The 70,205-nt window shown below is 44.0% G+C and overlaps 8 non-coding genes across 8 annotated transcripts; 5 read left to right on the top strand and 3 right to left on the bottom strand.

The window, feature by feature from the left end:
• The first annotated feature begins 5,807 nt into the window (after window positions 1-5,807).
• Window positions 5,808-5,879, top strand: trnah-gug (transfer RNA histidin (anticodon GUG)). The gene has a single exon. It is a non-coding gene; the product is annotated as a tRNA-His (tRNA).
• Window positions 5,880-23,248: 17,369 nt separating this feature from the next.
• trnal-uag (transfer RNA leucine (anticodon UAG)) lies at window positions 23,249-23,330 on the top strand. The gene has a single exon. It is a non-coding gene; the product is annotated as a tRNA-Leu (tRNA).
• Window positions 23,331-26,550: 3,220 nt separating this feature from the next.
• trnal-uag (transfer RNA leucine (anticodon UAG)) lies at window positions 26,551-26,632 on the top strand. Its single transcript has one exon. It is a non-coding gene; the product is annotated as a tRNA-Leu (tRNA).
• Window positions 26,633-28,108: 1,476 nt separating this feature from the next.
• Window positions 28,109-28,181, top strand: trnav-cac (transfer RNA valine (anticodon CAC)). The gene has a single exon. It is a non-coding gene; the product is annotated as a tRNA-Val (tRNA).
• A 3,230-nt stretch (window positions 28,182-31,411) lies between these two features.
• On the top strand, window positions 31,412-31,485 carry trnav-cac (transfer RNA valine (anticodon CAC)). Its single transcript has one exon. It is a non-coding gene; the product is annotated as a tRNA-Val (tRNA).
• A 4,503-nt stretch (window positions 31,486-35,988) lies between these two features.
• Window positions 35,989-36,070, bottom strand: trnal-aag (transfer RNA leucine (anticodon AAG)). The gene has a single exon. It is a non-coding gene; the product is annotated as a tRNA-Leu (tRNA).
• Window positions 36,071-37,722: 1,652 nt separating this feature from the next.
• Window positions 37,723-37,795, bottom strand: trnav-aac (transfer RNA valine (anticodon AAC)). Its single transcript has one exon. It is a non-coding gene; the product is annotated as a tRNA-Val (tRNA).
• Window positions 37,796-41,014: 3,219 nt separating this feature from the next.
• On the bottom strand, window positions 41,015-41,087 carry trnav-aac (transfer RNA valine (anticodon AAC)). Its single transcript has one exon. It is a non-coding gene; the product is annotated as a tRNA-Val (tRNA).
• Window positions 41,088-70,205: the final 29,118 nt, after the last annotated feature.

Below are 70,205 nucleotides of genomic sequence, written 5' to 3'. Positions count from 1 at the left end.
ACTTCAAATCTCAGTCTAAATACTTTTCTATGATGTTTGTAGTAGGCATTGGGTTACATGTATCAAAACTTATGTTGCAAATTTCCCCTATTATACTCAAGATCTGTAATAAACCTTTGTTTAATGTTCTGAGTAACTAAAATAATTTTATATCTGACAAATTGAACTCTTCTGTTGTCCTAATAGCTGCTTTGTGAGATAACTGGGCTGTACCTGCAGCTGCTGTTTATTCATTTATTGGGACAATTATCCTTTCATTTATGAGATCAGGATTGGTCATTTGTCTGTATGTCGCATGCTCTTATAAAGAAATGTCTGGAATGTTGTTAGTCCTGGGTTGGACTCGGTCCATTGGTAGTGTGCTTTCTTTTAATTTAAGGCTGGAACAGAATGTTAGTCTAGTTTATCACCCCCTGACACTTTGTATTTTAGTTCTAAGGTAGGCTGCACTGTTTTTGAAAGTCAGGCATTTTGTATGAGCCGATATGGACCATTCTATTCCAGGTGGGGGAAGCCCAGAACAGCAAATCAACTAAGATTCAATTATTGAAATAAAAATCACCATTCGCTACCATTGGTATCTGTAAAATGCAATGCGTTCATGTTACTGAGCCTTAACTACACACTTAAATCTAGATACACTGGATTTGGTCAATTCTTAACTATTAGATATAAGCAACAATTAATCTTAAAAACATTTCGTAGCGAATTTAAAAATGATTAGAAATCTCATATAGCTGCCCGTCATGTGTAAAAATGAACAGCATTTATTGAGGAGTGTAAAATAATCACACCTCTCTTAATATGTCAGGATGAATTTAATCCAATGATTTCTGTGAACATTCAAATGAGAAGGGGAACAGATGTTACCTGTGAGTGTGGATAAGGAATCATTAATTAGTTTGTATTTGTGTTATCCTGGAATAAAAGAACTTTTTTAAAATAATGACACTAAGAAATACTGGATTAAATTAAAATGTGAATTTGACGATGTTTGTTACAAAACCTAAACTGTGTGATTTTTGGAATGACAATGAATTGATAATTAATTTTAGAACTTTGGCAAAGTAAATGATTCAATATGTCTAAATGGATTTGCTCTGATGTTGAATAGATATTTCTTAATCTGTCAGCCGAGAATGCAAATTCTGGCATGATGATATGGAAAGACATTAGACATTCAGTGAACATTGATCAGAAATGGTTTGTCATTCAAAATTCTCAGATCTTCACAATTTCTATACTTGGTTTCTCTACTTTTCTTCTGAAGAAATATAATGTATAATAAGAACAAATTCTGCATTGTACTTAATTCATGCAATTTTTCATCTCATCAATATTTAGACATTTGAGTCAGAATTATAAAGAAAGTAAGTCATAAGGGAGATTTATTTTCACAGAAGCATACAGTCAACAGCATTTATCAATGTATTTGTTTCGATGCTGTCTCTGAATAAACAGGTAAATACATTTAATGGGGATCTTTTGACAATGTAATGAGCCACAATTCAATTTTTATCATAATATTTGGCTTGGAAATCAGAAAAAAATCCTATATTCAGGACTTGCTTCATCTCGATACATGTTACGTGTAGTATCCTCAGTCATAAGAAATAAGGTGTCATCATGGGTCTGGGAAAGATATAGTGTGTAAATTATAATAAGGTTTCTCTTACGTATCTTTGGATCTGGTGAGACTGTGATGTTTGCTGTGATTATTCATCCTGAAAACAATAAGGCACGTACAAAACGTATTTCACCGAACAGTAATTTGGTAGTCTTGAAGACCATTACGAGTACTTTGATTTCAATAATGTTGAGCTGATTTCCATGATCTGGGAAATATTTTACAACATTTTACCAAAATTCTGGATTCTCAGCATTCAATGGGTTTCATGAAAACACCCTTCATTAGTCGTCATTATCAAGCGAGGTGTATAATGCTCAGGCACTGGCTGCAAGTCAAGGTGCCAGGAAGTCTGCATAAAACTCTTCAAAGCTCAACTCTCGGGCTGGTTGTGACTGGAACTCTCGAACCTTTGTGACCTCTTTGACTGGTCTTTCCACAATTTTCTGGAGCTGATTATTTTGTCTAATGTTTGCTTTAGTTTGGCCTTTTTAGCTCCGATTTCTCCAGCGGTAGGAATATTTAGAATGTTCAATTATGTGCGACAGGTCACTTGACGTTACTAGACAGGGAAAATATGATTGGGAGATGCCGGTGTTGGACTGTGGTGTACAAAGTTAAAAATCACACAACACCAGGTTATAGTCCAACAGGTTTAATTGGAAGCACACTAGCTTTTGGAGCGACGCTCCGTCATCAGGTGATCACCCGATGAAGGAGCATCGCTCCGAAAGCTAGTGTTTTTCCAATTAACCCTGTTGGACTATAAACTGGTGTTGTGTGATTTTTAAATTTGTACACCTCAGTCCAACACCAGGATTCCGAAATCAAATCAACCATGAGTTCATTGAATGGTTGAGCAGACTCCTTGCGCTGAATAGCATACTTCCACTTGGTTTAACATTTCGTCTAACGCCTTATTTTATTCATAAGTTCAGAATTGTGAGGAGATGGGATGAAGTGACATAAAAGGTTTATTGAACAGATCAGACACAGCAGGAACAAGGCTCATAAACTCAGGAAGAAGAAATATGCTGTGGCCTGGGGCAACAAATGACACTGGGCCCAGCACAGGTGGCTGTGTACAGAAGCTGTGATTGCTGAAGAAAGTTGCTAGATGTTATACAGTTGGCAAGTCAGTGATCACGCTGGATGATGGATCGTTGTATGGTTCACACACAGCAGAAAGTTGTGAAAGAATGAAATGTTTGTTTCATTGGAGACATTTTCTGTGGTTCCAATTCCGATTGACTGTTTGAAATACTGATCAGATTTTTGTGTGAAGTGTTAGGTCAAAATACTCATGAACAACCCCACTAGATAAGCCTGTGCTCCCGATCTGTAGGTTTTTTTTTTTCTTTCTTTCGATGTAAATTCATAGAAAGACAAGATGGAATGTAGGGCGGAAAGAAAAATGGGTTCTTTCTCATTTCACCAATTTCATCTACAATTGAATAGAACGGCTGCTCTCACTCTTCATTTCGACTTTAATGTGGTGTCGATTATTTGTGAATCTCCCGTGCAGTGAAGGGCAAGAACAAGATTCTCGATCCAGTGTATACCAGAGTGTGAGCTGCAAATAAAAACTGCCAGAGAGGTACATAAAGTTAGCAACCAGAGTGTGACTCGAACCTGTGAATGTAGAGCACAGCGGTATAATTACCCACCACCATAATCCCTCGGTCCCCACTGCACATTTTGTAGAGGGGTGACATATGACCACACCATTGTGATTCTGCCTTCACCAGAATTATAATAACAGCAAATTCCAATAAATAGCCATGCTGGTCAGAATGAATAACTGTCATTGATACATTCTGAGTCGCAAGAATCGCTGATTTGTTCGTTTCATTTTAATTTTGCTGAAACCTCACCATGTTCATTAATAATCAGAAGTGAATTAGATATATCTCATTGGAACGATTAATGTTGTATTCAAATTTGCTCGGACTTTATTTCAGCTTAAGGAAAATACTGCTAAGAAAAACAGAGTGTTAAAGTGCAAAAGAAAACCCACCAGTTTTGTTGCTCGTTGCTTTGGCAAATTTCACAGAGAACTACATGGATCAAACATCATGGTGTTTGTTCTCACATCCTGACCGCATGTGATGAAAGCAGGAAGTCGTTCTCCAAGCAACTGGTCACTTCCTATTCATTATGTAATATCTTCCATTCACAATAAATAAAAAAATCCACTCAGTTCCATTTACAATGTTTTTGGAACCAAATCTTATTCAGCTGCACACATTAAAGGAATTTCTTTACATTTAAAGTCAATTAACTTAGACATTGTTTCCCCACAACGTCCGACCGACTACACCCCATCCCTACACCTTTACCTACCCACACGCTGTGTCTCTCCTTGTGAAATTTATTCCTTGCATGTCAACAAAAGTGCCTTTCCAAATATTTTGAAAACCAGATTCTCGGAGTGACAGCGATTCTGTTCTCATCATTTCTTTCTCCTTCAAAGGTTTGATTAAAGGTATTGAACACCTGATATCTAGATGTTTACTTACTTGAAAGATGGAATTTTCCACCTATTTACTCTGACCAAACATTTCATAACCTGCAAAAAAAAACATTAAGTCTTCCTTGGTTCAAGGCTAACTGTTCTCAGTTTTCCAAGAAGACAAGTGAATAAAATCTCATCTTCAGTACACCCCCATCAGCATCTTCTCTAATAGCTTTACACCCCAGTAAACCCCGTCATTATCAATTCATGGAATCACAGAACCCTACATTGCAGAAAGAGCATTTCAGTCAATCGGGCCGGTATCGACTCTCTGAAGAGCATCTCACCTAGACCCACCTCCCCTCCCTATTTCCATATATTTCACCTGAAGAAGGGGAATCCATCCCCCCTTATGATTTCAAATCAACCTGTTGGAGTATAATCTGACGTCCAGTGATTTCTGACCTTATCCCCACATTTCCCATGGCTAATTCACTTAACTTACTTAATTCACTCCCTGGACACGAGAGGGCAACTTAACTTTGCCAATCAACCCAACCCTCCCTCTGAAAACCAGTGCGAATTACTGAGAAAATGTTCCATCATACTGAGTAAATGCTGTATCATTTCGCAATGGTTTTATACCCTGGTAACAGTCTCATCAGAATAAATGAACCCAAATTCAATGTATCGAAATGGTACTCTGTCCTTTACAATTTCATTCGTGCTGCGGGAAATGTTTCTGCACTCATATTTGAATGTGTTTACGTTGTTTCTTCCTCAGCTTCCTGCTTCTAGAAAACACTTCAATCCGGAACAAGGCTGTCAAATACTTTTCATTCCAACACAGTCACAAGGTGAAGTTTGCAGAAGGCACATGTTTGGCCGTTCACTGACACACAGCCTTCCTGAGAGCTGCAGTCCTTTCCCACCTTTATTCAGGCAGCACTGTCCTTCCTGCGACATGCCCCATCTAGAATAGAAGGACAGGTATCAATACCCGCACTTGGGAATGGAGCGACAGTTTTAAAATATTTACACTGTCCCCAGTGGAGAATTGAGCCCTGTGACAGGCGGGGATACTCACTACTATACTACCGAGAACAAGAGTGTCAAAGGAGGCCCTTCAACCAATTGTGGCCACACTTCTCAAATACAAATGCCTAATGAACTGAATCACATTTCACAATTCTTACTCCACAGCCTTATATGTCTTGGCATCACAAGCTCACATCTGAATATTTATTCAGGTTGTAAGGGTTTCTGTCGCTCTGAACAATGCAGACAGTATATTCCAAATTCCAACCACCCACTGGCTGATAAAGCTTTTTCGTACATCTTCGCGACTGCGCCACTCAGTTCCTCTGATTCTGGGGCTGGGAATTGGGACTATGTGGCAGCAGTGGTTACTGCCTTGTTTGGGGAAACTGGTGAAGTAGCCAATGTTAAACTGCATTACGATTGAAGCATACATTTCAACAACACCTGCACTGTCCCCGGAGTTTTTGATATTTTGGAGAAATCTACTTATCTCAGCCTTCAGCATATTAATGATGGAATCACCACAGCCACTGGGGGAACTGATATTAAGCGGTCAGCCCATTCTGAGTTCCCACATATCTGCCACTATTCGCTTAGCACTGATATTGTGCATTTGGTGCGCTGCCTAATATGTCCTATGAGACTGTACTTATTGCACAGTGACAGCGCACTCATCTGTGCAATGCTGTGATCGTATAGTGGTTAGTACTCTGCGTTGTGGCCGCAGCAACCTCGGTTCGAATCCGAGTCACGGCAGTAGTTGCTCTATCTACTCCAGCTCTTGGGGAACACAAAGGAATCAGTTGTTTGGATAAGGTAACTTTTTCCAAGGTGATGATCTTTTCCCTTCAAATTCTGCTCGCTCACATCTCTGTATTTCATATGTCAGAATTCAAATCCACCCGTTCTCAGAGATTTCACTCCCTCCTACGATCACTAACTGAACTTTTCATCCCACACCCCCATTACATTAATTTAGAGATGCCGGTGTTGGACTATGTGTAAAAAGTTAAAAACCACACAACACCAGGTTAGAGTCTAACAGATTTAACTGAGCACTGGTTTTCTGAGCGCTGCTCTTTCATCGTGTGGTTGTGGAGTCATTTCCTATTTCATTAATGCACTGCAGAATCCAACACAGACTCTCACATTGATACCATTCAGTCTGTGCTGCTGCGGTCACTGTTGCTGGGTGAACGTGTCCCAACCCCACCATCGGGACCTGCAGATCAGTTGATCCATTTGGTTACGGCTGTTGTGAGGCGAATCCTCAGGAAGCAGCTTTTACTGATATGGACTTGCGATTATGGGCGGTCAAGCTCAGGAAAATGATACAGGACAATATCAAGGAAAAGCGACTTCTTTCAGAAAGATTAGTTTCACGGGTTTTCTGCAATGGCCGAGCGCTTTTACCACTGGACTGTTAACTCAGATACCAAGCAAATTAACCAGGGACCCGGGTTTGACTCCAGCCATGCCAGGTGTTAGAATTGGGAGACAATACATATCTGGAATTACGAATCTAATAACACCTATAAATACATGGCCAATTGTTGAAAAAAACAAAACCATCGTGTTCACTGAGATCCTTTGAGGAAGGAACCTGCTATTCTTACCTGGTCAGGCCTCGATGTGACTCCAGACTCACTGCAATACGGTTGAGTCTCGACTACCCGCTGTGCAATTAGGAATCGCAATCAATACTCCCGAGACAGCGACGCCCTCATTCCGTAACAGAATAGGAAAAAAAGTTAATTTAGCTCTCGCTAGATTACTGTGTGCAGTTCTGCAATTCACAGTATAGCAATGATGTGATGGCACTGCGAACGTTGCAGGAGAGATTCAATGGGATATTGTCTGGGCTGAAGAGTTTCAGTTAAGAGGAGAGATTGGACAGACTGGGGTTGTTTGTCACCGAGCAGAGGAGATTGGAGAAGACATGACTGAGATGTACAAAATAATGAGGGATATGGACAGGATGGACTGAAAGAAGCATTTGTTATTGATAGAGGGATTGAACACCGGAGCCAACAGATTTTGGGAAAAGGCAGAAAGATTTGATTGTATGTGCGGAAACGGTCAGAGAGGCGGAAACTCTTTTAACCTGAAAAAAATTCAGATGTGAATTTGTGATGCCAAGACATATCAGACTATGGGCTAAATCATGGAAATCTTGTTTCAGGTCGTTAAGCAGTTGTGTTGGACAAGTGCGGCCACAACAGGCTGCAGGGCCTCCTTCGATGTTGTTCTCTTCCACAGTATCGGGATTAGTGTCCCCGCCTGTCACTGGGCTCAATTCTCTGCTGGGGGGATCGTGAATGTTTTAAACATGTTGCTCTGTTCCCCAGTGAAGGTTATTAATGCCTGGCCGTCCATTCTCGATTGGTTATGTCACAGGAAGGACAGTGCTGTCAGAATCAGCTGGGGAAGGACTGCAGCTCCTGGGGAGAGAATGTGTCAGTGAAAGTGCAAACACGTAACTTCTGCAAACTCCACATTGTGTTTGTGTTGCAATGAAAACCATCATATAGAGTTTTCCTGACTGTGTGTTTATATAAAGCAGCAATCTGAGGAAGAAAACAGAGTAAACCCATTCAGATCTGAGTGCAGAAACATTTCCAGCAGCACTAATGAGGTTGTACAGCGCAGAACCGCGTTTGGATGCATTGAGCTCGGTTTGAGGGCGCAGCTTGCTTTCACTCGGCTGAGTTGCAAGTGTATAAAGCCATTAAACATGATACGGATAGTGTTCAATATGATGGTACCTTTGCTCATTGGTTCGCACTGCTGGTAAGTCTGTAGGTTAGGTGGATTGGCCGTGTTAAATACGTTGATGTGTTCAGGGAGTGAATTCAGTAAGTTAAGTGAGTTAGCCATGGGTAACGCAGTGATAAGGTCAGCAGTCACATGATGCCAGGTTTCATTCCAACAGGTTTATTTGAAATCACAAGAAGGAGGCATGCCAGGATAGAGACGGGAGCTAGGTCTGTTTGAGATTCTGTTTCGACTGTCCCTACAGACCTGATCGGCTGAATTGTACTTTCTGCATTGTTGGGAATCTGTGATTCTATCAGAGAGGACACTGCCAGCTCTTACTGGGCTGCTAAGACATTAGAGACGATGCTGACGGCGTTTCGTGGGGATGTAATTTTATTTATTTGTGTGTTGAAAAATTTGAAACTGAACCAAGGAAAACCGAATGGAAGTTTTCCAGAGTATTTGAGGTTTGGAGAGAGTAAATAGGTGGTAAATCCTCTCTTTCAATTTCGCAAATTTCTGAAAGTCAGGCTTTCAAAACCATCGATGTAGAGCAAAGAAATAATGAGAGCAGAATTTCTGTCACTCTGAAAATCCATTTCCAAATATTTGGAGAGACACATTTCGAGACACAGAAGCAGTGAGTTACACCAGGAGAGAGAAAGCCTGTGGCCAAGTAAAAGTTTAAATGTGGTGTGTGTGTGTGTGGGGGGGGGGGGGCAGTTGGGGGGCAGTGGAAGGTGTGAGGAAACAATGTCTAATTTGGACGACTTTAGATGTAAAGAAATATCGGAAACGTATACAGCTGAATAATATTGAGCAAAGAACCATCGGAGTTTTGAAAGATTTATATTAATATTCTACATGAAACATTATAAATAGAACTGAGCATATTTTGTATATTGTCAAGGAAAGATATTCCATAATGAATAGGAAGTGACCTGTCTCTTGGAGATCGATTTCCTGCTTTAATCCCACGCCTTAAAGATGGGAGGACAATCGGCATGATGTTGGGTTCATTTGATACCCACTGAAATCTGCCAACGTAACCGAGCATCAAAACTGGCATCTTGTTTTGTAGTTTAACTTTCTGTTTTTCTCAACAGTATTTTCTTTAAGCTGAAATAAATTCGGAGCAAAACTGAATGCAACATTAAACGTTCCAATGATATAAATCCAATTCACTTCCGATCACTGCAATGAACAGAGTGAAGTTGCAGCAAAATTAATAAAATGAAACGAAGAAAACTGCATTTCCGGAAATTTTACCCAGTTCAGGTTCAGCCATATGAGAAAGCCCATGGAGCTAAAATATCACCTTCACTTCTCTCTCCATATATACTTCTTCACGTGAGAGAGAAACTGTCTGAAGAAATTATGCGTCAAGACTAAATATGCGTGTGAATGTGACGGCAATTTCATGTTTGCTGTTTCATTCTGAGACAGTTCCGACTCGGAATGAATCAAGCACAGGTATTCCTTCCAAGGACGAGGTCAATTCTTTGGATTTTGCTGGTATTATTATTCGCTAAAAGCAGAAACATTATGGTGTGGATTCGATTCCTCTCAGGGAATTTCTTATCCCTTGGGTGCACCATATGTAATCTTGATGTGGTCACATGTGAGCCCCTTTGCAATGGGCTGAAGTGGCCCAGAGGTGAAGGCGACGGGTTGGTCTTTCATTGCGCATGTGTGGATTTGAATCCTACTCTGGCTGTTACTTCTATCAAAAACAGCTGTGGTTTTCGTTTGTGCCTCGTATCTTTAGTATACATTGGATGGAGAATCTTGCTCTTGCCCTTCATTGCACCGGAGATTTGTGATAAATTGAAACCTCATCAAAGTCGAAATAAAGCAATTTGTTTCCGTTGTAAGTTTTATTGGGATAATGAAAAGGAGTGCAAACGTTTCTTTCCTCCTATCATTCCATCTTGACTTTCTATGAATTTACATCGAATGAAAGCAATACAAATAAGGAGAGATCAGGTCCAATATTTTATCCAGTTGGATTGTGAATTTCAATGTAACACACCACACAAACTTTTGATCAGTATTTTAAACAGTCAATTGAATTGGAACCGCAGAAAACTTTTCCAATGGAATGAGCCTTTCATTCTTTCACAACCTTTTGCTGTGTGCATCACACCGGCATCCGGCATCCAGCGTGATCACCAAGTTGGCAACAATATTAGATCCACCAATTTACTTTAGCAACCACAACTTCTGCACATACACATCTGTGGTGTGCGCAGTGCCATTTGTTGTCTCCAGGCCACAGCACATTTCTTGTTTATGAGCTGATGAGCCTAGTTCCTGATCTGTCTGATCAGTTTGAGAAACCTTTTCTCTCACTTCATCCCATCCCCTCAAAATTCGAAACTTATCAACAAAGTAAGGCATTAGACCAAATGATGCAGTTGTGGAATCGGCCATTCAGACCATCGAGTCTGTTCGAACATTCAATGGACTCATGGCAGATCTGATAATCTTCAACTCCATTCTCTTGCATTGCCTTGACAAAGCGTTATCGTCTTTCTGATCTGTCTGGCACAGTTTGAAAATACACAACAACTCAGCCTCAACAACAGCCTCGGTAAGGAGTTCCACTGATTCACTGGTCCCTGAGCAAAGAAATGACTCCTCATTTCTGAATTAAATAGGCAAAATCTAATTCTGAGTTCATGCCCTCTGGTGTTCTCCTCATACCAGAGGGTAAACCATCTGCCCATAACTGCCTTGTCAAGATCCCATGAATATTGAACGTTTATAAATGTTATCATGTGATTATACAGGTCCCTTCTGCCTCCTTTGTTTCAAAGAGGATAATCCCAGACGAACCAATCATTCCACGAAGCTCCGTTTTCTCCTGTGTTGACAATATAACAGAGGCAGAAAGATTACAGTGAATGCGTGGAAATACGTTTGCAAGCAGTGGGTGGCTGAAATCTGAAACACAGTGTATGCAAGGATCGGAGAGGCTAAATCCACATAACTTTCCGAATTATTCAGATGTGAATTTGTGATGCCAAGACATACAAGGCTCTGTATCAAGTGATTTAAAAAGGAGTTCAGATAGCTAAGCGATTGTGATTGAGCAATACAGATACTCAGTTACAAGAGTGGGTTATTAATACCTGTCTTTCCAATCTCGAACGGACATGTCAGAGTAAGAACTGTGCTGTCTGAATCAGCGTGGGGGAGTGCTGCTGCTCCCGGGGAGACACAATGACAGGGACTGTGCAAACACGTGACTTCTGTAAGCTGTACCTAGAGTCGGTGTTGGAATGAAAATCATTAGGTAGTTTTGATCGTAGTGAGGTGTTTACTTATAGATGGTAGCTCAGGAAAATATACATTCTACTGCCCTTTCCCCACTCGCTCATACCACTGAATACCGCCACTATGTAGGACAATTTCTCTCTGAGCACCATCATCCAGTCCTCCTTGGCCCCCAACACTTCCCCATATGGCACAATTACACGAAATCTCAGAAGATGCAATGCTACTTGTTTACGATGTCTCTCATCACTGTGTAAAGTTCCAGTGATTTATCTGCCTCTCACTCAATTTAGCAAACTGCATTTCCTGCTCACAGTGTGATCTCGTCAAGACTGGGGAGAGAAAAACAGAATGGGTGACAAATTTGAGTACACCTATATTCTGTCTGCAAACAGAAAAAAGAACTTGAGCTTCTAGATTCCTGTCACTGCATACTTCCACTGTGTTCCTATGCCTCCATGTCAGTTTGGTCTGCTGCAGAGCTCCGCATGGCCTGTACAAGTTGGAAGAGTGGCACGTCATTTCCGAATGAGAGACCGTGCAATCTTCAGTACCCAACATGGAGTTCAATCATTTTAGACCTTGCCCATCTTCTTTCATGTTCCTGCCCCATCTACACATACCATTCATTCCAAAGGCGGATGGTTTGGCTCGAAAATTTCTCCCCAGATGCACTAGACCTGCAGCTTTTGTTCCGATATTTCTACATTTCTTTTGATAACTTTATTCTGTTGTGATTGCCAGCCTTCAGGAAAAGTGCGTTTGGACGGGATTGTGGTCAGAGGAGATTTATCAACGTGGTGCCTGAGCTCGACCATTGCCCCTGCGAAGATAAGCGAAAGTGAGGGCTGCAGGTGCTGGAGCTCAGAGTCGAGAGTGTAGTGCTGGAAATGCACAGCACGTCAGACAGCATCTGAGGAGTAGGAAAATCGATGTTTCGGGGAAAAAAAAACACCGACATTCCATTGTCGGCCGATGCCTGGAGGAAGAAAATCTTTTGTTCCACCTTAGGACCCTGCAACCATACGGGATAAATGTGTATTTCAACAGCTTCCTTATTTCACCTCCCCCAACATTATCCCAATCCCAAGCCTCCAGCTAGCCACTGCTCTCTGGACCCGGCCATCATTGCCCCTCCGAACTACCACCTTCTACCTCTCTTCATCCATCTATCGGTTTCCCAGCTACCTGACCACCAACCCCATTCCCCTCCCTCAGCCCCGACTCAAAAGCCTCATTCCTGATGAAGGGCTTATACCCGGAACATCGATTCTCCTGCTCCTCGGATGCTGTCAGACGTTCTGTGCTTTTAATGTACTACACTCTCGCCAATGCAAAGATAGATGAGCTCGACTGGGGCTCTCTATCTGAGAGCGGAGAAAGCTGAGAGAGAAATTGATTAACGTACACAGGAATGGAATTGATATGTTTGACAGGAATAAACTTCTTATGGGAAGGGTAAATAACCAGGGTTATAGATGAAACGCTACAGGGAGGATGTTCAGTGAAGATTTAGGAAGAATATTTACATCCGGAGAGGGTTGTTTGTCTGGAACTCACTGTTTGAACGTGTGGTAAAGCTAAGAGTCATCCAAATACTTCAGGAGTATTTAGCTGAACACTTGAGGAGCTAGAGCATGCACGGATAAGGAGCAGGTACTGGAAGGTGGGGCGAGGATAAACAGATATTTATTGAAAGACTTGAATACTGTAACTTTCGGTGCAGTAAAATGGAGGCTAGCGCAGCTCAGTGGCACAATGAAAGACGTGGTGGACATCTACTGCATTGTTAAGATCGCGATTCACAGTTTGTGGGTTTGATTCCCGCCAGAATCGCAATTTTGTTCAGATTTCAGTTGATTCAATTATTGTTCTGCTGCTTCATCGTCAGTTCCCATCGTCTGGAGTTCTAGTCCCTGCTACTGACCAGAGAAGGTTCCTCACTTTCTTGGTGGTGAGTTTTAAGAAAATCATATCAGTTGAAATATGATCAGCCAGCAATCGGCTGCACATTCACAAAACCCACTGCAGATGCCCACTGTCTTTCAACACAGTTCCCTCCCACGGTTGCACTGAGTGTTTCGATTTATTCAGTGTCTTTTTCCCTTTGGGTGATAGGTTGATGTAGATGGCTGGGAAAAGACATTGACCTGTTCGATCAGCTGTAATTATGTCAAATGGCGGGGTAGCGCTAGCGGGTGACATGGTCCCCTCCTATTCCTCTCAGTCTGTGCTGTTTCTGACAGAGGGTTTTAAACCATAGCATGATGTGGACAATGTGAATCTACACCACGGAATACCAAGGTCCTCCCCTTTATCCCACCGCTCTCACAGCTGCTGTTGTAGCTTCAGATCAGACAGTGGAGGATTCTCCCAGGTGCTCTTTCAAGCTGCATCCTCCTCCACACAGGTTTCCAACTAGACACATGAAACAAACTGCCGGTTACATATTGGGGATTCAGGGACAGATTTTCCCTTTTTCTGACTAGAGTTCTGACCACGATAATAAACATGAATTTCGGGCGTTCTGTATCTTAGTCTAGATTCTTATCCCTTTACAATTTAAACTGAAATTCAATTTACTCTTGCATGTCATTCTTATGTCTTCAGTATTAATGAAAACTGTGCATTATGTCCTTGGATGAAGCCATGGTGAAGATTAATGATGAGAGCAGTGTGTTTCATATTGTCTGTAGGATCTTACAGAAGCATGTTCATGAAGTGTGGTTGAATCGAATTCTGTGCTGAATTGAAGCCGACCGAGTGAGAAGACCTGTGATAATGTAACATTTTCTGTATACAACGCAGCGACCCTTGGAAACCCAATTTTCAATCAAGTCTATTTTCACAACATTTTTTCTGTATCCCATTAAATCAGTGAGTATTAAAAGGACTCAGTCCCGTTCCTGGTCATTGTGACCAAACGACCAAGGCAATCGATGGCAATGACAATGATGCTTGACATCTACAGGTGCATTACTACTCACTAGAGTCACATTGTATTACAGATCACGTAAGCAGAGGAGATGATAATCCTTCTGGCACCCTGAGACAGTGCGACAATTAATCCCACGTTGTTAATCTCACTCTAAACCAAAAACCAGTTAGCCAGCGGACTGAGCTAACCAGCTTCCATTTAATGTAAAGCTAAAACAAACAGCTCAGCACATCAACAATCTGTAGTAATTCACAATTGAGTGGGTTGGTTTCTGAAAATTAAACGTACCTTCTGAACAATGAGTGAGGCTATTCCAAGATTGCCTTCTCTGACTGCACTGGGACATGACTGATGTTCTCTATGCTATGGAACTGTCAGTGTTCGAGTTGGATAGACAAAGTTAAAAATTACACAATATCAGGGCATAGTCCAGCAGGTTTGTTTGGAAACACTAGCTTTCAGAGAGCCGCTCCTTCATCAGGTGGGTGTCTTTCTGCAGAAACCTGATGTGTGTGTCAATATGCGCGATCTCTTGGAAGGTCATCTGTACTTTAACTGACCGTTCGTGGTGTCGATGGTATCCATGACTTAGATGTGTTGGTGTTGGACTGGGGTGGACAAATTTAAAAATCATACAAAGCCAGATTAGAGTCCAACAGTTGACAACCACCTGATGAAGAAACAGTGCACTGAACACTGGTGCTTCCAAACATGCTTGTTCGATACAATCTGATGCAATGTGATTTTTAACATTGAGAGCTCTTGGTAATGTTTAACTGATCGAAGACAGAAAACGAATTTTCGTTCGTGGAGATGAAAATTTCAAATATTTTCCACCTCAGTGTAACAAAAAAAAAGGTTTGGATGTGTGCTGAATCTCCACAATGCGCTTGCACCAAGCAAAAGTTGAACCTGCACCCGCCTGATCCGTAGCCAGCTATAAGAATGGCTGTACCACTGGCCAGATGCGTAGCTGAAATTTTACACGCTGCAGAGCTGTGGTGCTGACAATGACATGAGCAATAACAGTAACAGTCACAAGGTGAACAAAGAACAAAGATAATCACCATCAATGATCTATTTCAAATTGTCTTAAAAAAACTACCATTCACAATTTGAGCAGCCAATCAATGAGGTCGCAGCTGATCAAGAAAATTGCAACTTACTTTGATGCATTTTCACCATAATTAGAGGTAAACTCCAGTCTAATCATAACATCGCATATTCCCATTAATTTTCAGATTTAGATTACGTTAATGACCTGTCCGTATTTCCAGGAAACTGAACAACATGAAACGAGTGAAAACGTCCTTTCAGTGATATAATCCAATGCAGAGTCGGCCAGAAAAGAAAAGACAAAGACATGAAACATTACTCCCATTTCTCTCTCTACCAATGCGTTTTCCTGAGTTGGATATTTGCAGGACTTGTCTTTAGTCTCGAAAGTATTAATTATTTTCTTGGGAAAGTTTCTTCATAAATCAATTAACATCTGAGTTTTGAAACCTGTTTTACTTCAGATTAAAATAGTTGAATATCCTTTCCCCAAGCCTAATGTCCCAATCCTCCCTTCTCTTCCATGTAAATACCAGCAGCTCCAGGTGAGGTTGGAGCCCCCAACCTGACGTTGCAATGCTCCTTGCTGCTCCATGTCAATAGGAGATTCTCCAATTTAAGTTGGAGCTCCCAGTCTGATGCCTTAATGCTCCCTGCTGCATGCCAATAGAAGCGGTCCAGTTGAGGTTGGATCTACCACTCTCATGCCCAAATGCTCCCAGGTGCTACGTGTCATTAAGAGCTGGTCCTTGTGAGGTTGGTGCTCCCACTCTGATGTCCAAATGCTCCTTCCTCCATGTCAATAGAAGCGGTCCAGTTGAGGTTGGATCTATCACTCTGATGTCCCAATGCTTCCCGCTGCTACTTGTCATTAAAAGCTGCTTCAGGTGAGAGTGGAGCTCCCAGACGGATCTCGCAAAGCTCCTTGCTCCATGTCGACTGAAGCTGCTTCAAATTAGGTAAGATCCCGCAGTCTGATGTTGCAATGCTCCCTGCTGCTTCATGTCAATACAGGCTGCTCCAGGTGAGGCTGGATTTCCCAGTCTGATATCTCAATGCTTCCTGCTGCTCCACGTCAATAGGAGCTGCTCCGGGTTAGGTTGGATCTCCCAGCCTGCAGCCCCAATGCTCCCTGCTACTCCAAGTAAATAAAAGCTGCTCCAGGTGTGGTTGGAACTCCCAGCCTGCTGCCCCAATGCTCCCTGGTCCATGTGAGCAGACGCTGCTCCAGATGAAGTGGGAGCTCCCAACCCTTGCAACTCACACACCTCTATACCAACTTAGAAATAGTGCCCATTGACCATTTCCACCAAAGTAGCCATTGGTGGAATATCCGCATCATGTGAATTTAATACTGGTTTTCGTCAGCACCGAATCATTACTTCCAAAAGACATTCTTTCTTAAATATTGTTTATCATGTGCATATTGCAGTCGATCCGAAGTTAGATAATGGTGCTAATTGATGTATGCTCAATAAACATTACATCATGTTTTTCATGTTTAGTAACTGCCAATTAGCAAGGGCAATGTTTGAAATGAAATCACACTTTTCATCCAGGTGAGGGAATGTGGTTTGTATTATTTAAAATGAACTTGTCCACTGTGTACAATGATGAAATAGATCTAACACTTTCAAAGCAAACTTGGTTACGTTGTCATCCATCTTGACATGTGCTGTCCTCTTCTTTCAACCACACGGGTATTAGAACGAAACGTCTGTTAATGACATGCGTATAAAGACACACTAAATCATTTTTCATGCTAATGCTGCATGAATTTGCGATTATTGATCCACAGTTTAGGTTCAGTCCCTGCAGTGAACATGCTACTTCTCCAGTTGTTCATTGTTCAATGTGATGCATCCAGTGTGTGCATAACGTTTTGAAGCTTGCTTCCCACATCTTTTGTTTATCTGTGCCTTGTTCCCAGCCTTCATCAATGGCGAGAGCAACGGGCGAGGAAGAGACCAATGTGTAAGTCTCTCCGTATCCATGCATGGCACCCATATCTGCAAATCTCTTCTGTGCATTTACAGCCATTTCTCGGTGCCCCAACACCCACGCCCTGCCCCTTTTGAAATATTTCCATTATTTTGTGCTGTCTCTCTGTGCTTTTCTCACCACGATGAATAACTTCTACTCAACATGCTCCAGATTTCATTAAGAATCCCATTACATAAACATGCCCATCGCATATCTTGTATTTTGGTTTTCCTGGATCTCTTTCATATGATAAAAGGTCACAGCAGCTTGACTTGAAAAAGAAAATCGCGTTACTTTTCATTATCCCAATGCAATCTACGTTTCAATGCAGTTTAAGCAACTGACTCAAATTATTCTTTGAGATTTTATAATAGCGTCGATGCATATAAATTGACCAATGAAGTTCCAATTTCAATAAGACAGGAGTGAGCATGCAAGAATAGCAACAGTGAAAACATAGACGAGAGTGGGACTCGAACCCACACGTGTAGAGCACAAGAGGTTAGCATTCCATGGCCTTAACCTCTCGGCCACCGCGTCACATACGTAAACGTGTACATGAACTTATGAATAAGTGAATTGCGTAAATTTTGCCGAACAGCAGATATTTCTCCCTGGTCTGGTGAAATGTTAAATAGCACAGTACGGTCCCAAGACTATGGTCTGACCTCTGGGTTGTGGGGCAACGGCATTCCCACTGTGACACTCTGCTCACAGTGATCTGAACAAAAATGAAGAAAAGACTATGGAACAAAGTCTGTTGAACTTTGTGAAGATTTGAAGTCAACGGAATGAAGAACCCGAGAAAGCAGGATGTGTTCCTTCAAGAAAGAGTTGGATAGAGCTCATAAGGATAGTGGACTCAAGGGTTATGGGGATAAGGCAGGAACAGGATACTGATTGAGGATGATCAGCCATGATCATAATGAATGGTAGTGCTGGCTTCGAAGGGCAGAATGGCTTACTCCTGCACCTATTGTCTATTGTCTATTAAATTGCCTGTGAGGAATTGTTTTCCAGACTGGAGGAGAGAGCATAGTGATCAATGTCATTGTTTGGAACACCTTTCTTCTGCTCAGATGTTTTTGACACGCACCTCTGTACAGAACAGTCACTTTCAAAATCCTAAATAAGACTAAAGAGACAATTGAATTCAACAATGCAAAAACCTTGATCTGTATCATTTTCCTGGGTCATGCAACACCAAGTATGATCACAGCAACACAGTGAGCAAGTGTCAGAAGGAAAATGAGTGCAGTGCCAGAGAGAATGCTGGGAGCAGCAGTTGACACGCGGGGAAGTGCATTTCCCACAACAGGAACACGACCAAAAAGCGGACTGTGGTGGAAGAATTCAGAGCGGTTTTACACTTTGGAATTTGATACCAGAGACACAATGGAGATCTGCCATGGAGTCTGTTAAAGATGAAGATTTGAAGATTTCTACGGATGAAAAACAAAATAAAATGTTCATTGCTTAGTGAAGGCAAATGTTGCAATTATATATTTCAAAAATCTACCCATCTTTGCAATGAGTAGCTCACCATTTTCCCCACTCGGGGTCAGAACCATTGGTGAAGATGATCGTTTAATCCCCGTTACTAGCCATGGAATCAGAGAACTTCCGTTTCCCAAACGTTAAGGTACAACCAGGAATGTGGAGGTTAGCATTTATGTGTTGCTCCTGTGATGCAGGTGACAGTGCATGGTATCTCTGTGCCAGTATCGTGGGCTGTGCTGTGCCGAAGTTTTAAGTTTGAGCCTCACATGGAGCAGCTTCAATTATTCATTGTCTTGACGGGTCCGGATAGAAGGTGATATTGAGCAAAGCCAAGTTTATGGGAAAATACCCCTGTTTGTGGATTGAGAAATGAACTTTTTTGGATAATGACTCCTTGATCAACAAACATACCGCAAGTAGTTAAAACGTGAAGAGACATGTGTGGAGAGAGAGCCAAAGATGATTGTTCTGCAGGTGGATACCGTTTCCCATGTGCATTGCTTTAAATTTCGGTAAAATACATGTTGAACTGGTTTTATGTTACGCATTTTGTTGCAAAGTCACAAAGGTTATTGCAAAAATCAAAAAAGAAAAATCACATTGGACCGATTGAATATTGTATTGAATTGAATTTTGGCCTGAGCATATTTTATCTTCAATGGCGTGCTGCAGAGAAGTACAGAGGGTTAACAATACAATACGACAGAGTCTTCTTGGTGCATTTCTTGGGTGGAGTAAAGAATGTACGAAATATACATAACATCATGTGAATGTGATCGAATCTTTAAAGTAGGTGTTGCAAATCCAAGTGACGATTCAATTCCGTCTCATTCGGATATAACTTCTGTCTGCAGTTATTTTAGGACATCAGCTCCGTTTACAGAGTTTCACCTTGAATAACACGCCACACCTTACCAATCCATGAACTTTTTTACTCAAGCTTAATTAGTTCTCCGTGTTCATGAAATGTCTTTGTGTCTGAAGTCAACCAAATTCGAAATTGTTACGCAACCACACTGACTTTCTCTCAATGGTAAATGCCCTCCTTGTATGTTTGTTCGTGTATCTTTTAAAACATTGTGAAATCAGCTTCTACGTTTTATTTCTGAAAAGTCGTTCACGATTTAACTAACTCTATTGATGGGAAGAAACTCTCATTCAAACTTTTCTTAATCATTCACAAATGGTTTTGAAGCTCTAACTAAAGTTATTGATTCACTCGAAAGAGGGGATTTCCCTGATTTAGTCATTCAAACCTCACGTTATGTGAAAATCTCATTTGTTGACTTCAAACTTGGGTGTTTCTGCTCCAGCATTTCCAGATCTCGTGAATAAACTCCCTCATTCTTTCCATCATCCCGTTTGCATCCTTTCTGATATTTTTATGTCTCAGTAAACAACGTCACTTGGCTTTCTAATATCTTGCTATCCAGGAAACAGCGTCGGTGTCCTTTCTAACCTCTTTACATGTTTTTGGTGGAGCATGAGGACAAGGATTACACACAATGCTCCCACTGAGGGTGACCTGAAGATTTTACAGTTACACTATGAACTCTTTGCTTTTTAAATATGACGTCACTATGTATAAACTCCACTCAGGTAAATTATTATCTATCCAGTTCATGAACATCATCTCCGTAGGATCGAAAATTATCTATCACTCCCTTTATTCTTCCATGAAATGTTTGAAAGTTTTGTAAGGCCAGCATCTCTAACTCCCCGTGCCCTGAGTGAGCCTCAACTATTTCTAAAGGCGACTCAATTTCAAATACTTCATAGTGTGTCTCCAGTCATTCCAGTGCAGACTGGTTCTGGACAGTAAATGTCATCACCAAAGGCCACCGTGGATCTGAAATCAAAGTTTTTTCACATAGTAATTGTCTTAGCTGTTGTGTATCGCACGTCCATGTTATTTTTCAATGTGTTCATCATTTCATGGGTCCCTGTATTGAATTCTACTGAATGATTAATTTGTGAATGGAGACTTTCCCTTCACCACTCATTCGAAACTCCATGGAACATTGAATGATTTTACTCATATGCTTCCAGAGGACAGTCCTGCCATCACTGGGATGAATCAGTGAACATTCCAGACGTATTCTTGAAGGCAAGGATTTCCTTCTCCAGTTTAGGGGATCATTACTGCACTGAATCCCATGTGTGCCTTCATTAAGATCAGAACAGTTGCAGCAAGATTTTAAAACTAAGATTTGGCAATCTGCTTGCATTGGCAAGAATAACATCGCATCCTTTTGGTTTTCTTTAAATCACTGACGAGAAGGAAAATGTAAACGGGGAGAGCGAGTGGGAAAGTGAGGCAGTTGCAGCTCTGGTGAAATTCCTTCTTTGTGAGTCTCTCAGCAACAAGAGATATGCAGGTGACTCATTCGTGAGAGCTCTTCACATCGAGAACAAAAAGCAACCAAGTGCAGTTAGCACCACTTCCGGAGTGGGGGTGGGGTGAGCAGTAACTTCTGTCACTATGTTCAGAAACTGCCTTTTCGATTTACTTGGACACAAACTGCATTTCTAAAAAGCACCATGGAGTTTAGCAAAATTTATTGAGTCGCTTCTTGTCGATTCCCACACAGGTTTCCAACTCAGTTGATATCCATGTGGCTCAAGTCCAGGTGTGAACATCTCTGCAGTAAATTGGACGGTTAAGGTAAAAGGCAAGGAAAGTGGCATCTCGAATAGAAACAGTTACTGAAACTATGCTGCACGGTATGATGTGGAACACGGCCTGCTCAGCTTTGTGCATTTTCCCTGTAGTCAACGAGCTATTGGAAAAAGAAAGGTGAAACGTAGAATGGCTTCAACTTTCAGTGCTGGATGCCACAGAGCCGCAACGCGCTCGGCTGAAGCTCGTTTCTGTAGTGTAGTGGTCATCACGTTCGCCTCACACGCGAAAAGTCCCCAGTTCAAAGCGGGGCAGAAACTGCTTTGTTCTTCAATTGCAGCCTTTTACACGGACAAGAACGGAGCTTTCTTGCTTGCTCTCCCATCTGCAAATCTGCCTTCGAAAATGCTCGAACAAATCTGCTCTCTTTGTGAAATGTGATGCACTTCCATTTAATTAGTGAGCAAAGCATTGTAAAGGCTTGTTCTGATCAGAACCATTGTAAAACCTGGTTCTGATCATAAGTCATTCTGTTTGAGAGTGTAGTTACCGCGTTCTGATCCCTTCCACGAAAAACTGTCCCGCATTTGCATTCCTTGCGCAGGCGGACCGGTTCAAAGACAGGGAAGAAGCTGATGCGCTGGTGCTACTGATCAGCGCACCACTGATTCCTGAACTAGTCTGTCTGTCAAATGTAAACCAAAGTCGTCTCTGCAAGGCCTCATTTGGAAACTCTGTGTCGTTATTCAACGTGCGAGAATTGGCAGCAGAGGTGCTGAATCATGGTTTGGATCAGTTCGCACGTTAGTGACTCATTCAATCAGCAACAGCAATGAAAGAAATTGCACTCCCAGAGGAACCTCTGGACTTGTGGTTTCATAGCGTCGCTAGTATTAAGGTGAGCCCCGAGATCTAAGCCATGTTGGAACTGAAACGGAGGAATTGACAGAGAGGCTGCAGAATAACATCGCAACCTTTTGGTTTTCTTTAAATCACTGACGAGCAGGAAACTGTAAACGGGCAGGGCGAGTGGGAAAGTGAGGCAGTTGCAGCTCTGGTGAAACTCCTTCTTTGTAAGTCACTCAGCACCAAGAGACGTGAAGGTGACTCATGCCTGAGAACTCTTCACATCGAGAACAAAAAGCAATCAAGTGCAGTTAGCACCTCTCCCGGAATTGGGGTGGGGTGAGATAATTAGCTTTTGATTTCAGTTACTATGTTCAGAAACTGCCTTTTAAATTGAGGTGAACAGAAACTGCATTTCTAATGAGCACCATGGAATTTAGCAAGATTTATTGAGTCGCTTCTCGTCGCTTCCCACACAGGTTTCCAAGTCAGTCGGTATCGATGTGGCTCATGTCCAGGTGTGAATATCCCTGCAGCCAATTGCACGGTTAAGGTAAAAGGCAAGGAAAGTGGCATCTCGAACCAGCCCCGAGGTCATATCATCCTCACAAGGTGATCTGTCGTTCTCGGATTGTAATGCTACCTCCGGTTTTAGGGTGGAGAACATTCTTTGCAAAACAGACACAGTGACTGAAAATATAGTGCACGGTATGATGTGGAACACGGCCTGCTCAGCTTTGTGCATTTTCCCTGTAGTCCGGTGTGTTTCGTGTTCCGTGTAAACGTGAAAGTTGTCCTGTTTCGAGCAATCGGTGAAATCATTCAGCAAAGCAAGAATCGAAATTGAAGTAATGTCAAGCAGCTCATGGTGATTTGACCAAATCATTACCGAACATATATTCTCACGCAGTCAAAGATACATTTCTGGCTGAAAAGAGTCTGAGAAGATAGACACAGCTTACCATTGCTTTTTGTCTGGATTGATGGGCTTTCATTATCTGCTGCGAAATAGACATTGTAGCCGGGCACATACCAGCTGCTGTGCGAGTCGGACAGGGACCATGGAACCCTTTTCATGTGACTTTGCATGTGTGGTTATGCAGGAACACAATTCGAAATGCAAGAAAATGGGCGCTCAGGCTGTCTGGTAGTGTGGCCGAGCGGTCTAAGGCGCTGGATTTAGATTCCAGTGGTGAAAAGGGCGTGTGTTCGAATCCCACCACTGCCATTTCAGCTGGTCAACTCGAATGCTGCTTTGATCCCCGCTGCATTGATGTTCTCAGAGAATTAACTGTGGACAGGTGCCGAGTGTTGTCAAGTCTCTCAGCTACCATGATGTTATTCGACTCCCCTGCAGAAAATCGCAAGCAGCTCAGCAATTGGTTTATGTTCCAGGCAAGTTGAGGTTTTACTGGAACCGAATGGCGACTGCTATTTCATCGCTGTTGTGAAACAAAGTCCGGCGGTGAGTCGATTCATCGGCGAATGGGAAAATCTTTCCACTGCATATGTTATTGAATTTCTCCCATTTCCTGCATTTCCATCCTGGAGACACCGGAAGGGAAAGGTAATCTAATCGAGACTGTGATTGGTGAAATTCACTTTCTTATGGCCCATACTTATTATATTCTTTCTTTCTCTCTTTTCAGCATTGTCTGGGAAGTGGTGGTGCACTAAGGCTGCAGTATGTTTGAAAGAGTAGTTTGGAATTGCCCTGTTGTTAGTTGTGAGATTACTTTATGCCTCATGCCCTCGGACTGTCTCACATTTAGCATTCATGCTTCGCTGTGTCTGAACATGCATTAGGTATGCCAGTTTTGTTTGTGTTCCGTGTTAAATGCTTTCTGTTTGCGATTCGCTCAATACATTACGAGTTAACAGGGGTTCTGAGGTAACTTGCAGCAGCAAAAATCCTCAACTGAGGATCTGGGAAAGTTTCACGAAGCATGGTCAGTCGGAGCAAAAGTAAGGAAGTCGTTCGTTTCTGCAGTGTTTCACAATACTACCTTTCCCGTCAGCAGTCGAACAGACTTAATGATTGTGCTACAGACTGCGACGACAAGCTCCGCTGAAAAGTAATCCTTTAAAACCGGTGTAAGCAACGCAAGGTTATTGGGGTACACCGCGTGGAAACAGAGACTTCGGTGTATCTCATCCATGCTCACCACATCACCAAAATTAAACAAGTCCCATTCCACAGCATTTCTCCTCAATCCCTCTAAACCCATCCTATCCAGAAACTCATCCGATTACCATTGCAATTTTCTGAGTGCAATAGCCTCCTCCACTCCCTCTGGTAGCTCATTCCATACACCCACAACCTTGTGAGTGGAAAGTGTGCGTCGGGGTCCTTTGTCAATTTCAGACCACTCACCTTAAACCTATGCTCTCGAGTTTCCAACTCACCCTAGCTTGTGTGAAACACGTAAATACTCAGTTTACAACCCTTCCATAAAACCATGTCGCAGCCGTTATGCTGCCGGGAAAGTTGTCCCAGCTTATTCCACTTCACACTCCAGTCCAAACATTGTCGACATCCTTGTCTATATTTTGTCACTAATTTCAGTCTATATTTTTTGACTTTTTCAAGATGTCAATTTCCCTGTAGTCAACGAGCTATTGGAAAAAGAAAGGTGAAACGTAGAATGGCTTCAACTTTCAGTGCTGGATGCCACAGAGCCGCAACGCGCTCGGCTGAAGCTCGTTTCTGTAGTGTAGTGGTCATCACGTTCGCCTCACACGCGAAAAGTCCCCAGTTCAAAGCGGGGCAGAAACTGCTTTGTTCTTCAATTGCAGCCTTTTACACGGACAAGAACGGAGCTTTCTTGCTTGCTCTCCCATCTGCAAATCTGCCTTCGAAAATGCTCGAACAAATCTGCTCTCTTTGTGAAATGTGATGCACTTCCATTTAATTAGTGAGCAAAGCATTGTAAAGGCTTGTTCTGATCAGAACCATTGTAAAACCTGGTTCTGATCATAAGTCATTCTGTTTGAGAGTGTAGTTACCGCGTTCTGATCCCTTCCACGAAAAACTGTCCCGCATTTGCATTCCTTGCGCAGGCGGACCGGTTCAAAGACAGGGAAGAAGCTGATGCGCTGGTGCTACTGATCAGCGCACCACTGATTCCTGAACTAGTCTGTCTGTCAAATGTAAACCAAAGTCGTCTCTGCAAGGCCTCATTTGGAAACTCTGTGTCGTTATTCAACGTGCGAGAATTGGCAGCAGAGGTGCTGAATCATGGTTTGGATCAGTTCGCACGTTAGTGACTCATTCAATCAGCAACAGCAATGAAAGAAATTGCACTCCCAGAGGAACCTCTGGACTTGTGGTTTCATAGCGTCGCTAGTATTAAGGTGAGCCCCGAGATCTAAGCCATGTTGGAACTGAAACGGAGGAATTGACAGAGAGGCTGCAGAATAACATCGCAACCTTTTGGTTTTCTTTAAATCACTGACGAGCAGGAAACTGTAAACGGGCAGGGCGAGTGGGAAAGTGAGGCAGTTGCAGCTCTGGTGAAACTCCTTCTTTGTAAGTCACTCAGCACCAAGAGACGTGAAGGTGACTCATGCCTGAGAACTCTTCACATCGAGAACAAAAAGCAATCAAGTGCAGTTAGCACCTCTCCCGGAATTGGGGTGGGGTGAGATAATTAGCTTTTGATTTCAGTTACTATGTTCAGAAACTGCCTTTTAAATTGAGGTGAACAGAAACTGCATTTCTAATGAGCACCATGGAATTTAGCAAGATTTATTGAGTCGCTTCTCGTCGCTTCCCACACAGGTTTCCAAGTCAGTCGGTATCGATGTGGCTCATGTCCAGGTGTGAATATCCCTGCAGCCAATTGCACGGTTAAGGTAAAAGGCAAGGAAAGTGGCATCTCGAACCAGCCCCGAGGTCATATCATCCTCACAAGGTGATCTGTCGTTCTCGGATTGTAATGCTACCTCCGGTTTTAGGGTGGAGAACATTCTTTGCAAAACAGACACAGTGACTGAAAATATAGTGCACGGTATGATGTGGAACACGGCCTGCTCAGCTTTGTGCATTTTCCCTGTAGTCCGGTGTGTTTCGTGTTCCGTGTAAACGTGAAAGTTGTCCTGTTTCGAGCAATCGGTGAAATCATTCAGCAAAGCAAGAATCGAAATTGAAGTAATGTCAAGCAGCTCATGGTGATTTGACCAAATCATTACCGAACATATATTCTCACGCAGTCAAAGATACATTTCTGGCTGAAAAGAGTCTGAGAAGATAGACACAGCTTACCATTGCTTTTTGTCTGGATTGATGGGCTTTCATTATCTGCTGCGAAATAGACATTGTAGCCGGGCACATACCAGCTGCTGTGCGAGTCGGACAGGGACCATGGAACCCTTTTCATGTGACTTTGCATGTGTGGTTATGCAGGAACACAATTCGAAATGCAAGAAAATGGGCGCTCAGGCTGTCTGGTAGTGTGGCCGAGCGGTCTAAGGCGCTGGATTTAGATTCCAGTGGTGAAAAGGGCGTGTGTTCGAATCCCACCACTGCCATTTCAGCTGGTCAACTCGAATGCTGCTTTGATCCCCGCTGCATTGATGTTCTCAGAGAATTAACTGTGGACAGGTGCCGAGTGTTGTCAAGTCTCTCAGCTACCATGATGTTATTCGACTCCCCTGCAGAAAATCGCAAGCAGCTCAGCAATTGGTTTATGTTCCAGGCAAGTTGAGGTTTTACTGGAACCGAATGGAGACTGCTATTTCATCGCTGTTGTGAAACAAAGTCCGGCGGTGAGTCGATTCATCGGCGAATGGGAAAATCTTTCCACTGCATATGTTATTGAATTTCTCCCATTTCCTGCATTTCCATCCTGGAGACACCGGAAGGGAAAGGTAATCTAATCGAGACTGTGATTGGTGAAATTCACTTTCTTATGGCCCATACTTATTATATTCTTTCTTTCTCTCTTTTCAGCATTGTCTGGGAAGTGGTGGTGCACTAAGGCTGCAGTATGTTTGAAAGAGTAGTTTGGAATTGCCCTGTTGTTAGTTGTGAGATTACTTTATGCCTCATGCCCTCGGACTGTCTCACATTTAGCATTCATGCTTCGCTGTGTCTGAACATGCATTAGGTATGCCAGTTTTGTTTGTGTTCCGTGTTAAATGCTTTCTGTTTGCGATTCGCTCAATACATTACGAGTTAACAGGGGTTCTGAGGTAACTTGCAGCAGCAAAAATCCTCAACTGAGGATCTGGGAAAGTTTCACGAAGCATGGTCAGTCGGAGCAAAAGTAAGGAAGTCGTTCGTTTCTGCAGTGTTTCACAATACTACCTTTCCCGTCAGCAGTCGAACAGACTTAATGATTGTGCTACAGACTGCGACGACAAGCTCCGCTGAAAAGTAATCCTTTAAAACCGGTGTAAGCAACGCAAGGTTATTGGGGTACACCGCGTGGAAACAGAGACTTCGGTGTATCTCATCCATGCTCACCACATCACCAAAATTAAACAAGTCCCATTCCACAGCATTTCTCCTCAATCCCTCTAAACCCATCCTATCCAGAAACTCATCCGATTACCATTGCAATTTTCTGAGTGCAATAGCCTCCTCCACTCCCTCTGGTAGCTCATTCCATACACCCACAACCTTGTGAGTGGAAAGTGTGCGTCGGGGTCCTTTGTCAATTTCAGACCACTCACCTTAAACCTATGCTCTCGAGTTTCCAACTCACCCTAGCTTGTGTGAAACACGTAAATACTCAGTTTACAACCCTTCCATAAAACCATGTCGCAGCCGTTATGCTGCCGGGAAAGTTGTCCCAGCTTATTCCACTTCACACTCCAGTCCAAACATTGTCGACATCCTTGTCTATATTTTGTCACTAATTTCAGTCTATATTTTTTGACTTTTTCAAGATGTCAATTTCCCTGGATAACAACGAGCTATTGGAAAAAGAAAGGTGAAACGTAGAATGGCTTCAACTTTCAGTGCTGGATGCCACAGAGCCGCAACGCGCTCGGCTGAAGCTCGTTTCTGTAGTGTAGTGGTCATCACGTTCGCCTCACACGCGAAAGGTCCCCAGTTCGAAGCTGGGCAGAAACTGCTTTGTTCTTCAATTGCAGCCATTTACACGGACAAGAACGGAGCTTTCTTGCTTGCTCTCCCATCTGCCAATCTGCCTTCGAAAATGCTCGAACAAATCTGCTCTCTTTGTGAAATGTGATGCACTTCCATTTAATTAGTGAGCAAAGCATTGTAAAGGCTTGTTCTGATCAGAACCATTGTAAAAACTGGTTCTGATCATAAGTCATTCTGTTTGAGAGTGTAGTTACCGCGTTCTGATCCCTTCCACGAAAAACTGTCCCGCATTTGCATTCCTTGCGCAGGCGGACCGGTTCAAAGACAGGGAAGAAGCTGATGCGCTGGTGCTACTGATCAGCGCACCACTGATTCCTGAACTAGTCTGTCTGTCAAATGTAAACCAAAGTCGTCTCTGCAAGGCCTCATTTGGAAACTCTGTGTCGTTATTCAACGTGCGAGAATTGGCAGCAGAGGTGCTGAATCATGGTTTGGATCAGTTCGCACGTTAGTGACTCATTCAATCAGCAACAGCAATGAAAGAAATTGCACTCCCAGAGGAACCTCTGGACTTGTGGTTTCATAGCGTCGCTAGTATTAAGGTGAGCCCCGAGATCTAAGCCATGTTGGAACTGAAACGGAGGAATTGACAGAGAGGCTGCAGAATAACATCGCAACCTTTTGGTTTTCTTTAAATCACTGACGAGCAGGAAACTGTAAACGGGCAGGGCGAGTGGGAAAGTGAGGCAGTTGCAGCTCTGGTGAAACTCCTTCTTTGTAAGTCACTCAGCACCAAGAGACGTGAAGGTGACTCATGCCTGAGAACTCTTCACATCGAGAACAAAAAGCAATCAAGTGCAGTTAGCACCTCTCCCGGAATTGGGGTGGGGTGAGATAATTAGCTTTTGATTTCAGTTACTATGTTCAGAAACTGCCTTTTAAATTGAGGTGAACAGAAACTGCATTTCTAATGAGCACCATGGAATTTAGCAAGATTTATTGAGTCGCTTCTCGTCGCTTCCCACACAGGTTTCCAAGTCAGTCGGTATCGATGTGGCTCATGTCCAGGTGTGAATATCCCTGCAGCCAATTGCACGGTTAAGGTAAAAGGCAAGGAAAGTGGCATCTCGAACCAGCCCCGAGGTCATATCATCCTCACAAGGTGATCTGTCGTTCTCGGATTGTAATGCTACCTCCGGTTTTAGGGTGGAGAACATTCTTTGCAAAACAGACACAGTGACTGAAAATATAGTGCACGGTATGATGTGGAACACGGCCTGCTCAGCTTTGTGCATTTTCCCTGTAGTCCGGTGTGTTTCGTGTTCCGTGTAAACGTGAAAGTTGTCCTGTTTCGAGCAATCGGTGAAATCATTCAGCAAAGCAAGAATCGAAATTGAAGTAATGTCAAGCAGCTCATGGTGATTTGACCAAATCATTACCGAACATATATTCTCACGCAGTCAAAGATACATTTCTGGCTGAAAAGAGTCTGAGAAGATAGACACAGCTTACCATTGCTTTTTGTCTGGATTGATGGGCTTTCATTATCTGCTGCGAAATAGACATTGTAGCCGGGCACATACCAGCTGCTGTGCGAGTCGGACAGGGACCATGGAACCCTTTTCATGTGACTTTGCATGTGTGGTTATGCAGGAACACAATTCGAAATGCAAGAAAATGGGCGCTCAGGCTGTCTGGTAGTGTGGCCGAGCGGTCTAAGGCGCTGGATTTAGATTCCAGTGGTGAAAAGGGCGCGTGTTCGAATCCCACCACTGCCATTTCAGCTGGTCAACTCGAATGCTGCTTTGATCCCCGCTGCATTGATGTTCTCAGAGAATTAACTGTGGACAGGTGCCGAGTGTTGTCAAGTCTCTCAGCTACCATGATGTTATTCGACTCCCCTGCAGAAAATCGCAAGCAGCTCAGCAATTGGTTTATGTTCCAGGCAAGTTGAGGTTTTACTGGAACCGAATGGAGACTGCTATTTCATCGCTGTTGTGAAACAAAGTCCGGCGGTGAGTCGATTCATCGGCGAATGGGAAAATCTTTCCACTGCATATGTTATTGAATTTCTCCCATTTCCTGCATTTCCATCCTGGAGACACCGGAAGGGAAAGGTAATCTAATCGAGACTGTGATTGGTGAAATTCACTTTCTTATGGCCCATACTTATTATATTCTTTCTTTCTCTCTTTTCAGCATTGTCTGGGAAGTGGTGGTGCACTAAGGCTGCAGTATGTTTGAAAGAGTAGTTTGGAATTGCCCTGTTGTTAGTTGTGAGATTACTTTATGCCTCATGCCCTCGGACTGTCTCACATTTAGCATTCATGCTTCGCTGTGTCTGAACATGCATTAGGTATGCCAGTTTTGTTTGTGTTCCGTGTTAAATGCTTTCTGTTTGCGATTCGCTCAATACATTACGAGTTAACAGGGGTTCTGAGGTAACTTGCAGCAGCAAAAATCCTCAACTGAGGATCTGGGAAAGTTTCACGAAGCATGGTCAGTCGGAGCAAAAGTAAGGAAGTCGTTCGTTTCTGCAGTGTTTCACAATACTACCTTTCCCGTCAGCAGTCGAACAGACTTAATGATTGTGCTACAGACTGCGACGACAAGCTCCGCTGAAAAGTAATCCTTTAAAACCGGTGTAAGCAACGCAAGGTTATTGGGGTACACCGCGTGGAAACAGAGACTTCGGTGTATCTCATCCATGCTCACCACATCACCAAAATTAAACAAGTCCCATTCCACAGCATTTCTCCTCAATCCCTCTAAACCCATCCTATCCAGAAACTCATCCGATTACCATTGCAATTTTCTGAGTGCAATAGCCTCCTCCACTCCCTCTGGTAGCTCATTCCATACACCCACAACCTTGTGAGTGGAAAGTGTGCGTCGGGGTCCTTTGTCAATTTCAGACCACTCACCTTAAACCTATGCTCTCGAGTTTCCAACTCACCCTAGCTTGTGTGAAACACGTAAATACTCAGTTTACAACCCTTCCATAAAACCATGTCGCAGCCGTTATGCTGCCGGGAAAGTTGTCCCAGCTTATTCCACTTCACACTCCAGTCCAAACATTGTCGACATCCTTGTCTATATTTTGTCACTAATTTCAGTCTATATTTTTTGACTTTTTCAAGATGTCAATTTCCCTGGATAACAACGAGCTATTGGAAAAAGAAAGGTGAAACGTAGAATGGCTTCAACTTTCAGTGCTGGATGCCACAGAGCCGCAACGCGCTCGGCTGAAGCTCGTTTCTGTAGTGTAGTGGTCATCACGTTCGCCTCACACGCGTAAAGGTCCCCAGTTCGAAGCTGGGCAGAAACTGCTTTGTTCTTCAATTGCAGCCATATACACGGACAAGAATGGAGCTTTCTTGCTTGCTCTCCCATCTGCCAATCTGCCTTCGAAAATGCTCGAACAAATCTGCTCTCTTTGTGAAATGTGATGCACTTCCATTTAATTAGTGAGCAAAGCATTGTAAAGGCTTGTTCTGATCAGAACCATTGTAAAAACTGGTTCTGATCATAAGTCACTCTGTTTGAGAGTGTAGTTACCGCGTTCTGATCCCTTCCACGAAAAACTGTCCCGCATTTGCATTCCTTGCGCAGGCGGACCGGTTCAAAGACAGGGAAGAAGCTGATGCGCTGGTGCTACTGATCAGCGCACCACTGATTCCTGAACTAGTCTGTCTGTCAAATGTAAACCAAAGTCGTCTCTGCAAGGCCTCATTTGGAAACTCTGTGTCGTTATTCAACGTGCGAGAATTGGCAGCAGAGGTGCTGAATCATGGTTTGGATCAGTTCGCACGTTAGTGACTCATTCAATCAGCAACAGCAATGAAAGAAATTGCACTCCCAGAGGAACCTCTGGACTTGTGGTTTCATAGCGTCGCTAGTATTAAGGTGAGCCCCGAGATCTAAGCCATGTTGGAATTTAAACGGAGGAATTGACAGAGAGGCTGCAGAATAACATCGCAACCTTTTGGTTTTCTTTAAATCACTGACGAGCAGGAAACTGTAAACGGGCAGGGCGAGTGGGAAAGTGAGGCAGTTGCAGCTCTGGTGAAACTCCTTCTTTGTAAGTCACTCAGCACCAAGAGACGTGAAGGTGACTCATGCCTGAGAACTCTTCACATCGAGAACAAAAAGCAATCAAGTGCAGTTAGCACCTCTCCCGGAATTGGGGTGGGGTGAGATAATTACCTTTTGACTTCAGTTACTATGTTCAGAAACTGCCTTTTAAATTGAGGTGAACAGAAACTGCATTTCTAATGAGCACCATGGAATTTAGCAAGATTTATTGAGTCGCTTCTCGTCGCTTCCCACACAGGTTTCCAAGTCAGTCGGTATCGATGTGGCTCATGTCCAGGTGTGAATATCCCTGCAGCCAATTGCACGGTTAAGGTAAAAGGCAAGGAAAGTGGCATCTCGAACCAGCCCCGAGGTCATATCATCCTCACAAGGTGATCTGTCGCTCTCGGATTGTAATGCTTCCTCCGGTTTTAGGGTGGAGAACATTCTTTGCAAAACAGACACAGTGACTGAAAATATAGTGCACGGTATGATGTGGAACACGGCCTGCTCAGCTTTGTGCATTTTCCCTGTAGTCCGGTGTGTTTCGTGTTCCGTGTAAACGTGAACGTTGTCCTGTTTCGAGCAATCGGTGAAATCATTCAGCAAAGCAAGAATCGAAATTGAAGTAATGTCAAGCAGCTCATGGTGATTTGACCAAATCATTACCGAACATATATTCTCACGCAGTCAAAGATACATTTCTGGCTGAAAAGAGTCTGAGAAGATAGACACAGCTTACCATTGCTTTTTGTCTGGATTGATGGGCTTTCATTATCTGCTGCGAAATAGACATTGTAGCCGGGCACATACCAGCTGCTGTGCGAGTCGGACAGGGACCATGGAACCCTTTTCATGCGACTTTGCATGTGTGGTTATGCAGGAGCACAATTCGAAATGCAAGAAAATGGGAACGCAGGTTGTCTGGTAGTGTGGCCGAGCGGTCTAAGGCGCTGAATCCATGTTCCAGCCCTGAAAAGGGCGTGGGTTCGATTCCCACCACTGCCATTTCAGCTGATCCACTTGAGTGCTGCATTGATGTTCTCAGAGGCTGCTTGGGTGTGACGGTTTCAATTTCGCAACAAACGATGCTGGCTCATCAATCCGGATAAAAATCAATGGTAAGCTGAGGCTATCTTCTCAGACTCATTTCAGCTACAAATGTATCTGTGAGTGCGTGAGCATACATGTTCGCTTATGATTTGTTCAAATATCCATGAACTGCTTGACATTACTGCAATTTCGGTTCTTGCTTTGCTAATTGATTTCACCCATTGCTCGAAACAGGACAACTATCACGTTTACACGGAACATGAAACACACCGGACTACAGGGAAAATGCACAAAGCTGAGCAGGCCGTGTTCCACATCATACCGTGCAGCATAGTTTCAGTCACTGTGTCTGTTTTGCAGGATAAGAGTCCCAAAGAATGTTCTCCAGCCTAAAACCGGAGGTAGCATTACAATCCGAGAACGACAGATCACAGTGTGAGGATGCTCTGACCTCGGGGCCAGTTCGAGATGCCACTTTCCTTGCCTTTTACCTGAACCGTGCAATTGGCTGCAGCGATGTTCACACCAGGACATGAGCCACATCGATACCAATTGAGTTGGAAACCTGCTTGCGAATCGACGAGAAGCGACTCAATAAATCTTGCTAAATTCCATGGTGCTTATTAGAAATGCAGTTTCTGTTCACCTCAATTTAAAAGGCAGTTTTTGAACATAGTAACTGAAATCAAAAGCTAATTATCTCACCCCACCCCCACTCCGGGAGTGGTGCTAACTGCACTTGATTGCTTTTTGTTCTCGATGTGAAGAGCTCTCACGCCTGAGTCACCTTCACGCCTCTTGTTGCTGAGTGACTCAAAAAGAAGGAGTTTCACCAGAGCTGTGACTGCCTCACTTTCCCAGTCGCTCTCCCCGTTTACATTTTCCTGCTCATCAGTAGTTTAAAGAAAACCAAAAGGATGCGATGTTATTCTGCAGCCTCTTTGTCGATTCCTCCGTTTAAATTCCAACATGGCTGAGATCTCGGGGCGCACCTTAATACTAGCTTTGAAAGCACAGGTCCAGAGCTTCCTCTGAGAGTGCAATTTCTTTCATTGCTGTTGCTGATTGAATGAGCCACTAACGTGCGAAATGCTCCAAAACATGATTCAGGACTTCTGGTGACAATTCTCGCACTTTGAATAACGACAGACAGCTTCCAAATGAGGCCTTTCAGATACGACTTTGGGGTACATTTGGCAGACAGAATAGTTCAGGAATCCGTGGTGCACTGTGACACCAGCGCATCACCTTCTTCCCTGTCTTTGAACCGGGCCGCCTCAGCAAGGAATGCAAATGCAGTATTGCTCTTCGTGGAAGGATCGGTAACTACACGCTCAAACTGAATGGCACATGATCAGAAGCAGTTGTAGAATATCTTTACAATGCTCTGCACAGTAATCAAATGGAAATGCATTGCATTTCACTATGAGAGCAGATTTGTTCAAGCAAATTCGAAGGCAGGTTTGCGGATGGGAAAGCAAGCAGGAAAGCTCCGTTCTTGTCCATGTAAAAGACTGCAGATGAAGAACAAAACAGTTTCGACCGCGGGAACCTATCTTGCGGAAGGTGAACGTGCTGATCACTATGCTACAGAAACAAGCCCACAGCCGCCCCTGCTGCAGCTCAGTGGTATCCGACACTGAAAGTTGAAGACATTCTACCTTTCACCTTTCTGTTTCCAAATGCTCGTTGTTTCATGGGAGTTGTTTAATTTTGGCTGTGTGGTATGCATGGACGAGATACACCGAAGTATCTGTTTTCACGCGGTGTAGCCCAATAACGTTGTGTTGCTTACACCGGCTTTAAAAGGATAACTTTTTAGCCGAGCTGGCCGTCGCAGTCTGTGACACAATCATTTAGTCTGTTCGACTGCTCACTGGAAAGGTAGTATTGTGAAACACTGCAGAAACGAAGGACTTCCTTACTTTTGCTCCGACTGACCATACTCTGTGAAATTTTCCCAGATTCTCAGTTGAGGAGTTTTTGCAGCTGGAAATTACCTCAGAAAACCTGTTAATTCGTAATGTATTGAACGAATCGCAAAACAGAAAACATTTGACACGCAACACAAACAAAACTGGCAGACCAAATGCATTTTCAGATACAGTGAGCATGAATGCTAAATGTGAGACACTCCGAGGGCATGAGCCATAAAGTAATCTCACAACTAACAACAGGGCAATTCCAAACTACTCTTTCAATGATACTTGAGCCTCAGTGCACCACCATATCACAGACAATGCTGAAAAGAGAGAAAGAAATAGGCCACAAAAAGTGAATTTCACCAATCACAGTCTCGATTAGATTACCTTTCCCTTCCGGTGTCTCCGGGACGGAAACGAAGGAAATTGGAGAAATTCAATAACATATGACATCAAAATTCATCGGAACGATTTTCCTATTCGCCAGAAAGCCAAATAACGATGAATCGACTCACCGCAGGACTTTGTTTCACAACAGCGATGAAATAGCAGTCTCCATTCGGTTCCAGTAAAATCTCAACATGCTTGGGCCATAAAGCAACAGTAGAGCTGTTTGCAATTTTCCACGCGGGAGGCGAACACGGTCACATAGACAATTTGGCACTTTCCCACTCCACAGTTAATTCCCTGGGAAGTAAACCAAATTTTTTAGTGAACAGAAGTACAGCGGGAGCGGAAACAGCATTTTCACAAGCTGTGACGTTGCAGCTGATCACTAGAAATGGCAGTGGTGGGATTCGAACCCACGCCACTGTCGAGACTGGAGCCTTAATCCAGCGCCTTAGACCACTCGGCCACACTACCAGGCGTGCAGAACCCCCATTTTCTTGCATTTCCAATTGAGCTCATGCATGACAACAGATGGAAAGTCACGTGAAATGGGTTCCATGATCCCTCTCCGACTCGCACGGCTGCTTGGATGTGACGGCTACAATATCAATTTCGCAACAAATAATGCTGGCTCATCAATCCGGATAAAAATCAATGGTAAGCTGAGGCTATCTTCTCAGACTCTTTTCAACCAGAAATGTATCTGTGAGTGCGTGAGCATACATGTTCGCTTATGATTTGGTCAAATAACCATGAACTGCTTGACATTACTTCAATTTCGATTCTTGCTTTGCTAAATGATTTCACCCATTGCTCGAAACAGGACAACTATCACGTTTACACGGAACATGAAACACACCGGACTACAGGGAAAATGCACAAAGCTGAGCAGGCCGTGTTCCACATCATACCGTGCAATAGTTTCAGTCACTGTGTCTGTTTTGCAGAATAAGAGTCCCAAAGAATGTTCTCCATCCTAAAACCGGAGGTAGCATTACAATCCGAGAACGACAGATCACAGTGTGAGTATGTTCTGACCTCGGGGCCAGTTCGAGATGCCACTTTCCTTGCCTTTTACCTTAACCATGCAATTGGCTGCAGGGATGTTCATACCTGGACATGAGCCACATGGATACCAACTGAGTTGGAAACCTGTGTGCGAATCGACGAGAAGCGAATCAATAAATTTTGCTAAATTCCATGATGCTTATTAGAAATGCAGTTTCTGTTCACGTCAGTTCAAAAGGCAGTTTCTGAACATAGTAACAGAAGGTCCTACTCACCCCACCCCCACTCCGGGAGTGGTGCTAACTGCACTTGATTGCTTTTTGTTCTCGATGTGAAGAGCTCTCCCGCATGAGTCACCTTCACGTCTCTTGTTGCTGAGTGACTCACAAAGCAGGAGATTCACCAGAGCTGCAACTGCCTCACTTTCCCACTCGCCCTCCCGTTTACATTTTCCTGCTCGTCAGTGATTTAAAGAAAACCAAAAGGTTGCGATGTCATTCTGTAGCCTCTCTGTCAATTCCTCCGTTTCAGTTCCAACTTGGCTTAGATCTCGGGGCTCACCTTAATACTAGCGACGCTATGAAATCACAAGTCCAGAGGTTCCTCTGAGAGTGTAATTTCTTTCATTGCTGTTGCTGATTGAATGAGTCACTATAACGTGCGAACTGATCCAAACCATGATTCAGCACCTCTGCTGCCAATTCTCGCACGTTGAATAACGACAGACAGCTTCCAAATGAGGCCTTGCAGAGACGACTTTGGGGTACATTTGTCAGACAGACCAGTTGAGGAATCCGTGGTGCACTGTGACACCAGCTCATCAGCTTCTTTGCTGTCTTTGAACCGGCCCGCCTGCGCAAGGAATGCAAATGCGGTACTGCTTTTTGTGGAAGATTCATAACGCGGTAACTACACTCTGAAACAGAATGGCATATGATCAGACCCAGCTTGGAGAAAACCTTTACAATGCTTTGCAAACTAATTTAATGGAATTGCATTACATTTCACAAAGAGAGCAGATTTGTTCGAGCGATTTCGAAGGCAGGTTTGCAGATGGGAAAGCAAGCAAGAATGCTCCGTTCTTGTCCGTGTAAAAGGCTGCAATTGAAGAACAAAGCAGTTTCTGCCCAGTTTCGAACTGAGGACCTTTCGCGTGTTAGGCGAATGTGATGACCACTACACTACAGAAACAAGCCTGTGCCGGCCGCGCTGCGGCTCTGTGGCATCCAGCACTGAAAGTTGAAGCCATTCTCCGTTTCACCTTTCTTTTTCCAACAGCTCGTTGTTATCCAGGGTAATTGACATCTTGAAAAAGTTAAAAAAAGAAACAGACGTGAAATTGGTGACAAAATATAGACAAGGATGTGGTCAATGTTCGGACTGTAGAGAGAGGTGGAATAGGCTGGGACAACTTTCCCGGCAGCATAACGGCTGCGACATGATTTTATGGAAGGGTTTTGAACTGAGTATTTACGTGTTTTACCCAAGCTGGGGTGAGTTGGAAACTCGGGAGCATAGGTTTAAGGTGAGTGCTCTGAAATTGACAAAGGACCTGAGGCACATTTCCCACACACAAGGTTGTGCGTGTATGGAATGAGCTACCAGAGGAAGTGGAGGAGGCTATTGCACTCAGAAAATTGCAATGGTAATCGGATCAGTTTCTGGATAGGATGGGTTTAGAGGGATGGAGGCCAAATGCTGTGGAACGGGACTTGTTTAATTTTGGATATGTGGTGAGCATGGATGAGATACACCGAAGTATCTGTTTCCACGCGGTGTACCCCAATAACGTTGTGTTTGAAAGGATTACTTTTTAGCGGAGCTTGCCATCGCAGTCTGTATAACAATCATTTAGTCTGTTCGACTGCTCACGGGAAAGGTAGTATTGTGAAACACTGCAGAAACGAACGACTTCCTTACTTTTGCTGTGACTGACCATACTTCGTGAAATTTTTCCAGATTCCCAGTTGAGGATTTTTGCTGCTGGAAGTTACCTCAGAACCCCTGTTAACTCGTAATGTATTGAGCGAATCGCAAACAGAAAGCATTTAACACGGAACACAAACAAAACTGGCATACCTAATGCATGTTCAGACACAGCGAAGTATGAATGCTAAATGTGAGACAGTCCGGGGGCATGAGGCATAAAGTAACCTCACAACTAACAACTGGGCAATTCCAAACTACTCTTTCAAACATACTGCAGCCTTAGTGCACCACCACTTCCCGGACAATGCTGAAAAGAGAGAAAGAAAGAATATAATAAGTATGGGCCATAAAAAAAGTGAATTTCACCAATCACAGTCTCGATTAGATTACCTTTCCCTTCCGGTGTCTCCAAGACGGAAATGGAGGAAATGGGAGAAATTCAATAACACATTCAGTGGAAAGAATTTCCCATTCGCCAGAAAGCGAAATAACGATGAATCGATTCAGCGCAGGACTTTGTTTCACAACAGCGATGAAATAACAGTCTCTATTCGGTTCCAGTAAAAACTCAACTTGCCTGGAACGTAAACCAAGCGTTGAGCTGTTTGCGATTTTCGGCAGGGGAGGCGAGCACCATCGTGACAGCAGCGAGACTTCACAATATTCACCACAGTTAATTCCCTTGGAATATCAACGCAGTGGGGATTTTAACAATGCTGCAGCGGTGGAGTTGACCAGCTGAAAGGGCTGTGGTGGGATTCGAACCCACGCCCCTTTCAGGAATGGAACCTGAATCCAGCGCCTCAGACTGCTCGGCCACACTACCAAACAGCGCAACCACGCATTTTCTTGCATTTCGAATTGTGCTCCTGCATAACCACACATGCTAAGTTTCATGAAAAGGGTTCCATGGTCCCACTCCGACTCGCACAGCTGCTGGGATGTGCCCAGCTACAATGACAATTTCGCAGCAGATAATGAAATCCCATCAATCCAGGCAAAAATCAATGGTAAGCTGAGTCTATCTTCTCAGACTCTTTTCAACCAGAAATGTATCTTTGACTGCATGAGAATATATGTTCGGTTATGATTGGGTCAAATCACCATGAGCTGCTTGACATTACTTCAATTTCGATTCTTGCTTTGCTGAATGATTTCACCCATTGCTGGAAACAGGACAACTTCCACATTTACACGGAACACAAAACACACCGGACTACAGAGAAAATGCACAAAGCTGAGCAGGCCGTGTTCCACATTATACCGTGCATCATCGTTTCAGTCACTGTGTCTGTTTTGCAGAATAAGAGTTCCAAAGAATGTTCTCCACTCTAAAACCGGAGGTAGCATTACAACCTGAGAACGACAGATCACATTGGGAGGATGCTCTGACCTCGGGGCCAGTTCGAGATGCCACTTTCCTTGCCTTTTACCTTAACCGTGCAATTGGCTGCAGGGATGTTCACACCTGGACATGAGCCACATCGATACCAACTGAATAGGAAACCTGTGTGGGAATCGACAAGAAGCGACTCAAAAAATTTAGCTAAACTCCATGATGCTTATTAGAAATGAAGTTTCTGCTCACGTCAATTTAAAAGGCAGTTTCTGAACATGGTAACAGAAGTTCCTACTCACCCCACCCCCACTGCGGAAGAGGTGCTAACTGCCCTTGAGTGCTTTTTGTTCTCAATGTGAAGAGCTCTCCCGCATGAGTCACCTTCACGTCTCTTGTTGCTGAGTGACTCACAAAGAAGGAGTTTCACCAGAGCTGCAACTGCCTCACTTTCCCACTCGCCCTCCCGTTTACATTTTCCTGCTCGTCAGTGATTTAAAGAAAACCAAAAGGTTGCGATGTCATTCTGTAGCCTCTCTGTCAATTCCTCCGTTACAGTTCCAACTTGGCTTAGATCTCGGGGCTCACCTTAATACTAGCGACGCTATGAAATCACAAGTCCAGAGGTTCCTCTGAGAGTGTAATTTCTTTCATTGCTGTTGCTGATTGAATGAGTCACTATAACGTGCGAACTGATCCAAACCATGATTCAGCACCTCTGCTGCCAATTCTCGCACGTTGAATAACGACAGGCAGCTTCCAAATGAGGCCTTGCAGAGACGACTTTGGGGTACATTTGTCAGACAGACCAGTTGAGGAATCCGTGGTGCACTGTGACACCAGCTCATCAGCTTCTTCGCTGTCTTTGAACCGGCCCGCCTGCGCAAGGAATGCAAATGCGGTACTGCTTTTTGTGGAAGATTCAGAACGCGGTAACTACACTCTCAAACAGAATGGCATATGATCAGACCCAGCTTGGAGAAAACCTTTACAATGCTTTGCAAACGAATTTAATGGAATTGCCTTACATTTCACAAAGAGAGCAGATTTGTTCCAGCGATTTCGAAGGCAGGTTTGCAGATGGGAAAGCAAGCAAGAAAGCTCCGTTCTTGTCCGTGTAAAAGGCTGCAATTGAAGAACAAAGCAGTTTCTGCCCAGTTTCGAACTGGTGACCGTTCGCGTGTTAGGCAAATGTGATGACCACTACACTACAGAAACAAGCCTGTGCCGACCGCGCCGCGGCTCTGTGGCATCCAGCACTGAAAGTTGAAGCCATTCTACGTTTCACCTTTCTTTTTCCAATAGCGCGTTGTTGTCCAGGGTAATTGACATCTTGAAAAATTTTTAAAAAACAAACGTGAAATTGGTGACAAAATATAGACAAGAATGTGGTCAATGTTTGGACTGTAGAGTGAGGTGGAATAGGCTGGGACAAGTTTCCCGGCAGCATAACGGCTGCGACATGATTTTATGGAAGGGTTTTGAACTGAGTATTTACGTGTTTTACCCAAGCTAGGGTGAGTTGGAAACTCGGGAGCATAGGTTTAAGGTGAGTGCTCTGAAATTGACAAAGGAACTGAGGCACATTTCCCACACACAAGGTTGTGCGTGTATGGAATGAGCTACCAGAGGAAGTGGAGGAGGCTATTGCACTCAGAAAATTGCAATGGTAATCGGATCAGTTTCTGGATAGGATGGGTTCAGAGGGATTGAGGCCAAATGCTGGGGAACGGGACTTGTTTAACTTTGGATATGTGGTGAGCATGGATGAGATACACCGAAGTATCTGTTTCCACGCGGTGTACCCCAATAACGTTGTGTTTGAAAGGATTACACCGGTTTTAAAGGATTAAGTTTTAGCGGAGCTTGCCGTCGCAGTCTGTAGCACAATCATTTAGACTGTTCGACTGCTCACGGGAAAGGTAGTATTGTGAAACACTGCAGAAACGAACGACTTCCTTACTTTTGCTGTGACTGACCATACTTCGTGAAGTTTTCCCAGATCCTCAGTTGAGGATTTTTGCTGCTGGAAGTTACCTCAGAAAGCATTTAACACGGAACACAAACAAAACTGGCATACCTAATGCATGTTCAGACACAGCGAAGCATGAATGCTAAATGTGAGACAGTCCGAGGGCATGAGGCATAAAGTAACCTCGCAACTAACAACTGGGCAATTCCAAACTACTCTTTCAAACATACTGCAGCCTTAGTGCACCACCACTTCCCAGACAATGCTGAAAAGAGAGAAAGAAAGAATATAATAAGTATGAGCCATAAAAAAGTGAATTTCACCAATCACAGTCTCGATTAGATTACCTTTCCCTTCCGGTGTCTCCAAGACGGAAATGAAGGAAATGGGAGAAATTCAATAACATATTCAGTGGAAAGAATTTCCCATTCGCCAGAAAGCCAAATAACGATGAATCGACTCAGCGCAGGACTTTGTTTCACAACAGCGATGAAATAACAGTCTCCATTCGGTTCCAGTAAAAACTCAACTTGCCTGGAACGTAAACCAAGCGCTGAGCTGTTTGCGATTTGCTGCAGCGAGCACCATCATGACAGCAGAGAGACTCCACAACATTCACCACAGTTAATTCCCCTAGAATATCAATGCAGCGGGGATTTTAACAAAGCTGCAGCGGTGGAGTTGACCAGTGGAAATGGCAGTGGTGGGATTCGAACCCACGCCTTCTTCAGGATTGGAATTTGGATTCAGTGCCTTAGACCGCTCGGCCACACTACCAGACAGCGCGACCGCGCATTTTCTTGCATTTCGAATTGTGCTCCTGCATAACCACACATGCTCAGTCACATGAAAAGGGTTCCATGATCCCTCTCCGACTCGCACAGCTGCTGGGATGTGCCCAGCTACAATGACAATTTCGCAGCAGATCATGAAAGCCCATCAATCCGGACAAAAATCAATGGTAAGCTGTGTCTATCTTCTCAGACCCTTTTCAACCAGAAATGTATCTTTGACTGCGTGAGAATATATGTTCGGTTATGATTGGGTCAAATCACCATGAGCTGCTTGACATTACTTCAATTTCGATTCTTGCTTTGCTGAATGATTTCACCCATTGCTCGAAACAGGACAACTTTCACGTTTACAGGGAACATGAAACACACCGGACTACAGGGAAAATGCACAAAGCTCAGCAGGCCGTGTTCCACATTATACCGTGCAGCAACGTTTCAATCACTGTGTCACTTCCAGCAGCAAATATCCTCAGCTGAGGATCTGGGAAAATTTCACCAAGTATGGTCAGTCGGAGCAAAAGTAAGGAAGTCGTTCGTTTCTGCAGTGTTTCACAATACTACCTTTCCCGTGAGCTGTCGACCAGACTAAATGATTGTGGCACAGACTGCGACGGCAAACTCCGCTAAAACTTAATCCTTTAAAACCGGTGTAAGCAACACAACGTAATTGGGGTACACCGCGTGGAAAGTGATATTTCTGTGTATCTCATCCATGTTCACCACATAGCCAAAGTTAAACAAGTCCCGTTCCCCAGCATTTGGCCTCAATCCCTCTGAACCCATCCTATCCAGAAACTCATCCGATTACCATTGCAGTTTTCTGAGTGCCATAGCCTCCTCCACTTCCTCTGGTAGCTCATTCCATACATGTATAACCTTGTGTGTGAGAAATGTGCCTCGGGTCCTTTGTCAATTTCAGATCACTCACCTTAAACTTATGATCTCGAGTTTCCAACTCACCCCATGTGACTTTGCACCTTTTCTTATGCAGCAGACAATTGCTGACGCTGGAAAAGTGTGATCGAGCAGTCTATCGCGCTACATCCAGGTTCCCGTTTCGACAGTGGCGTGGTTTTGTGTCCCGCTGCTGCCGTTTCTGCTGGTCTCCTCCAACAGTTTGTTGAAATGTTGGTTTGATCCCCGTTATGTTGATGTTCAACGCAAATGGAAAATGTGTTTGGTTCCCGGGAAATTAACTGTGGTGTGGGAAAGTGCCGAGCTTCTCAAAATGTCTGTGCTGGTACTCTAAGGCTGCAGCATGTTTGAAAGAGTAGGTTGGAATTGCCCTGCTATTGGTTGTGAGATTACTTTATAACTCATGCCCTCGGACTGTCTCACGTTTAGCATCGAGAACAAAGAGCACTCAGATACAGTTAGCACCTCTTTGACGTCTTCTGGTTTGTGGGGGGGGGGGGCGGAATCACCTTTTGACATCTGTTAATACACTCTGAAACTGCCTTTTAGATTGAAGTGAACAGAAACTGCATGTCTAATAAGGAGGAGAGAATTTCATAAACTTTCTGAGTCGCTTCCCATCGATTCCCACACTGCTTTCCACCTCAACTGGCCGCCGTGTGGTTCATGCACATGTGTAGACATCTCTGCAGCAAGCCGCATGGTTCAGGTCAAAGACAAGGAAAACGCCAACTCGTACTGGCACCGAGGTGTGTGCATCCTCACAATGTGATCTGTCCTTCTCGGATAGTAATGCTACCTCCACTTTTCACGTCGAGAACATTCTTTGGGACGTTTAATCTTCAAAACAGACGTCGAAGCCGTAAGTATGCTGCACGGTCTGATGTGGAACACGATCTGTTCGGCTTTGTGCATTTTCCCTGTAGTCCGTGTGTTTCATGTTCCGTGTAAACGTGAAAACTGTTCTGTATCGAGCAACAGGTGCAATCATTTACCAAGGCAAGTATCGCAATCCCAGTCATGTCACGCAGATCTTGGTTTCTTTGTTGAATCAGAATCGAATTTCCATTCTCTCGCACAGACCTTAGATTTGTGGCTCAAACGAGTCTCAGAAGGTAGATCAGCTTCCCATTGATTTTTGTGTGGATTGAAGCGGTATCATTATCTGCTGCAAAATTGATGTAGCTGGGCAGATCCCAGCAGCAGTGCGAACAGGGCAGGGATCTGGAACTCTTTCCCCGGGACTTTGATGCTGTTGTTTTGTAGACGCGCCATTGAAAGTGTAAAAAAAAACCCAACTGCAGAGGCTTGTCTTGTGGCCGAGTTGTCGGAGGCACTGTGTTGTGTTTAAATTTCTAATGAGGGTTGTGTTCGAATTTCACCATTTGTGTGCTTTGCTGGTTTTACTGCAGAGTGTTAATGTTCAGTGTTTAAATTCCAACCCGACCATCTTACTTTGCTTATAGCAAATGTATCTTCGATTTGAGAGAATGCACCCTCTCCAATGTGCCAGTGTCCATGCTGGAGTGATCACATTCGCCTCCCACACGAAAAGCCCGGACCTCAAGCGGTTCCACTGCTGCATCATGTTCCGGCCAAGTTGTGTTGTTCACTATTTCCACTGAAGCCGAACGGAGATTGGGATTTCATCGCTGGTGTGAAACAAAATCCTGCAGTGACTTTAGTTATCATTATTTGGTGTTCTAGTGAATGGAAAAATAATTCCAGTTAATTGCAATGTCATATGGTCTTAAATTTCTCTAATTTCCTTCACTTCTGTCCTGGAAACGTGAGCTGCAAGCACTGCCACATAGTTGATCGGACGAGCAAACTAATGTAATCGAAACTGTGTTTGGGAATCTTCAATTTTCATGGCTCGTTCATGTTCGGTTCTTTGTTTTCCCTCATTTCAGAGTTTTTCGGGAGGTGGAGGTACACTAAGTTTCCACGATATGTTGGGAGTAAAAAGTGAGTTCTGTAGATGCTGGAGATCAGAGCTGAAAATGTGTTGCTGGTTAAAGCGCAGCAGGTCAGGCAGCATCCAAGGAACAGGAAATTCGACGTTTCGGGCATGAACTAGATTCCTGATGAAGGGCTTATGCCCGAAACGTCGAATTTCCTGTTCAACATATGATGGGAGCGCAGTTTGGAATTGTTCTGCTGAAGGATCTGGGAACCGTTTATGGCTTATTGCCCCGGACTGCACCCAGAACAGCATTTATGCTTCGAAATGTCTGGAAATGCATTTTAAACAAACTCCCATTTCCCAGCATCTGGCCCCTATCTCACTAAACCCTTCCTATCCAGAAACTCATCCGGTTGCCTTTGAAATCTTCTGAGTGTACGAGCCTCCTCCACTTCCTCTGGTCGCTGATTCCATCCCGCACAACTTTCTGTGTGGGAAAGGTGCCTCAATCCCTTTTATATTTTACCCATCTCACCTTACACCTATGCTCTCCAGCTTTCAACTCACCCCACATGGCCGAAAACAAAAACTTAAGTACTCATTTTATGAAACATCCTTAAGGTCATGCCCACGTTCAGACTTGCCCTATATTCCAAAGTGTGCCCCCCGACAGCATCTTTATCTATATTTTGTGAACAATTTCACATGATTTTCTTAATTTTTCAATGATGTCAATTACGCTGGAGAATAACCAGCTCCTGGAAACGGAAAGGTGAAGTGTTGAACTCTAAATTTTAGTGCTGGCCGACTCTGAACACCAGCTGCTCGCGGGGATGCTTCCTGTATTGTATTGTGGATTGGCGTCTCCTCATACACGAAAACTCCCCGCTTCAAAATCCGTCAAGAACAGCCCTTATTCCCGATGGCAGCCTTTCAGACTGACACGAGCAGAGTTTTATAACTATCTGTTCATATCAACAAACCTGGCTTTGAATTTGCTCGCTCATACACACTGGAGTGGTGAAAAGGAATACAATCCAGTTTCATTACTGTGTGAAACATTGTTACGGTTTTCTCCAACCTGGTTCTGAATATGCACAGATGTGGACAGCACTGATAGCCATTCTGTTTCAGAGTGGGGTTACCGTGCTCTGATCCTTCCACTTAAACCAGTACCACATTTGCTTTCCTTGGGCAGGCGGCCCGGATCAAAGCCAAGGAGCAAAGGTTCCCAGCAGGAATCCTCAGCTGAGAACCTGGGCCTGTTTCATGGGGAATAGTCATTGGGGGCAACATTATGGAAGTCCTCGGTTCTGCAGTGTTTCTAAACACTAAGTCAAAGCGCGGTTGGATTTTAGTATTCTAAAGCATAATTTAAATTGATTGGTAAAATTGGAATTGTTTCTTAATTAACAAACAAAACTGGCTTGTTTCACAGCCAACCGTTACATCTTTCCAATTTTCCAGTCCACGCTGAGACTGCGAGCTGGTCATCACAGGTATTTGTCAGCTCTCAGTTCCGAACAGCATTCACTCTCATTTAAAAGTGGAGGACAGGTCTTCAACTTCATAACACTGTTCTAATCACAAAATCCTGCAGCTTCTAATCTTGGGGACAGAGGTTGGATTGCAGGCGTTACCGTATTAAATGTAAAGACTTTCACATGAGAAGCACCATTCATGAGGGGGTGAGGGGGCGGGGTTTCTGTAAGCTGTGTCCCAGGGCTGTGCAGGGAGCTGCAGTGGCCACTTTCTGTTGACAGCGGGGGTCTGGAGAGAACAATGTTTGTCCCTGTCTTACTCCATGTGGGGTCATGGAACACAGAATCATCAATGGTTTGGGCTGCAATTCAACCTTGCCATGGATTTTCCGGTTTAAATGGAGCTAGGGTGGTATTCCCATCGTCTGATCTAGAAAAACCAAGGTCTCAAACTACCAACCATTATCTTGCAGCCTCCTGCTGCCCATTTGAGTCACACAGCCTGTCACCAACCAGGCGTGCCGATTTCCCTAAAGCAGGAAGGTTAGCGGGGATCTGAAGGGCGGTGGAACAGCTGGAGCTCTCACTGCTTTCAGAGTCTGTCACTGATTTCCATGCTTTCATCATCGAGAGCGTCAGAGAGCGTGAGGGGTCTGCAGCCACCCAGAGGGAAAGGAACCATCACAAATTGGAAGTTACCTAGACCCTTCATTGTGACTGCCTGAGCTACATCACTCTGACTCTGGTACTGGGATAATTCAAGCCCACGGCTTGACAGAATCTGGAAATTAAATACAGAACGTCAGGCTGCTCAGTCCAAAAGCAATCCCTTAAGATACAGTGGATATTGTATCTCTTCCATATAAGCACTTCATCAAATCCTCCCTGTCAATCTATCCACAAACTTAATTTTTGTATTTCTTCGTCCTTTTCCCCCAACTAATGTGAACATCTTGTTTTCATCTTCCTTATCTATACCAAGTATAAGCCAATAAGCTCCGTCGCATCTCGCTTCAACTCCAGTTGCTCCATTGCATCATAAATCACTCCTGAAACTTTCTGGGAAATGAATGAGCCTATCCCCTTTCTGGACCCTCCCATCCTTCACAATGTATGATGATCTCTGTTGTGAGTATACTGATCACCCTCGACCTGAAGGAGGGATAATGTGAGTTTCTGAAATTATAGAGAGGGTGCAGGAGGACCCCAATAGGACTGACACCTTTAGTGAGAGAGAAATAATGTTCATGTTGAGAGACAATTTCTTACTTTATTTTGATTATTCTTTTCTCTCTGTGATGGATAGTGATGGATCTTGTAAGCTTCTTTCTCTGAGAATTTCAAGAAAGGATATATACACAAAAGTATCAAACAAAGGGAATTATTTGTCTGTCTGATTTCTCGCCTAGACTGACACTGCCTTTGTTAAACTTCTTTGAATATTTGAAGAAGATTCACAGACAGGAAACGCCAAAAAAGCATTTAATCAAAATTTGACATGATCAATCGATTAATCAGATACTGGAAATAATTGGCGTTTGAGTGTTGCATCCTCAGTCATTATCAACCACTGCATACAATTTCTCCATCATATCCTCCCTGACGATCTGTACCAAAGTCTGAGGTGATTGTTGGTGTATCCCACACCTGGGGGAGGTGTGTTCCATGTAGAGGAAGTTGGGAGCTGACAGGATGAACTAGGTTCGGGAGTAGATGGGGTTTGGGTGATAGACTCTGGGAGTATTTGAACCGAGCTCAGTCAGCCATTACCCTCACGCCATGCGGGCTGACCGGGCGAGTATTGACCTATTACTGTCTCTGTCTGTGACAGTGTGTGGGCTGGAGTTCACTTGTTCCCTTTTTGCCTTTTCTATCTCTCTCACTCTCGCTCTCTCTTTCTCTTCTTTCTCCTCTCTCGTTTTCTCTCACACACTCTCATTCTGCTCTTTTTTCTCCACCTCTTCTTCATCTATCTTCTCCTCCTCCCCTCTTCTCCCTCTCTCTCCTCCCTTCTCTCTTCTCTCTCCCCTCTCTCTTCCCTCACTCTTCTCTCTCCCTCTCTCCTCTCCCCCCGACTCTCACTTCATCTCTCTCTCATTAGTTTCGCACGGTGGATCAGTGGTTACCACTGCTGCTTCACAGTGCCAGGGACCCTGTTCAAATCCTGCCCAAGGCGACTGTCTGTGTGGAGTGTGCACATTCTCCCCAGTGTCTGCGTGGATTTCCTCACCCGGCCCAATGGTGTACAGGTCAGGGTGGACTGGCCATGGGGGAGTTGCCCAAAAGGTTAGGTGAACTGTTCAGACGGAGAAAGGTCTGGGTGGGTTACTCTCCTACCCATCTTCCCACCCCTCTCTTTCCCCCAGTCTCCTACTCCCCTCTCCCCTACCACCCTGCCCTCAGCCATCTTCACGATTCTCTCCTCTCTTTCCTCCCCCACTTTCACCGTCCTACCCATCTGCACTTCTGTCTTTCACCCAATCTCCTCCTCCCCACCTCCAACCGCTCTGTCCTCCCGAACTCTCCTCGCCATCTCCTTCTGCTCCCACGCCTCCTGCTTTCTACGCCATCTTTCCACGCCACCACATCCTCCCCCTCACCTCTTCTCTCCCCGCTAACATCACCCCCGCTCTCCTCCTCATCGATCCCACACCTCACCCACTCTCCTCCTCCCCCTCTCTGACACCCTCCTTTGCCCCTGCTGCTCTCTGCCTCCTTCTCCCTCCAGCTCTCTCTCCTCTCCCTCTCTCTCTTCCACCCCTCTTTTCCGTGCCCTCGCTCCTCCCCCTCTCTCTACTCCCCCTCTCCATCCTCCCACTCTCCTCCCCTCTCTCCTCCCCCTCTCTCTCCTCCCCTCTCTCCTCCCACTCCCTCCCTCCCCTGTCTCTCGTCCCCCTCTCTCATCCCCCTCTCACTCCTCGCCCCTCACTCTCCTACACCTCTCTCTCCTCCCCTCTTCGTCCTCCCCCAAACCTTCCCTCTCTCTCCTTCCCGTCTCCATCCTCCCCCTCTCCACCCACTCTCTCTCCTCTCCTCTCTCCTCTCCTCTCTCTCCTCTCTCTCCGCCCATCTCTCTCATCCCCCTCTCTCCTCCCACTCTCTCCTCCCCATGCTCTCCACCTCCCATCTCCCCTCTCCCCCTCTCTTCTCCCCCACCTCTCTCTCTTATCCCCCTCCCCCCTCATTCTCCTCCCCTTCTCCTCCTTCTCTCCTCTCCCCTCTTCCCTCTCTCCTCTCTCCCTCCTATCACTCCTCATTACTCTCTCTTCTCTCTCCTCATCACTGTCTCCTCTCCCCTCTCTCCTTCCCCTCTCCTCCTCTCCTCACCACTGTCCCCTCTCTCCTCTCTCTCCTCCCCCTCACCTTTCCCTTCTCCTCTTTCTCTCCTCTCCCGCTCATCTCTCCACTCTCCCCTATCTCCTCATACCCTCTCTCCTCATCCCCTCTCCTCTGCCTTCTCTTCTTCCACCCTCTCCTTTCTTCACCTCCCTCCTCTCCTCTCCCCCTTTCCCGCCCACTTGTCCCCCTCTTCTCCACACTCACTTCTTCCTCTCTCCCGTGCCCCTCTTCTTCATCCCTTCTCCTGAACTCCTTCTCTATACCCTCGTATCCTCTCCTCCCACCTGTCCTCCCTTCTACTCTCCCATCTCTCCTGCCCCCTCCTCCCTGGCTCTCCTCCCTGTCTCTGCTCCATTTCCCTGCTCACCTTGCCCCTCCTTCCCCCACTTCTGCCTCTCCTCCCCACTCTCTCCTCCCCTTCACCTCCCACCGTCCTCCCCTCATCCTCAACTTCACCTCTTTTCTCCCCAATCCTCCACACATCCTCCACCCCTCATGTCCCTCTCTCATCCACCTCCCACTCCCTCTCTCCTACTCCACCCCAAACTACCCCTCACCTCACAACCCAAACTCCCCCTACGTCATCGCTTCCTCCTCTCTCTCCTTCCCCTCCCTCCTAACCCCTCTCCTCCCCCTTTTCCCCATCACTCGTCCCTCCACTTCATTCACTGTCTCCTTCCCGTTCTCCACCTTCCACTTTCTCCCCACTTCTACTCCTCTCCTTCATTCCTCTCCTTCTCTCCTACAACCCCTTCCCATCCACCCTCCACCCCTCTAGTCCCCCTCACGCCATCCACCCCTCGCTCCTCACCCTTTGTCATTCTGTTCCCTCTCCTATCCAACTCCTCCTACCCTATCCTCCCATCTCACTTCCTACTCTCACCCATCGTTCCCAGCTCTCTCTCGTACCCCCTCTCCTACAGCCCTCTCTCCACCCCTTCTTTCCTCTGCCCTGCCTCTTTTCCCAATCCATTTATCCCCGCGCCTCCCCTTCGCCCACCCACTCTTCTCCCCTCCCTCCTCGCCTCTCCATCCCGTCCCCTCCCCACTCTCCCTCCCCATCTCTCACATTGACCGATGAGGCATACAAAGTGATCAAAACCATCATGAAACTGGAAGATTGGGAAAGTGTTAAAGATCAGAAGGAAGTCACAAAAAGTGTGATAAAGAACCGTAGGAAAGAACAGGAGAGGTAAGATGTACCACAGAATTTAAGACAGATAGCAGAAGTGTCTATGATACCTTTAAATGAAAAAGAGTGGCTAAGGTAAATGTTGGTCCTTCAGAGGATGAGGAGGGACATTTAGTTATGTGATGTGATAAAATGGCTGAGGCACTGAACAGGTATTTTGCATCGGTCTTCACAGTGGAGGGCGCTAATAACATGTCAGTGATTGACAAAGAGTTGGAGTCGGTGAGGACCTGAAAACAAACATTATTATGGAACGCTAGTGTTGGGCAAGCTCATGGTGCTAAGGATAGTCAAGTCTCCTGGTCCTGGTGTAATGCATCCCAGCGTGCTAAAAGAGACAGCGGGTGATAGAACAGTTACACTGTCAGTAATTTTCCCAATTTGCTGAACTCTGGGCAGTTCCAGCAGATTGGAATACAATGGCGCCGCTGTTTAAAAAGCAAGGTAGACGAATGATGGGGAAGTATAGATCAGTTAGTGTAACATCTGTAGTGGGGAAAATGCTTTAGTCTCTTATCAAGGAAGAAAAAGCAAGGCATTGCTGGATCCCCAAATGAATACCTTCCCTCACATGGAACAGCTGAACGACTTCTCCCCCATGTGAATAGGGTGATGTTAAATAAAGACCATTGAATTTAAGACCTTTGCAGATCTTAAAGATTTTTTTCCCCCATCGTCAGGGGAAAGCTCTTTTGTCAGTGTAAAGCCACTGGTGTGACATGAAGCTGGATGACAAAATAAATCTCTTCACACAGAATGTCTGTGTCAGTGAGTCTCCAGGAGGTCTGTGAATTTTCAATCCTTCTCACAATCCAAATATTTCCATGGTGCTGATCTCTTCGCATATCTCCAGGTTGGATGATCTGTTGAATCCGTTCCCATAAACACAAGATATTTATGGCTTCTCTGTCTGTGAATGTTTTTAGGTTGTTAACTGGATAATGTTAAATAATTTCTGCAGTCAGTTCACTGAAACACTCACATTCCTATATGTGTGTGTGTGTGTGTGTGTGTCTGTGTCTGTGTGTGTGTGTGTGTGTGTGTGTGTGTGTGTGTGTGTGTGTGTGTGTGTGTGTGTGTCTGTCTGTCTGTGTTGGTGCTTGACCACACACAATGTTGTTTGAAACCTTTGCTCACTGACATACAAGATAATCATGTCCCTTTATGTCCAAATGAATTTAGTGACTCTGTTAGATCTTTATATCATGTTTGATTTCTCTCACTTCTTGCGAGAGGTGCAAGTGGAGTTCAATGCAGCTAAATGTGAGGTGATGCACTTTGGGAAGGATAACAGGAAGGCAGAATACTGGGTCAATGGAAAGATTTTGGTAGTGTGGATGTGCAGAGGGATCTTGGAGTCTATGTACAAAGATCCTTGAAATTTGCCACCCAGGTGGATAGTTCTGTTAAGGTGGCATACAGCATGTTAGGTTTCATTGGGAGAGGGATTGAGTTCTGGAACCACAATATCATACTGCAACTATACAAAATGATGGTGCAGCCACAGTTGGAATATTGTGAACAGCTGTGGTTGCCCCATTACAAGAAGGATGTGGAAGTTTTGGAAAAGGTGCAGAGGAGATTTATCAGGATGGTGCCTGGTCTGGAGGGAAGGTCTTATAAGGAAAGGCTGAGAGACTTGAATTTGTTCTCATTGGAAAGAAGGCGGCTAAGGGGGGATTTCATAGAGACATATAAGATAATCAGAGGATTAGATATGGTGGACAGTGAAAGTCTTTTCCTAGGATGATGATGTCAGCTAGTACGAGAGAGAACAACTATAAATTGAGGGGTGATAGATTTAAGACAGATGTCAGAGGCAAATTCTTTACACAGAGAGAGTGGTAAGTGTGTGGAATGCTCTACCAGCTCAGGTGGTCAACTCAGCCTCATTAGGGAGTTTTAATCAATCCTTAGATAAACACATGGATGATTTTGGGATAGTGTAGGGGGACGAGTTGAGAAAATTCCACAGGTCGGTGCAACATTGAGGGCTGAAGGGCCTGTTCTGCGCTTTATTGTTCTATGTTCTATAATCTGAATCTTTTTCCAAGGTAGAAATGACAAATTCTAGAGGCCATAGATTTCAGGGGATGGGGAAATTTAAAGAAAATAAAAACTGAAACAACACAAGATGTGGTTGATCAGAAACAAAAACAGAAGTTTCTGGAAATGCTCAACAAGTGTGGAAGCATCTGTGAAGAGAAATCAGAGTTCATGTTTCTGAGACAGGACCTGAAACATTAACGGATTTTTATTTTCTCAGATGCTGCAAGACCTGCTGATCATTTCCAACAGCATATGAAAGTTTAAAGGGAGTTATGTCAGGCAAGTGTCTAATGCAAAAGGTGGTAGATGACTGGAATGTACTCTGCTGGGAGGTGGTAAAAGCAGAAACAATCACAATGCTTAAGAGGCATTTGGGCCGGCACATAAGAAGGCAAGGGGTTGGCAGGGATATGGATCATGTCCAGGCAGGTGGAATTAGTTTGGAATGGCAGCATGGTCCGCACAGACATGTTGGGCCGATTACTCCGGTGCTGTAGTGTTCTGTTTTCCAGGGGATACAATGTGTGGAGGGAGAGTTAATGTTTTTTAGAACACACAGTGAGTTGATACATTTTGAGAGAAGCAATGTAGAAAGGAAATATATATTTGCATGGCACAGACACAAAGAGTAGAGACTGGGGTAGGGGGCAATGTGTACAATTCTTTAAAGGAGAGAGGACATAATCAAAGTATATTGATCAAAACATATGGGACCCTGGGTTTCATTAAACAATTTCATTGACTAGTTAGGTCACAGTCAATCATTGTATCCAATTCAGGTCAACAGAGTCCTGCTCAGGAAGGATCGGAGTGACCTTTAGGGTGTGGAGTGCAGACTTACTGATGTGTGCACTGATCACTGATAATGGATAAGATTATAACATCTTATAATCTTATAAGATAGATAGAGCAGACAATAAAATAAATTGCACTTGATGGCACAAAATTTAAGATTAGATATAACGTTTTGAGAAAGTGGGAGGTGAGCAAGTGTTCCCGTTGACTGTATTGGCTGGAAATATGCAGAACATGCTGCCTGTTATGGTGTTGCAAGTAGAGATAATCAATGATTAACGAATACAATTATATCAGATCTGAGGGAAATAAACTTTCAGGGTTTTGGGGACAGTTGGAGAATGAGAATAAGGGATTCTGCTACAGAGAGCCAGCTTGGATTTGATGGGCCCCATTCTGTGCCATAACACTTTTTTTGTACTTACTTAACTTGTTCCGGTTGATTGTCTTCAGAGGTTAAATTATCATAAAGGTAAATCTGCTCTGTGTTTATGCTCAGACCAACACAGGTTATCCTTCCACAGCAGGAGATGATGTTTACTGCTTTATACTTTGTTCTGGGGGAGTGCCCAGGTAGGGTACACAGAACTGAAAATCTGCTCTAGGGTGTTTTAACCAGGATTGTGAATATCTTGAAACATCTGGTGCCACACCAATGTCTGGAATGCTTTTTGACTGACTGATTAAATGAAATATGTTCCTTCCACTGCATGCTGCTGGCTGGAGTTCTGTGGTCAGTGTTATTACACAAGGATCCGAATCGGAACATCTATTGTCTGCAACATATATCAATGACTAGCATGGAAATGTAAACGATTTAATTAGCAAGTTTCTAGATGGTACAAATTGCTGAAGTTGTGAATCGTGAAGAATGTTGTCAAAGGACACAGCAAGAAAGAGATCAGTTGGAAAACCTATACGGAGATAGATTTTAATCCAGACAAGTGTGAGGTGATGTATTTTGGGAGGCTCATTGCAAGAGGAATGTATTCACTAAGCCAAAGGGCTCTCAGCAGCATTGATGTACACAGGGATCTTCAGGTGCAAGTTCACAGCTCCCTGAAAGTGGTGAAGGAGGTGGATGGCAGGCTTGCCTTCTTCTTTCAGGGGGGTGAATATAAAACTGTCATTAGGCCACCTTTGGAGTATTGTGTGCTGTTTTGATCACCATATAAAAAGGAGGATCTGGAGGCTTTGGACAGCGTGATAACAGGTTTACCAGGATGTTGCCTGGATTGGGAGAGGTTGGAAAGACTTGGACTTTAGTCTTGGGAAAGTCAGTGGCTGCGGGTGATCCGAAAGACTCAGACAGAGTGAAAAATCTGAATCTTTTTCCAAGATGAAAATGGCAAATTCTACAGGCCATAGATTTAAGGGGAGTGGGGGCAAGTTTAAAGGAAATGAAAACTGAAACAACTGCAGATGCTGTAAACCAGAAACAAAAACATTTTCGGGAAAAGTTCAGCAGGTCTAGAAGCTTCTATGAAGATAAATTAAAGTTAACGTTTCTGAGGAAGGGTGACCAGACCCGAAACATTAACTGATTTTTCTTCAGAGATGCTGCATGATCTGCTGAACATTTCCAACAACATGAGCAAGTTTAAAGGGAGTTGTGTCAGACAAGTTTCTTATGCAGAAGGTGGTAAGTGACAAGAATGTACTTTCTTGAGAGATGGGAAAAGCAGAAAAAAAATCGCAACTTTTAAGAAGCATTTGGGCAGACACATAATCAGGCATGGGTTGGCAGGGATATGGACCATGTCCAGGCAGATGGAATTAGTTTGGAATAGCATCATGATCCGCACAGACTTTTTGGGCCGATTATTCCGGTGTTGTACTGTTCAGTTTTCCAGGGGGTAGAATGTGTGGAGCGAGAGATAATATTTTCAGTGGAATATGTCTCTTCTTTCGAACACACAGTAAGTTGGTGCATTTTGAGAGAAACAATGTCGAGAGGGAACATATATTTGAATGGCACAGATATAGAGAGCAGGACAGCAGGAATGGGGGCAATGTGTACCAATCATTAAAGGAGAGAAATCATAAAGTGTTTTGAGTAAAACAATTGGGATACAGGGCTTCATTAATGGGGGAATGATAATAAACTCACGGAAAAGATGCTGACCCTTGACAAGACTCTAGTTAGGACACAGTCAATCATTGCATTCAATTGTGGTCAACAGATTCCTGGTCAGAAGGAGGAAGTTAAAATACCATAGAGGGACCAATTCCATACTTATTGCTTCTCTTTCAGGACACCATGGGGTCTCAAAGGTTAAACATTCCCATGCCAAAGGCCTTATTTGATCAACTGAAGGCCTGTACTCTTACATTACAGACAGAACACCTCAGAAGGGGGGAGGCTGACAGTATCTCAAAATAGAACCTCTTGCAGCCACACCTGGGGATTGCCCCATAACCCCAGACAGAGGAATTTGCCCTTTACAGACAAGACTGAGAGCCCTGGGCACAACCCTGTTAAACTGCCTCCCGCTCCCATTGTCTTACCTCCCATCCATATTAGCGTAGGTATGTGAATCCCCCATTTACTGAAGGAAGGACCCTTCTGCCTTAATCTCTTCCTATCAACACATAATCATGAACAATATGACAATCAATTTCTGTAATCCATTCACACGTTATCACAGGACATCGTCATTCATCAAGCTTTGCAAGGTCATAATTACCTACTTTAAACTATGTAATGACAATCGCCCATGTGACTGATATGCCTTTGTCTAATTCCTATTAAATATACTGTCTCTGTGGGTAAGGCAGAGATTCGTGAAGAACAGTCTCTACAAGTAGACACTCGGCTACTTTAGACACGCTTTGCAACTCTCGCCGGCTGTCCAATAATAAAGCTACTGCTGTTGTTCAGAAAACTTGCATCGTCTGGATTTGTGGAACAAAATAGTCATCAACAATGAAGGATATGAGTGATCTTCAGGGTGTGGAGTACAGACTTACTGGAGTGGTTCACTGATGAAGACAATGCAGTCACTGGATTGATTTGAAGAAATTGCGATTATCTTTGAAGTGAAGAAGTTGGATATAGTTTTGATAGAGCTGTATAAGATTATAGCTGCAAATGTGTTGCTGGTCAAAGCACAGCAGGTTAGGCAGCATCTCAGGAACAGAGAATTCGACGTTTCGAGCATAAGCCCTTCATCAGGAATAAGAGAGAGAGCCAAGCAGGCTGAGATAAAAGGTAGGGAGGAGGGACTAGGGGGAGGGGCGATGGAGGTGGGATAGGTGGAAGGAGGTCAAGGTGAGGGTGATAGGCCGGAGTGGGGTGGGGGCGGAGAGGTCAGGAAGAGGATTGCAGGTTAGGAGGGCGGTGCTGAGTTGAGGGAACCGACTGAGACAAGGTGGGGGGAGGGGAAATGAGGAAGCTGGAGAAATCTGAATTCATACCTTGTGGTTGGAGGGTTCCCAGGCGGAAGATGAGGCGCTCCTCCTCCAGCCGTCGTGTAGTTGTGTTCTGTCTCACCTTGACCTCCTTCCACCTATCCCACCTCCATCGCCCCTCCCCCTAGTCCCTCCTCCCTACCTTTTATCTCAGCCTGCTTGGCTCTCTCTCTTATTCCTGATGAAGGGCTTATGCTCGAAACGTCGAATTCTCTGTTCCTGAGATGCTGCCTAACCTGCTGTGCTTTGACCAGCAACACATTTGCAGCTGTGATCTCCAGCATCTGCAGACCTCATTTTTTACTGTATAAGATTATAACAGACCTAGATATAGCAGACAGAAATATCTGTATTCGATAGGTGATGGCACAAGAATTAAGGTCAGATGTAAGATTTTGAGACAGCCGGAGATAAGCAAGTGTTTCTACTGACTGTATTGGCTGGAAATATGCAAAACATGCTGCCTATTATGGTGGTGCAAGTAGAGAAGATCAATGATTGTTAAAAAGAATTAGGGCAGTTCTGAGGGAAATAAACTTGCAGAGTTTGGGGGACGTATGGAGAATGAGAATATGGGATTCTGCTACAGAGAGCCAGCTTGGATTTGATGGGCATCTCTCTGTGCTATAATGCAATTTATTCCGACTTGCCTAACTTGCTCTGGTCACCGATTAAATTGTCATTGATGGCAATCTGCTCAGTGTTCCTGCACAGACCAATACAGGCTGTCCCTCCACAGCAGGAGATAATATTTACTGCCTTATACTGGATTCTGGGGGGTTGGAGGGCAGTGAGGGCTAACGGTGTGTGTAACAGTCTGCCAGCATTTATCTGAAATGGCAGAACACCAGTGCAGCCACACTAGGGACAGACTCTGGTAATGTGGGAAAGGCCAGAAGGGAATTCTTTACCCATCCCACCTGGAAACTGGCCAAACCAGTCAGACTGGGGATCTGTTCACCTGCTCTGTGTGTGTGTGTGGGGGGGAAGGGATTCACTCAGGCATCCATCCTGCTGGGACACCAGTCAATTTACTGATAGCCACAGTTTTTTTTTTCTCTTTCTCACGCCAAGTAATCAACAATGGTTTTGGCAGCTCATAAAGTTTTGATCACAGAGAACTTAGTTTTGGAAATGTTCACAACATAGTGGAACATGTACAGATTCACACTGGGTAGAGACTTTTATTTTCCTTTATTCATTCACAGGAGGAGGGTGTCCCTGGCCCAGCAGCATTTCCTGCCCATCCCTAATTGCCCAGAGGGCAAGTAAGAGTCAACCATATTGCTGTGGGTCTGAAGTCACAACGTAGGCCAGACCAGGTAAGAATGGCAGCTTCCTTCCTGAAAGGGCATTAGTGAACTAGATGGGTTTTCCTGACAATCGATTAATGTTCATCATGAGATTCTAAATTCACAAGTTTTTTTAATTGAATTCAAATTCTCCCATCTGCTGCAGCAGGCTTTGAACCCAGGTCTCCAGAACACTATTTGGGGTTTTAGATTAACTGTCTCACGACAATGCCACTCGGCCAATCCTTCCCCACATCGCTGTCCATCTGCACAGAGTCAATAGTGATTTTCTGGTTCATCAGAACTGGTTCATCACATGTAAGTTTGATCAATAATTGCAGGAGTTGGATGTTGATTGGCAATTGACATCCATCTCCGATCCATGTATTCTGGGGTTAGTTTTTGGTGACGATTGGAAGCATCATCCGTCTTGTTATCTTTTGGGGATAAAAAGAGTTTCAATTAGTTTTCTGTTAAATGCATGACAATCAATTCTATTTCACAACTCTCAGGCAGATTAGTTTCTTTAGAAGGGCTCTCCATCTCCCCAACCTCCTCCATCCTTACCCCCAAGAGTGCAATATTCTCATCGAGTCTCTTTATGAGAATGAATGAGACAATTTGATCAGTTGCTTCTTTCCCCACTCCTATGTCAAGTTGGATCTCAAACTCCCCTTGCTACAGTTGTGATCCTGCATCATTGTACAGTGTTGCTCGTATTTCATGTCTTGGCCTATCAGTGTTCATGATACTGCATGGAGTATATGGGGCCGACAGTGTAAGAGTTTAGCTCTTTCCTTCCAACAACAGCAGTAGAATTGTACTCCCAACAAAACTTACAGAATCATGGCCCAGCATATCCCCCAATTTATTTCTTACCATCGAATCAGAGGATCACTCCTCGTTCAACTGAGATAATTCAGGAGGGCATGCCAGTAACCGCAGCATGAATACCTAAAAATGAGGTGTTAACCGGATGAAGTTACCAAAGGGGACTACCTGTGTTCCAAACAGCATAAGCGGCAAGTGATAGACAGAGCGAAGCAACCCGGTAAACAATGGAACAGATCAAAGATTTGCAGTCCAGTCACACCCTTTTGTGAATGAAATCAGAGCACAGCTGGAGTTCTGAGGACAGTTCTCTTCAGGATAGTAACCAACAAGAACATCAGACTGGATGAATTATCATAAGACTCAAGTACATTTGATATTCATATATTTACAATCAATGTTGAATTCACCAATGTAGCTGAAGGTAAAGACAATCTTCAATTGATTGTAACAGTGGAGACATCTGAATACTTGATCAGCAAATTAAAGCCTGTTGTGTTTAGATAGTAATAATTTTAAATAGATTTTAAAAAAGTAAGATGACTTGAGTATAATGGAAGAAATTGGTTGGTGGGTAGCTGATAATCTTGTTTAAATCTGAAATTAATTTAGGATTTGTTAACAAATAAACACATGGGAGGGAATCCAAGCCCTATGGAGTGCACATCCAGTTCCATGTGGGAAAACCAGGACACGTCTTGTGTGAGCAACAACCACAAGAACACGGAGGTGACACGGGAAATGTCAGGAACACTCATTTGACTGCGGTTAAAGTACTGCACACACTTCTGATCCCCTTATTCCAGGGTTGATGTGATCACACCAGAGAGGGGACAGAGGAGATTGATCAGACTGTTTCTACAATTGGAGAATTTCTGCTCAGAGGAAAGGTTGGATAGGCTGGGGATGATTTCCGAGGAGGATGAGCTGAGATTTAATTAAAGTGATAAGATGCTGAGGAATCCAGATCGAGTGGATAGGAAGGAGCTATTCATTAACAGAGAGATCAGAAACTGGAGGATTTCGATTGAAACTAATTCTCAGAAAGGGGCGGGGAGAATTAATTTCACTCAGAGATGGTGGGGAACTGGAACTCACTGATGGGGTGGCAGAGGCAGTAACCAGCATCACATGAAAATAAAAGGACATGGATGTAACTGAGATGCTGGAACATGCAGGGCTGCGGACGAAAGTCTTCAGAATGGGATCATTGTGATTTATTTAACATTTCTCCAGAATATTAAACTCCAGTCCAATTTGAGAATTTATGAACATCATCCGACCTGAATTCCAAATGTCAGAATATATTTATTAGAAGTTACAGCACAGATCGAGGACACTTGGCCTATCCTGCATGTCTTGGCTGTAATAGAATGACCCAGGCTTTATAGCGTTCTGTACTCACCAATGAGAGCAACAATTTCAGACTGCGTACTCTGCCCTCTATGTTGTTATAATCTGTTTTTTCAATGTATTTCTTTGACAGCGGGTCACCTTGTTTCCTGGTTTCTTTCCCAGCTCTAACTCCATTCCTCATGGCCTTGAGGGACTACGATTTCTGCAATTTAATCTCTCCTGCCTTTGCCCGTGTGACACTGTCTTTTTGTCCTTGTCTCACCCCCACCTTGCTCACAACCTGTTATATTTCTGATTGTTCCCAGACCTCTGTGACTTCACTGCACCTCCTGGGTCAGTGACATGAGTTTTGAATTCTCTTCCTCATGAGCCAATCGGAAATCTTTTTGACTGCAGTTTCCCCCAGATTTCATTTTGAAAAAAAAAGAGGATTTGCGTTAGAGTCAAGTATTTGTGAGCCTTCATCCACAATCCTGAGCACTTAGACATAATCTATGACCCTCCCACAGATGTGCAGTGTTGATGGATTGGCCGTGCTAACATGGCCTGTAGTGTGTAGGTTAGGTGGGTTGGTTTAGCCATGCTAAATGTGGGGTTATGGAGGTAGGGTGAGACAGCAGGTCATTGCAGACTCAATGGACCGAATAGTCTCTTTGTGTGCCTAAGGGATTCTGTAATTCTAACTAGTTGTGATTGTTGTCACATTTTCCTAAGGCCAGGTTCATTCAGCTCAAGTACACATGCTGCCTTTTGTGTTTCTGTGGGGGCTCACTCAATCCTTTACTTCTGTTTTACATCAGTTTCACACTTAATGCGAGGGTGGGAATGAACGTGTAAATATAAATACTCCAACCGAAACCCCTCACAAGTTAGGAACTGTTTCTGCTACTAGCATCATTCACAAGGAACAGAAAAATAATGGTTCAGTCACAAATCTGACAGAAACAGAGGTTATAATCACCAGGAAAGGCTTAACAGCTTAAAACTCTTTTCTTAAGAAAAGAGGAGGCTCAGAGACAACCTGGTAGAAGTAGGAAGCGTTGTGTCTGTATTTTCAGAGATTTGAGTTTGAAATCATTGTGTTGGAAGCATGCTTCATTGCCCCAGGTCAACAAAGGTGCTATCTAAATGTGCCTCTTTCTTTCTGCCTATCAGTCTGAGTCAACAATCATATGGATATGTCATTGTCTGAGTGTTTTCCCGAATTCCTGATTGAATCTGCCTCCCCCCCACAATCTCAGGTGCCAGTTGCCTGTATTCCACATGGGCATGTTAAAGAGCATGACAGGAGAATGGATTGAAACCGAGAGTTCAATAGCCAGAATGAAATAGGAAGAAGGAAATAAATAGGGTTTTTGGATTCCAGGGGATACGGACTCCAGGATTAGTCCTTGTCGCATTCCTGCAGTTAAGCCAGACACCATTCCATGATGAGAGTAAAATCCGGGTGGCAGTAGAGGGAGCCACAGAACATTAGCAGGTTTAGTTCAAACACAGGAGGTTTGTTCAGTCAGTAACAGTGTGTTAGACATGGATGTGAAGTGAGCAGTGAGGGGAAATGTTACCACAAGCTGCAGATGGATAACTTTCATTGGAACAGGAGGACGCCATTCAGCCCTTCAACCCTGATCTGCCATTCAATAGATCAGTTACAATGTTCAACACTCTCCAAACTCATCAATAATCTCCTCTGCAACAGACAAGATCAATATTCAAAATCGAAACATCTGCAAATGCTGGGAAATTAGGAACTAAAACAGAAATTGCTGGAAAAGTCAGCAGACCTGGCAGCATCTGTGGAGAGCGAACCTTTTGGGACCAGTGACCGGTCAGGTGACCAGCTGCAGCTGACCATTCTACCTTTTCTGTAACACTCTCTGGAACAGGTTCTGGTGCGGGGGGAATGAGACTGTCAACAATAACTGAGAATACAGGAGGACATACTCAATCAGAATAAAACCCATTTTGGTCTTTCACTTTTAATTCAAAGGCAAACATTTTTCATTATTATTTCTGAAATAGGCCAGAAAACAACTCTTCATCTCATTGGGCCTGGGAAACTGTGTTAATGCTGATCTGGTCCAGCCGACATGTGAATCCAGACACTGAATAATGGGGTTGACTCTGAACCCTCTCCTGCGCAGTCAGAATGGATGACAAATGCTGCCCCAACAAGTGATGCCGTGATCCCATGAACAAACAAAACAAATCCAATCGCTGTGGTTAGTTGTGACCTCGCCGGTGTTACTGGATGAGGATGAATGGCAAGGTTTATGTGGTAAAGGGAGAAGAATGGCATTCAGTGAGGTGATCCTTTGGAGAGCTGATAAGCCAATCAGCCTCCTTTTGTACAGTAACAATTCTGTGAATAATTAATTCTGAGTCCTCTAAGGAAATATCAGAGCAGGGTTTGTAAAGAGGTCAGATTGAATGAGTGTCTCGGTGAACACAAGTGAGACATAGGTACAGAGAGGCTTTGGGATGGATTAAATTAAATTTTATACATTTGCACAGTCATCAACATTACAGCAGTTAAAAATGGGAGTGATGAAGAGAGTGGAATTAGAGCAGCAAATAAATCTTAAACATTGATGCAGCTAAAGGGGATGCTGGGTAAAGATACTGTAGTTAGTACTTATTTTATTCCAGGCACACCAGTCAGGGAGCACATCCTTCCTGTATCTGTCGTCTCGAGCTCTTGAAGATTTTTGTTCATTTGATGTATTTCGTGTTTAGATACTCCAGAGAAGACAGCTTCAAGCTCCTCAATCTCTCCTGCCAGGGCAATGCTGCTGTTAGAATTCAATTCACTGGCATGTTACTGGCTGCTTCATGGACTGGAACTGGCAATTGAGACCGAAAGGTTACTGTATAAAATACCTTCAATGGTATTGCCAGATGTGAGTGGTTTTAGGAAAATGACCATGACTTATGGGCATTGAGTGTCAGAGCACTTCCTGTTGTGGGGCATCCTGTTTAGATTCAATCTATTGATAACTATGAGAACTGACCAGCACTGGCTCTGTCAAAGTGATCAGAGCATTATGGCTGTCATCGAAGCTGGTAACAAACTTCCCACGGGTTAAAAATCGTAAATGATAGAGTAGGTACGAGGTCTGATGATACTGTTGGAGTATTGATGTTGTTGTTAATCACATTAACTCGACAAGAGTTGACTGAACTCATATTGTCTCTTTCTGAATCTCAGGATGTCTCTCTGGGCAATGAGTCTCCACAAACGGCAATGAACAGGGGTCATCTGTTTTGATTTAAATTGCTCTATAGCACTGCTGCTTCACAGCACTAGGTACAAGGTTGGAGTCCAGCCTTGGTCAACAGCCTGTGTGGAGTTTGCACATTCTCCCCAGGATAGTGTGGGTGCACTCCAGGTGCTCCGGTTTCCTCCCACAGTCCAAAGACTTGTGGGTTCGGTGGATCAGTCGTGCTAAATTGCCCACAGTGTCCAGGATTGTGCAGACTCGGTGGATCAGCCACGGGAAATGCAGTGTTACAGGGGTGGAGTGCTCCAGATGGGATGCTCTTTGGATAGTTGGTGAGGTTTGATGGGCCAATGCTCTCCTTCCACACTGTCGCGTTTCTATTCTATCATTGAGAATAAAGGCGATACAACAGGGTATCCTTGGAGAAGGAGCACGCAGTGTGTATCAATTCTCGGAATGCCTTTACATAGAGATGGGCACTGCAGTGGATACAGTGCTTTATCTCCATCGCTGCCTCCTCACCCCCAACTCTACTTTGATTTGATCCCTTCCCACTTTGTCATTTGGAATGGTTTGCTTTGCCTGTACGGGGCGTTGTTTATAAATATTCAATTGGTTACATGGGTGGTTTACTGCTGGTGATTATATGTGAACCAAAACCCAAATGGCGTAATGATGATGTTGATGGTGGGAAGGTTGCTCAGCTGTGTGTGTGATAACATTTCTGGGTAGGAGAAATGGGGAATAAAGAACGCTTCACAGCTCACAGAACCAGAACTGAAAAGTAGTTAAATCAAACCAAAGGTTCAGACAGGGAGGGAATATTTCCCTGGAGCTTGAGTAACTGGGAAGTGATGGTGTCCAGGAGTAGATAGGATTTGTTTTACAGGGCGTTTGAAATTTTAAAAACTGTTATATTCAGATAGTTTCATTTCTTTTAGTTTTACTTATTGTGGAATAAATAGCTGCAATATTTTAAAACCAAATTCACAAACCTTGTGTTCAAGACAAATGTCAAATAAAATCCATCTAAACGTCCCTCACTGAAAACTGATGTGGAAGTGCATTCGCCTGGAGAATCCCTGCCCTGCCTACTTCTTCCTACTGTTGGGGTTAATTCATAACTGGGGTGCCTCGGTGGGGGCTAGGGAATGTACTATTATTGCTATAACAGGCATTGCCAGATTCAGTCCTAAACAGTAAATCACAGCCATGCGGGAGGAAGCGAACAACTGCAAGGCTACCTGACTGAAGCCACATTCCCCATTGATTAGATCATGTCAAAACTAACAAACGAACCGGTAACTGTCGGATAGTGTAAATTGGAACACATTATCGATGGAGTAACTGTTAATGCCCCCCCTGACGTAAATCCCCATCGAAACCGGTGATAAATTATAATGCCTGTTAAACCCCCTATGGAGAACTATTGATTCAGTAGAGGAAAACGCCTAGCCAGGTAGAATTTGGGGTTTTAGATTAACTGTCTCACGACAATGCCACTCGGCCAATCCTTCCCCACATCGCTGTCCATCTGCACAGAGTCAATAGTGATTTTCTGGTTCATCAGAACTGGTTCATCACATGTAAGTTTGATCAATAATTGCAGGAGTTGGATGTTGATTGGCAATTGACATCCATCTCCGATCCATGTATTCTGGGGTTAGTTTTTGGTGACGATTGGAAGCATCATCCGTCTTGTTATCTTTTGGGGATAAAAAGAGTTTCAATTAGTTTTCTGTTAAATGCATGACAATCAATTCTATTTCACAACTCTCAGGCAGATTAGTTTCTTTAGAAGGGCTCTCCATCTCCCCAACCTCCTCCATCCTTACCCCCAAGAGTGCAATATTCTCATCGAGTCTCTTTATGAGAATGAATGAGACAATTTGATCAGTTGCTTCTTTCCCCACTCCTATGTCAAGTTGGATCTCAAACTCCCCTTGCTACAGTTGTGATCCTGCATCATTGTACAGTGTTGCTCGTATTTCATGTCTTGGCCTATCAGTGTTCATGATACTGCATGGAGTATATGGGGCCGACAGTGTAAGAGTTTAGCTCTTTCCTTCCAACAACAGCAGTAGAATTGTACTCCCAACAAAACTTACAGAATCATGGCCCAGCATATCCCCCAATTTATTTCTTACCATCGAATCAGAGGATCACTCCTCGTTCAACTGAGATAATTCAGGAGGGCATGCAAGTAACCGCAGCATGAATACCTAAAAATGAGGTGTTAACCGGATGAAGTTACCAAAGGGGACTACCTGTGTTCCAAACAGCATAAGCGGCAAGTGATAGACAGAGCGAAGCAACCCGGTAAACAATGGAACAGATCAAAGATTTGCAGTCCAGTCACACCCTTTTGTGAATGAAATCAGAGCACAGCTGGAGTTCTGAGGACAGTTCTCTTCAGGATAGTAACCAACAAGAACATCAGACTGGATGAATTATCATAAGACTCAAGTACATTTGATATTCATATATTTACAATCAATGTTGAATTCACCAATGTAGCTGAAGGTAAAGACAATCTTCAATTGATTGTAACAGTGGAGACATCTGAATACTTGATCAGCAAATTAAAGCCTGTTGTGTTTAGATAGTAATAATTTTAAATAGATTTTAAAAAAGTAAGATGACTTGAGTATAATGGAAGAAATTGGTTGGTGGGTAGCTGATAATCTTGTTTAAATCTGAAATTAATTTAGGATTAGTTAACAAATAAACACATGGGAGGGAATCCAAGCCCTATGGAGTGCACATCCAGTTCCATGTGGGAAAACCAGGACACGTCTTGTGTGAGCAACAACCACAAGAACACGGAGGTGACACGGGAAATGTCAGGAACACTCATTTGACTGCGGTTAAAGTACTGCACACACTTCTGATCCCCTTATTCCAGGGTTGATGTGATCACACCAGAGAGGGGACAGAGGAGATTGATCAGACTGTTTCTACAATTGGAGAATTTCTGCTCAGAGGAAAGGTTGGATAGGCTGGGGATGATTTCCGAGGAGGATGAGCTGAGATTTAATTAAAGTGATAAGATGCTGAGGAATCCAGATCGAGTGGATAGGAAGGAACTATTCATTAACAGAGAGATCAGAAACTGGAGGATTTCGATTGAAACTAATTCTCAGAAAGGGACGGGGAGAATTAATTTCACTCAGAGATGGTGGGGAACTGGAACTCACTGATGGGGTGGCAGAGGCAGTAACCAGCATCACATGAAAATAAAAGGACATGGATGTAACTGAGATGCTGGAACATGCAGGGCTGCGGACGAAAGTCTTCAGAATGGGATCATTGTGATTTATTTAACATTTCTCCAGAATATTAAACTCCAGTCCAATTTGAGAATTTATGAACATCATCCGACCTGAATTCCAAATGTCAGAATATATTTATTAGAAGTTACAGCACAGATCGAGGACACTTGGCCTATCCTGCATGTCTTGGCTGTAATAGAATGACCCAGGCTTTATAGCGTTCTGTACTCACCAATGAGAGCAACAATTTCAGACTGCGTACTCTGCCCTCTATGTTGTTATAATCTGTTTTTTCAATGTATTTCTTTGACAGCGGGTCACCTTGTTTCCTGGTTTCTTTCCCAGCTCTAACTCCATTCCTCATGGCCTTGAGGGACTACGATTTCTGCAATTTAATCTCTCCTGCCTTTGCCCGTGTGACACTGTCTTTTTGTCCTTGTCTCACCCCCACCTTGCTCACAACCTGTTATATTTCTGATTGTTCCCAGACCTCTGTGACTTCACTGCACCTCCTGGGTCAGTGACATGAGTTTTGAATTCTCTTCCTCATGAGCCAATCGGAAATCTTTTTGACTGCAGTTTCCCCCAGATTTCATTTTGAAAAAAAAAGAGGATTTGCGTTAGAGTCAAGTATTTGTGAGCCTTCATCCACAATCCTGAGCACTTAGACATAATCTATGACCCTCCCACAGATGTGCAGTGTTGATGGATTGGCCGTGCTAACATGGCCTGTAGTGTGTAGGTTAGGTGGGTTGGTTTAGCCATGCTAAATGTGGGGTTATGGAGGTAGGGTGAGACAGCAGGTCATTGCAGACTCAATGGACCGAATAGTCTCTTTGTGTGCCTAAGGGATTCTGTAATTCTAACTAGTTGTGATTGTTGTCACATTTTCCTAAGGCCAGGTTCATTCAGCTCAAGTACACATGCTGCCTTTTGTGTTTCTGTGGGGGCTCACTCAATCCTTTACTTCTGTTTTACATCAGTTTCACACTTAATGCGAGGGTGGGAATGAACGTGTAAATATAAATACTCCAACCGAAACCCCTCACAAGTTAGGAACTGTTTCTGCTACTAGCATCATTCACAAGGAACAGAAAAATAATGGTTCAGTCACAAATCTGACAGAAACAGAGGTTATAATCACCAGGAAAGGCTTAACAGCTTAAAACTCTTTTCTTAAGAAAAGAGGAGGCTCAGAGACAACCTGGTAGAAGTAGGAAGCGTTGTGTCTGTATTTTCAGAGATTTGAGTTTGAAATCATTGTGTTGGAAGCATGCTTCATTGCCCCAGGTCAACAAAGGTGCTATCTAAATGTGCCTCTTTCTTTCTGCCTATCAGTCTGAGTCAACAATCATATGGATATGTCATTGTCTGAGTGTTTTCCCGAATTCCTGATTGAATCTGCCTCCCCCCCACAATCTCAGGTGCCAGTTGCCTGTATTCCACATGGGCATGTTAAAGAGCATGACAGGAGAATGGATTGAAACCGAGAGTTCAATAGCCAGAATGAAATAGGAAGAAGGAAATAAATAGGGTTTTTGGATTCCAGGGGATACGGACTCCAGGATTAGTCCTTGTCGCATTCCTGCAGTTAAGCCAGACACCATTCCATGATGAGAGTAAAATCCGGGTGGCAGTAGAGGGAGCCACAGAACATTAGCAGGTTTAGTTCAAACACAGGAGGTTTGTTCAGTCAGTAACAGTGTGTTAGACATGGATGTGAAGTGAGCAGTGAGGGGAAATGTTACCACAAGCTGCAGATGGATAACTTTCATTGGAACAGGAGGACGCCATTCAGCCCTTCAACCCTGATCTGCCATTCAATAGATCAGTTACAATGTTCAACACTCTCCAAACTCATCAATAATCTCCTCTGCAACAGACAAGATCAATATTCAAAATCGAAACATCTGCAAATGCTGGGAAATTAGGAACTAAAACAGAAATTGCTGGAAAAGTCAGCAGACCTGGCAGCATCTGTGGAGAGCGAACCTTTTGGGACCAGTGACCGGTCAGGTGACCAGCTGCAGCTGACCATTCTACCTTTTCTGTAACACTCTCTGGAACAGGTTCTGGTGCGGGGGGAATGAGACTGTCAACAATAACTGAGAATACAGGAGGACATACTCAATCAGAATAAAACCCATTTTGGTCTTTCACTTTTAATTCAAAGGCAAACATTTTTCATTATTATTTCTGAAATAGGCCAGAAAACAACTCTTCATCTCATTGGGCCTGGGAAACTGTGTTAATGCTGATCTGGTCCAGCCGACATGTGAATCCAGACACTGAATAATGGGGTTGACTCTGAACCCTCTCCTGCGCAGTCAGAATGGATGACAAATGCTGCCCCAACAAGTGATGCCGTGATCCCATGAACAAACAAAACAAATCCAATCGCTGTGGTTAGTTGTGACCTCGCCGGTGTTACTGGATGAGGATGAATGGCAAGGTTTATGTGGTAAAGGGAGAAGAATGGCATTCAGTGAGGTGATCCTTTGGAGAGCTGA

Source organism: Hemiscyllium ocellatum, unplaced genomic scaffold, assembly GCF_020745735.1.
Source record: "Hemiscyllium ocellatum isolate sHemOce1 unplaced genomic scaffold, sHemOce1.pat.X.cur. scaffold_561_pat_ctg1, whole genome shotgun sequence".
Lineage (NCBI taxonomy): Eukaryota > Metazoa > Chordata > Chondrichthyes > Orectolobiformes > Hemiscylliidae > Hemiscyllium > Hemiscyllium ocellatum.
Note: the sequence above shows the minus strand (reverse complement) of the source record. Positions and strands in the feature narration are given on the sequence as shown.